Source organism: Pleurodeles waltl, chromosome 2_2, assembly GCF_031143425.1.
Source record: "Pleurodeles waltl isolate 20211129_DDA chromosome 2_2, aPleWal1.hap1.20221129, whole genome shotgun sequence".
In the NCBI taxonomy this organism is placed as follows: Eukaryota; Metazoa; Chordata; class Amphibia; order Caudata; family Salamandridae; genus Pleurodeles; species Pleurodeles waltl.
Window position 1 is genome coordinate 87,366,766 of NC_090439.1, and position 72,089 is coordinate 87,438,854.

A 72,089-nucleotide genomic window follows, 5' to 3' on the forward strand; every position below is an offset into this window, starting at 1 on the left:
ATAGACCCTTCTATGTTGACTTTCTTTACGAAGTTTGGCAAAGATCCACGCAAAGGGGTGGATAGAGCATGGTCTGTGTGCCACGATAAAATGCTGGATGTGGTGGGCCCTTTGGCTCAAATTTTTGATTTAGCTGAAACTGTCAGATTAGACAATCTGCCCATTGATTCGGAAGAATTGCCTTTATTGATCTAAAGAGCTTTCTGCTTGTTGGGTAACGCCAATTCAGCAATGACTCATGAAAGGCGTAAAGGTTTACTCCTCAGACTGGATCCTAAGTTAGCAATCCTAGCATCAATGGACCCTGGCATTAAAGCTGATGGATTGTTATTTAGAGATTCCTTACGACTTTTACATCGTTGGACTAAGCCAGCAATCCTTAAAGAAAGTGTTTGCCAATCGTGTTTTTGCCAGGGCCGGTAGAGGAAGGAGTCGCTTTACTGGCCATTACCCAAGATCTCAGGGTTTCAGAGGCTCCTGCAATTCAACCTCACAGGACTTTTGCCCCCAGTTCTATCCCCAGAGAGCCAGAGGCTTCAGAACACGGAACCAACATTTCCACAGGTACGCACAACCAGCAAGTAAGTCTACCTTTTGGCCACCTTTCTGTGGGGGGTCGTTTAAAGTTTTTCCTCACAAGTGGGAATCAATAAGTTCAGATCCATGGGTTCTAAATACAGTTTAGAGTTATTCTATCCAGTTTTATGACACTCCTTTTCAAGCAAATCTTCCCCTTTCATTAAAATTTTCAGCAGAAATAACTTCTCTGGTATCTCAAGAAGTTCAGTCCCTCTTACAAAAACATGCATTTCAACCAACTTTACTGCACCCTCTCGGTTTTCTAAGCTCCATCTTCTTAGTTCTCAAGAAAAACAAAATGTTGAGACCAGTCATAAATCTCAGAGATTTCAACCATTTTGTGGTATATTGTCATTTCAAAATTGAGATTTGGAGATTCCTCAGAGATACCCTCCAACAAAACGATTGGATGGTTCGTTTGGATATACAGGATGCTTATCTCACTATTCCTATTCATCCAGACCACAGGAAATTTCTTCAATTTCAGTGGCAAGGAATAACATACCAGTTTTCCTCCCTCCATTTCGGTCTCTCTTCAGCTCCTTTAGTCTTTTACCAAATTAATGAAGCCTGTGGTAACCTATCTCAGGACACAGGGTATTCGTCTCATCATCTATTTAGACGATATTCTGATAATGGGTCAAAATCTTTAATCCCTGCTTTTGCAGATGCATCTGACTTGTTCTTTCCTGACGGACTTGGGCTTCCTCATAAACAAAGAGAAATCAGTGCTTGCTCTGGCTCAAAATTGGAGTTTATTGGCTTTCTCATAAATTCAATAGACGCCACTCTTCAACTACCCGAAACAAAAATAAAAGTGATAAAATCAGAGATAACCCACTCTTTACTCCTTCCTTCCGTCTCCCTCAGGTTACTTTCAAGAATTGTAGGTCTACTCTCCTCCTCAATTCAAGCGATCTTTCCCGGTCCTCTCCATTATCGCGCTCCTCAGCGATTAAAGATTCATCATCTTCGCCAGGGTCTTGCTTATTCAGATTCTATCCTTCTAGACCACGAATCCGGTATAGAACTCCAGTGGTGGCTACATCACCTCAACGCTTGGAACAGCAGGACTATCTTTGCATCAGCCCCAGATCTTGTGTTAGAATCAGATACAAGTCTGACCGGCTGGGGCGCAAGGTGTGATCAAATATCGACTGGATGTACATGGTCTCCACAGGAGTCTTCATAGCACATCAACTCTTTAGAGATACTTGCAAGCTCCTTTGCTATCAAAAGCCTCGCAAAAAACAAAGTCTGTTGTTTCATTCTGCTTCGAATGGACAACCTATCGGCTGTCCGATACATGAATCACCTGGAAGGTACAAAGTCCAAACCTTTGGCAGAGCTAGCCAAAAGTTTTAAGGAATTTTGTCTACATCAAAAGTTATCGGTTCGGGCGGAATATTTCCTGGGAGACATCAATTGGGAAGCAGATTGGAATTCCCGATTTCTGACCGATTCCAGTTATTGGAAGCTCCATCCTTCTGTTTTCAAAACTTTACTTCACAAATGGGGACATCTACACATAGATCTATTTGCGTCACGTCTAAATGCTCAACTGCCTCATTTTTTCAGCTGGAGACCAGATCCTCTAGCTCTAGCAACGGATGCCTTTCAACAAGATTGGTATCAGTCAATCAATTATGCTTTTCCACCTTTTATAATGATCACCAGGGTCCTTTCTCAGGTACAACGTCAAAAGGTCTGTATCATCTTGGTGGTTCCCCTCTGGCAATCCCAGGTATGGTATCCTCCTCTTCTGGAGCTAACCATGGATTTTCCGATTATTCTCCCTGTGTTCCCAAATCTCCTACTCAACCCAGAGGGTTATCCTCACATGATGATTCTCAACAATTCTCTTATCCTTTCAGCTTGGAAGATAACAGGTTTTCCCAATCTTATTTAGCAATTTCAAAGGAAGCTTCGGATTATGGCCCATATTTATACTTAAATATGGGCCTATGGTGGTCATTCTGACCCTGGCGGTCTTTGACCGCCAGGGCGGAGGACCGCGGGAGCACCGCCGACAGGCCGGCGGTGCTCCAATGGGGATTCCGACCGCGGCGGTAAAGCCGCGGTCGGACCGGCACCACTGGCGGGGTCCCGCCAGTGTACCGCGGCCCCATTGAATCCTCCGCGGCGGCGCAGCTTGCTGCACCGCCGTGGGGATTCCGACCCCCCCTACCGCCATCCAGATCCCGGCGGTCGGACCTCCGAGATCCGGATGGCGGTAGGGGGGGTCGTGGGGCCCCTGGGGGCCCCTGCAGTGCCCATGCCACTGGCATGGGCATTGCAGGGGCCCCCGTAAGAGGGCCCCTACATGTATTTCACTGTCTGCTGCGCAGACAGTGAAATACGCGACGGGTGCAACTGCACCCGTCGCACAGCTTCCACTCCGCCGGCTCGATTCCGAGCCGGCTTCATCGTGGAAGCCTCTTTCCCGCTGGGCTGGCTGGCGGTCTGAAGGCGACCGCCCGCCAGCCCAGCAGGAAAGTCAGAATTACCGCCGCGGTCTTTCGACCGCGGAACGGTAACCTGACGGCGGGACTTTGGCGGGCGGCCTCCGCCGCCCGCCAAGGTCAGAATGAGGGCCTATATCTCTAAAGTGTGGGCTCCCGGAACCACAAAAGCTTATAAATCAGCCTGGTCTTTATGGCACAGCTGGTGTGTGGGAAAATCTTGTTATCCCTTTTCAGCAGATATATCCCTAATCGCTAATTTTTTAGCAGCCCAAGCAAGCTCAGGTAAGTTTTACAGAACCATCAACCTCTATTGTTCTGTGATATCCCTTAATCATAACCACGTCAATGGAAAACCAGTTGGAGAACACCTCCTCATTTGCTGTCTTTTAAAGGAAGTAAAATTTTCCAATCCTCCTACTCCGAAATATAGTGAGTTATGGGATGTTAATGTGGTTTTACAACTGTTTGTTTCATGGCCGGACAATTCATCTTTATCTCGCAATATGCTTTCTGCTAAACTGACAATGTTGCTATGTTTAGTTTCCATAAAACGTTTATCAGGTTCAAAGCTTTAGACATTTCTGGTAGTCATTTCACTCCCACAGGTATTCATTTTAAAATTTACAGACGAACCAAAACAAATATTTCTTAAGTTTTTTTATCCTTATTTCCCAAATCAACCAAAACTGTGTATAGGAAATTGTTTAAAAGTGTATGAACAAAAGACAGTACATCTTAGAACGTCCTCTGTTTCATAACTTCTCATCTCTTTCAAAAAACCTCACAAGCCGGTTTCATCTCCTACTTTAGCCCATTGGGTAAAGTGAGTCATGTCTCTTGCAGGGATTGATACCTCCAAATTTGGCGCTCACTCTTCAGGAGGGGCTATGGCTTCTAAGGCCTTTTGGGCTGGATCTCAGATAGAGGACATTCTAAGATCGGCAGATTGGTCTATTGATAGTATCTTTCAAACCTTTTATTGCAAACCAATTGATACAGTTTCTTCTATGGTGACTGATATGCTTTGAAGAAGCATAACAAGAGCCTCCAGTTTTGACATAAAATGTAGATTTTCCTAGTAATTTATGAAGGAAAGTCTTAATTTCATTAAAACATGGAGGCGAGTATTATCCCACCACAAGATCATACTAATCATATTTCTTTCCCACCCAACAGTTTCATCTTCCGCCACTCCAGCAAATAATGCATGAAGATCAGGTTCTTCCTGTTGCCTTCTCATGGACTTCCCAAGTTACACGTCGTGCTCTGAAGATCTCCACAACAAACCGGTTCCGGTTCTCCGATGCTGATCTTCACTGGATTCACCTTGCTCAAAACTGTTTTTCTTTGATATTAGCTATTCTGATTATTAGTTCAATTTTTCCAATGTTTTCTGACTATTCGTAGACTTCTTGCTCAAGAAAAGTGGAATGCTCGCGGTTAAGATAGGTATATATTGACTATGTTGTGTACTGATTGGCCCTTTCTGGTCATTCTTTTGTTCCCATTGGCCGAGATCTTCCCTCTGGCCGTTATGGGATTGGTGATTTTCATTCTTGACTGTGCTGCTATTGAAAATAAAAGCAAGAAAATAAGCATAATACTCGCCTTTGTGTCTTTAATAAAATTAAGACTTTCCTTCATAAATTACTAGGAAAATCTACATTGTCACTTCGTCAAGTTCCTGACTTAAACCTAATCCTAACATCAGGATTATTCACAAATGGTAATTTTAAATGCAGAGGTCTTCACACACAGATTTATTCCTATTTCTAGAGCACATCTTCTCATCAATACTATTCCCCGACCAGTTTGGCAATCTCCACTTAGGTTTAATGTCACAAATGTCCACCTGAACAAATGAGGATGTAGGGCCTCCTATGGCCAGATATCTGACCATGGGTAAGCAACAGTCACAAGCCCTGGCAGGGTGATACACACAAGGTCATAAAATGAACATGTGCTTAACCCTCAGTAGCTTGGCACCACAAGCAGTCAGACTTAACATAGAGACAATTTGTAAAGTATTTATGCAGCAAACAAACAGTAATAAACTGAAAACACAACTCAAGAAAAATCCCACAACAATTTTGAAAAATATAGTACATTTTAATAAATTATTTTAGACCAGAACAACAAAAATCCAATTTGCAGAACCAGAGGTATGGGTTTTTAAAGTTCTTAAAGCAACTAAAAGATTAAAGTGCCAACCATTGACATCTATTCGTGAGAGACTGGGTCAAAGGCTAAAAATATGACCAACCCTGATTGAGCACGGTTCGGATACAAGAAGTGGATTGGGCCCGGTCATCACATCCCTTTGGACTTAGAAGAGTTTTTTTTTAAAATGTTCTGAGAAGGAAAAGTTCAGTAGGACAGCAATACAGTTTTGCAGAGTACACAACAGGTCATAGCAGCAGGCAGACTTCTGGGAGTCCTTCCACAGATCCAGATGTGAACTGAAGAGTGGATCTGAGAGTCCTATTTTTATACTTGGTGCCCTTATTCTGAAAGGTGGGGTAAATAAAATCTCTTTGAAAAGCATGGAATTTCCTGACTAACCTAACCTGGCTCCAAACTGGTTGAAGTCACAATGTGGAGGTAATAAGTCCTTGGTGTGAAGGCCAAGCATAGCCTATTCAGCTACAATTGGGACTGAGCTCAGCCCCATCCCCCATCCTGCCAGCAGATGGCCCATTCAGGCACTCCTAAACCCTCTATTGTATATCTATACAGGAAGAATTTACAAAGTCCAGCTGTCAGTTACACCCAGTGATATGACCTGATCCAAGCTACAGGCGCAAGAAGGTTAAGGGTAGGAAAATGCTAACTTTCTAAAAGTGGCATTTTCAATATTATAATTAAAAATCCAAACGTGAACTGGCTACTGGTCCCAATCAAAAGCTAGTACTTACTAAATATAATAAAGCAGAACAAATGTAAGAGTTTTTCACTACTAGGACATGTAAAATGTAAAAGCATATGTCCAACCTTTTAATTACAATGCATCCTTCCCTATGTGCTTCCTAGGGCCTACGCTAGGAGATGACTTAAATGCAATAAAAGGGGGGTTTAAGGCTTGGAAAGAGAGTTATTTTGCCAAATGGAATTAGTGGTTAAAGCTGCATTCAGCTACAAGGGCAGGACTGAGACATGTTTTAAGATGCTACTTAAGTGGGTGGCACAGTTAGTGAGGCACACCCACTAGCAACATTTGATTTTCTGGCCCATGGGATGTGGTATATCGCTCTACAAAGGGGATATAAGTAAATTAAATGTGCAATTGGATGTAAAACCAATTCAACCACGTTTAGGAGAGTTAGCATAAGCACTTTAGCACTGGTTAGCAGTGGCAAAGTGCACAGAACGCAAACAAACTTTTGAATTTCACCAAAAAGTGGAGGGTAAAAGGGAAAACGTTTGGGAGTGACCCTGCAGCAAGACCTAGGTCCAACATTAAGCATAAAAATAAAAATAAATAAACTAACACAGATATGTACCTCTTGTTCCTCTAAGATCACCTTACTACAAGGACACAACACACAAGCCCTAGAATCTAAGCTGCATCTTACCTCACTTAAGAGGAAGAGGGACTTCATTGAGGAGGAGACAGACTTTGTAGTTACCTTTATTCTTTATTAGTGTAGACAACCCTGATCTGCTTCCACACTACCTCAGTAAAGACTATGGGGGTCATTATGACCCCGGCGGTCGGAGCTAATGTGGCGGTAGTACCGCCAGTAGGCTGGCGGTACTTACAGCCACAGTATGGCATTGGCGGGTTGGCTGAAGCCAATCTGCCAATGTACCACTCCGACCGCCATAGCAGTAGCAGCAGCCGGGCTGGAGATAATAATCTCCAGCCCTGCGGCTGTCATGGTGCCGCCGGCTGCATCATGACCCTGCCTACCGCCGTGGTCTTCATGGCATTCATAAAGCCATGAAAACCATGGCTGTAGGCCCTATAAGTGACAGGGAATTAGGAGGCCCCCTCCCCAACGCTCCCCAGACACCTCCCCACCCCCACTACATCCACGCCCCGGCATTCACACATACACACACACAGACACACACTCATCCACATATACATACACACATGCTTTCATTCATTCATGCACAAACATCAAAACATACAAGCAGACACGCATTCACATTTCCATTCATACACGCACTCACACACATTCATACACGCACTCACACACATTCATAAACTCATGCAAACAACACTAAATACACACTTGCATTCACGCGCACTCACACATATATGCACACACACCCCACACATACACAACACCCCCTCTCCCCCCTCCCCTGTTGGAAACCAAACTTACCTGGATCCAGGGGTCTTCCGGCAGGGGACGGGAAGGGGAACTGCTGCTGCCAGCAGCGCCCACCTTCAGAACACCACCAAGCCGTATTATTTGTCATAAATGGCTGGCGGCAGTCTACTGGTGTGGTGCTGGTGGTAGCAGCGCCACCTTACCGCCATCCACCAGTATGGCCACAGCCGGATTTACACCCTTCTTGTGGTGGAAATCCAGCTGCGGTCATAATATTGCAGACAGATGGTAGCCGCTGCGACGGTCTTTTGGCACCCATCGCCGTGGCGGTAGGCGTTTTTTTTACCTCCATTTCATAATGGGGGCCAATATGTTGCAATAAATTTTAGGTGTGAGAAAGGCATGCCTACTTTTTTTCCTACCCCCTTGCAGTATCATGTGGGTTGAATCTATGAGAAGCACAGGTGAGATATCCACACAAAGAAATAAGAGAGGCATTGATCTCTATCAGGAGTATGTATGAAGTAATCCTACTGGTGTACTCAGTACATCTCATAAATGGCTTTTGTGAAGAGCCCTCTATAGTGTCAAAGAATTATTTCATCATAAACCTGAACATTGATACATCTTTCATTATGTGTTTTACTGTTCTCCATACCCCAGAAGTATTTCAGTATGTTGTGCTGTTGGAAGGAGAGAAGGAGATTGCACAACACCAAATGGCAGTACTTGTCTCTTGTAGAAGAGAATGCCCAGGATTCCAAGGACAAGTCAGTTACTTGAACGTGTTGGACTCTCACATTCTAACATCCTATCCCCACCATGTACCATATCTCATTTGTCATTGGATAGTACCTCTAAATGAAAATTAGATCATAGACTACTATACACCAATTAACAATTTCAGATCAGTGGCAGTGCTGAATTTTGTGCAATTGGCTCCTACTGGCATTCATTGGCATGTTGCTTGGAGTTTTTAACATTTTGGTAATCAAGGCCCTTCCTAATTTAGTTGCCCAGCACATCATGTTCTTCACAGACATGCAGATAGTGAACTCCATAAAATCAAAATGTTATGCCACAGCAGGCTTCAAAATGTACAAGGGGCTACTGCTAGATGCCTCTCACTGTCAGTGTGCACATAGTACGTGGGGTAGACTAATGGTTCACACATATTGCTCTGTCACATTTCCACATTTTGCCATAACTCTATTATCCTAAGTATCAGCTTAGGTGAATAAATCGTGAAGACGAGACCCTGACTTAGAGAATACATAGGGCCTATTATGCATTGAAATCAATATACTTTTAAATGAGATACAACGATACAAGTATGCAAAGGCAATCTAAAGAACACAATGTCCACATATTTTTTAGTTTAGATTATTTATTCTGTGCCTCAACAGCTATATCCTACCACCCACACTAATCGCATCCACAATCCCTTAAAACCCAGGGCTAAAAAATTCATCCTCGAGGATGGTGAAGCTCCTACAACTCAAGAGACTTTAGATACATTAGTTAATTGCCTTCTCTGCCTTGATATGCATCCATTGGAGGACTGAGAGAGAGAGGTGGTGGATAAGATATGAATTGAATGGTAGTGTATTCAGAAATTAATTAGGTATTCTGAGTCAGGGTAAAGTCTTGGCACTCACTGTGGTCAGCCAGACTCTCAATGACTGCCTTTCTCTGTCAGAGCACATCTTGGCTGATAGGCAGTGTATGTGCCATCAGTCTGTTGATGTCAGTGCAGATTCCCCAGTCTGCCTATAACTTATTTGACATTAAAAACTATGTACAGAATTAGTGGCCTGTTACCCACCGTCAGGGCACTCTGGCCATTCACTCCAATGATAAAAAAAAAAAACTTGGATAGAGCAATCAGGATTCCTTCCACCATCTCTCACTATTTTGGCAACACACCATCCATTGTTAGCACCTTCCACTAGTTTTTTTAATACCCATTACTATATTATGTGTTTTCACTGTACCTCTTGACCCAAGTATTGTATATTCTACTATCATTGAGAAAGTGGATGTAGAAAAGTGCTCTTTTTGGATGATCACCCAAACACGTTTTGCTCTAGATGCTGTTTGTTATGACTCTGAAAATGCACAGTAGCCTCTAACCAGACCCCAGCGCCCTCTCACTCAATTGGTATATGGGAATTGGTGTACCTAATTTGCAAAGACTTTAACCTAGTGTATGATGAAAGTGGTACCCAGGGCTTGGGTGTTAAAGAGGTAACCAGGGCCTGAAGCACAGTTTGTGCCAACCTGAGTGACTCAAGTAAACCATTGCCATAACCATGGCATTGCAGACCGCAGGAACAGTGTAACCTGCTCAAACTTGACTGTGCCCACACTATATGTAGCACATCCAAAAATATGTCAGCCACCCCTGTGGAAGGCATCCTGAGCCCTGAGTGGATGGTGCATTGTATTAAAGGTTTGGACATGTAATTGCAAGTTTATATGTTCCTATAAGTGAAAGGGGGTCCCTAGAATAACCTAAGCTGGCACCCGGGCAAACCCAAGGTCTTCAGATCCAATATGGTTCTGCAGAAAAAGGTCATGCTTGGAATCAAACAACGTGCCTTCTCACCCATTACATTAATATTGTGTTGAGGGTGATGTAGCTTTCACCCACATGCCGACCTTAAAGGTTGCCCATCCAGTTGACCCAGTTTTCCTGTGCTCTGGATGCCATCTTGCAGCTACTGCTGCCACAACAGGATTCTGACCCCCTTAGCAGAAGTGTGAACACTCCCAGGAGTCAGAACCAAGGTCTGGACTTGAAGGAAGTCACACTGACCTCCCTCCCAGAAAGGCTAGTGAAGTGGTAAATCAAGGTGGTGAACTTCAAAAGACACTCTGCCTCTGATATACAAGTAGGCTGTCCCCTAGTGGAGGGCAAATCCATCCCCCTGCCCCCAGGCAGGAGGATGTAAACCCCCAGAAGACTAGCCACACCTATAGGGTAGGCTACCTGGTCTGTACAGCTGAGGAATCTTTAAAATTAGCAAAATAGAGGGTTGTGGGTGGAAAAGGTGGCACAATCCACAGATGTGGTCACCTCACAAGCGGATTAGCTGCTAGGGCTAGTAGTCCATTAGCTACTTCCACCCCCCAAAACCCCTGGAACCAGAACCTCAGAACTACAACAACTTGAGTTGAAAGGTCAAAAGGAGGCCCGCATAGATGACAAATGAAACTTGGACAAACCAATGGTGTGATACCATGAACCAGTGGCAAACTTTCTGGAACTTCTCAACTGTGACTCATCCTGAAACAAAGTTTGTTTCTCCTAGCAAGAGGGAACACTTTGTGGGCAAAGGCAAGACCAGAATCCCTTGAACTAATGGTACTAATCCCCTGTACACTGCAGGTAAAAACATCTACCAGAACCAAAGAAGTACTGGCTACTGGGCCCTCCAAGGTATCACTCAAATGTAGGTGGTCCTGTGCAGCTCCAAGCATTTAGCACCAAGGAGAACCAAGCACACCTCTGCACCTGAGATGCCCGAGCTAGGTGGAGTTGTTCTGCCTGATGAATCCTAGTTTTGGGGCTCACACAAGCTTAACCCATAGTGGGCTCCCACAAACTCAACCTGTAAGTGACTGAGTGCCCCAAGTACCATTTTACAGCACCTGTGGCTCCAGTGGTTAGCACCAAGGACAGCCAGGATACATCTGCACCTGGGCCCTATGACACAGGTACAATTGGTCTAACTGTCACAACTCAGTCCTGGGACCAGCATCACCTTCACTACAAATAAGTTGAACTCGCCTCACAAGTGAACAAGTAAATGTTGTGCTTTTCCCCATTGACTGCAATGGTAAGCATTTCATAGCTTGAACTGTATTTAATTATTTTCCACTTGAAAATCCATACCTCTGGTTATATGTATCTGATTTACTTTGTTTTGGTTTCTAAATGAATACAAACATTGGTGCTGAATTTCTTTCGAGTCATGTCAATTACTGTACTCTGAAATGCTTAACACATGTTCCTCTAGTAAAACCTGACTGCCATTCGCCACACTACCAGGACTGAGGTAATGATATATTATGGTGAATCCAAGCATTTTTTGGGGTATTGTGAGAGAATTACATAGTAAAGCTTAACCAGCATCACTGCACAATTCTCTACTACAGCTGGTTCCAAGATATTAGTAACTGTGATTGAGCTGCTGTCAGCATAGGGAGTAGCCTCTCTCAGCTGCGGCTGGCACAGACTACAGGCTGGTAGGTAAGGTGGTGGTACATGAAGTCAAATGAGCATCCACATTTTTCAGTATGCCTCAAATCTGTGGAAATCCAAAAGCAGTAGAAGTCAGATTATTATCTGCCATTCCAGTGCTTTGTCCTCTGCTTTGGCTCTGGGGGGATAGGGATTAGGCATGGGTACAATGAGGAAGTGGTTTCTTTCCAAAGTGATATCACTGCAGTAAAAACAACTTTCATTTGTCACTGCTGGCACATATAGGAGTACATACCCAGATTTTGAATCTGACTTTTACTGTAACAGGCTTGGGCCATTTCACAAAGCTCCACTTCATAAAGTTGATAATCGACTTCTGTTGGTTTGCAGCTGCCTTAATAGCTAAGATCTGACTTTTTAGGAGTGCAAACACAGCCTGTAATAATAATCCTAGAAATCTTCTCCAACCCTTTTTGTCCAAGATATTTACTCACAAGCGTTTTTCATGGGGTGCAAAACATGAGTCAGTGAAAATGTACTTTTGCCAGTTATGTTAAGTGTGAATATATTGTACACAAAAGATTATTGCAGCACGCTTTTGTGATGTATTGGATGACCATTAATTAGGAGACCAAGAAATAAAAACAGTGTACCTCAGGGAAGTAGAAACCATGTTGTCATAATTGGATCCTAACTGCTGGACCTCCCGATCCAGGCAAGCCTATTTCATCTATTTCCCGGTCCTAACCCTCTAGATGGCAGTGTTGGGGCTGGCTTTCAGTATCAGAGAACAGAGCTCAGACTCAAGAGGCTGGAGGAGGAGCCTAAGCTCCAAACGGAGTGCAGAAAAGAGAGCGGGACAGTTTACCATGATCGTGACCTGAGATTACAAAAACGGACAGTGAGGCAGAAGGAGGTGGAGCTGCATGGCAGTCCCTATGAGGAGCAGCAATGTAATTTACAGCTTGAGTGCTGGATACCTGGAAGTGTGCTTCTAGGGCATATGGCCAGAGTTGGGACCCACAGGCTAGTGCTGCGGAAGATGCTGGGAGGCATGCTTGCCCTTGAGGGTGCTGACATCCAACGGTGCCCCCTTCTGAGCACCTCCCTTGCAGTCTAGGAGATGCAGGGAGATCGGTAAGGAGGAGGACCTAGATGGCGAGTGAGGCTATCCTCACTGGCCACAGCTGTGCTAAAGGAACATCCTTTTGTAGAGGAGGCTGAACCCAGCTTCATGGTATGGGTCTGAGGACCAGCATGCTGACTAGATGGAAATGATATAGATAGGATGACCCAAACACTGGATCTAATTTGCTATCTTCCAATTGCATGGGAGCCCCAGTGTCTGTTACACAGCTGGCTGAGGTAAGGCATGGTGTGAACTATATGAATGAGTTTCAGGCCATTGGATATGAACTTAAGTTGTCTCTGCTCTTTGGTACCTGGTCCAGCTTGATAATAAAGAACTCTTATATTTGTGACAATGCTGTTGTGAGAGATCTGTGGAGCCCTCCTTATGCCCTTCAGAAAAAAGTCAAGCTGCCTCACCCTCTAGCAGATCTGGACAAATTCCAGTCCAGAATGGTAAACATGAGCAAAGACACAGGTGGTGTGGTACCCCTTTGTGACTGGCCTCCTGTCCATGACATTTGATGATGAACACCCGCAGGTTAATCTTGATTGGGTCCACCAGGTTGGAATAAGGAAATCATATGCCATGCTGAACTGAAGGCTGTCACCCAAAAGCTATGGAAAGACAACGTCAGCTATAGATGGACATTCCTCTTTAGTCTCTCTTTTGAACATGAGGGCAAGAGACGGGTGGTGTTCGATGCCGCAGATGGTTTTCCGATGATTGAGCTTCCTGTTTCAATCCCTGAGCTAGAGATGCATTTATGTGCTGGTGCCAAAATGAACAGAGCCCTTCTGGTGGATTCGAATGGCTTGAATCGTCAGGGGATCCAGGTTCTCAGCCAGTATGGACAAGCAGACTTAGAATGACATCAGGTGGCTGGCCTCCTGGCTTAGGCAGATGCTCTTCAAATCCAAATCCCCCCAAGGAACCCTGCTTTCACACTGTGTGGCTCAGACCAGATCAGACTGCCTTGATAAATTTGTTGACTATGGCTGCACTCATTGAAGGCATTAATCGTCTTTCAAAGACACCCTGGTTCAATTGTTTGCTGGGCTTAGTCTCTGGATTTTGGAAACACTCTCATTCTGGAGATAACAGACTGCTGAAGGCACTTGAATCCCATCTTCCCAGCTCTGTTTATAGAAGGAGACAAATGTTTTCTGCTTTTGGATGGATCGAAGCAGGAGGAAATCCTTGTCACATCTTCAGGCCCTGGATTTGGGTTCAGATTCCATAGCCTTTTACCATGTAGTGAAAGTAGTCACACTAATCTCAGCAGCTTTGGAGACAATTGTTCTTTCCCGACTGCTGTCACCTTGGAAAGATTAACATCCCCTCTTGTCTGTTGAGTGTTTTATCAGACACCATTATGCATTCACTCTTTATGGTTTTGTGAGAACGCTCACCACTTGTCAACACGCACATACTCTTCACCCCCAGTACAAAACCTATATTCTCTTCTGTAATTTCTGAAGGTTAGTTTCATTCCCTAATTTCTGAGGTTTAGTTCCATTAAGTAATGGCTTAAATTCCCCTCATAGTCTTAAAAGTGCATCTCCCGATGTAGTATGTCAGCAGAAAACACACCTATTGAAGAAAGTGCAGGGGAAATTGAAACATCGGAACTATCCAATGATAAACAATTTTTCTCAATCCACCAAACAATGTCAAGTGGCAATACTCATAACGAAAACATTTTCCTTTAGAACTGCGTACATTAGGGTAGACAAAAAGGGTAGATATCTCAACTTAGTAGGAACAATGCCGGATCACACTTTCACTCTAGCTACAGTGTACAATCCCAATAAGCACAAGATGCTGTCCTTATACACTTTTTGGGCATACTGAGAGAGATGGCCCAGATGAGATAATTCTTACTGGGCATTGTATTACGCTGTGGAACACCCTTAAGGACAGAGAGAACTTGTGAGTGTATTTTCCAAACAATTGCAGAGATCTCTGTGCAAGTTGGGCCTACAATTGCATGAAGGGAGCTTTAGCCTATGAATAAGGAATATAAGTTTTACTCCCATGTACATCAACCCACTCTCCATCAACAATGCCCTTGTTAGTAACTGCCTTATGGTGGAAATAAGCCCAGCAGACATTGGTGTTATCTCATTTAGGACCAAATGCCATCTCATTTTCCTTGGTGATGGGGCTCATGGGTCACTCTAAAAGCTGGCGTCTCCATCCAACCCTTCTGAGGGATGCAGTGATGTGTGATTTGCAATCATGTAGATTAATATTTTACTGTTAATGGGGGAAGGTCTCTGTTGCTAGTGTTTGGGATGCTTTCAGGGTTGTGATTAGAGGTAGGGCTACTGCTCCTACACTGCACCTCCTACATAAATCGAAAGCAATTAGAGGTCAGCTCAAACTTCACTAAAAAGCAAGGCTGCATTGGCCCTTCTGCATCTCGAAAAACCTTTCTATGTGGAGGGTGAAAAGGTGGGAACTCAACTTGCTAGGATGCTGGTTGCTTTGAGGTAAGCAAGAGAGTCTTTTCATTTTCAGGAGGTGATCAGATGGTTAGGTAACACTGACAAATCAGTTGAGCTCTGTTGCATCTGCGCTAGCCTCTGTGCTGGGGACGTATGCTGATAGATACGTCAAATGAAATTCCTTGTAAGACCTGCTTTCCTAGACTCAATGCCCTGCAGAAGGGTGTACTGGATTCAACTGGAAAAAATCAAGCAAGCAAGCCATTAAATCTTTGAAACAAAGTAATGCACCGAACCTGGATGGCTATACTGTACAATTTTATCACACTTTTGACACCAAGTTGGTTCCTAATTTCACATCCTTAGTCAAATCATATGCTAGCAGGGGAGTCCCATGACTTAATGAGGTTCTCTCCATCCTGATTCATCCTGATCAAAGTGGTAATATTCAAGGTCAGTAGACACATTATAATATTAGATCTACTCTCCTCTCCACCTGGATGAAAAGTCTACACTTAAGAAGGTCCCTGCGGTATTCGTTTCACTGGAATTGAGAAAGATTTTGACTCACCCCCATAGGATAGTATTGGACCCTCGCTCTTTAGATGTGATCTTCTCTAATTATGCTTTTCTGGCTGCTATGGTAGCTTCAAATGGCATAACCTCACAGGCCTATGAGTAGGGTAGGGACTTTAGGGAAAGGTATCCGTTGTCACCCCTGCCCTTTGCCCTATTTATAGAACTGTTGGCTAGCCAGGAAATCAGAATCAATGAGAGATATCAGGTTTGGGGTAGATGAGTACAAGTTTACTTTATAAGCAGATCAGAATCAGTTATCTGGCTAAAGAATGTACTTTGGTAAATATGGGGACCTGAATGTGATTCCTGGGGAGAGCTAAATAACTTAATTTGAGCATTACCTCCCATTCGATTGGGCCGGTAGGTCCATCAAATATCTTCGTGTAAATATCCCCAAGAACCTGGCAGAACATTTTGATACTAACTAGCACCAGTATGAGACATCTATTAAATGTGATTTGGAGTCATGGAAAAAAGTTTCATTGGAAGGATGAGTAGGATCAATACATTTAAATATCCTCCTACATCTTCTTTATTTACTGGACACCCAGTATTTAAATAAAATTCAGCAATGACTGATACAGTTTGTATACAGGGGAAAAGTCCCAAGGATCTCCTGCACCATAATGATCCAAACTAGAAAGGTAGGAGGAATGGTGGCACCCACCTTTCCCCATTATTATGCTGCTGTACTGATACGAACTGCGATAGAATGGTCCATGGTAGAATCAGAAAAGAAATGGTGGTGAACGGATCATGCCATTGTCCATAGACTGCTATGAGATCTAATTTGGTCGGAGAAAAAACATAGACCCTTTAATGCATATTTGAGTACACCTGTAGGCACAACCTTGAGAGTGTGGTTATCCTTTGGGGGGCTCAAATGGTTATTGATGTATCCTTCACCTCATACACGCATACACAAAAACAAAGCCATCACTCAAGCTAGGGACGGGTCTTCTGTCAGGGCTTGGAGCAAAGGTGGCTGCCAGATGGTGTCAGATATGTTTAGCACCTCCTCTCCTAAATCATTTCTGCAATGCAAGGCAAACTTCCACTTATATGAGAAAGAATATCTTTGTTACACTCAGCTCCGCCATTGGAGGTCCAAGAAGCAGTCATACAAGATATAACCTAGTTTGAAACACGCTTGCCCAAATTCATTTGCACTAGGGTTACTATCTTTAACCTGTACCAGATCCTGCTCTCCCACAAACCCCACAGACCTGGAAATCAACCAGTTATAGGAGAGACTAATGAGAATGCAATTTCCAAAGAAGCAGTGGGAAAGGGTGAGGCGTGACATTTACTTGTCTTCCACATCTATTCAAGGCACAGAAATACAGTACAAGATGTGGTCTGGGTGGCATTACACCCCTTCTCATTTACATCACATATATCCAATTGCTAGTAACTGTTGTAGAGGGTGTGTGGCGATTGGGTATGCATTACAGATTTGGTTGCTCTCTCCCACAGTAAGACCATTCTAGGAAAAGGTCACAGGCACTTTGAGGAAGATTGTGGAGTTCCCGCTGCCCTTTTCAAGAGGGTGTTACTCATACGGGTGAAGCTCCCTTCACTTGATTCAATGTCAAGGAATGAATGACATATGGTGTTACAGCAACTCAGCCCAGCCAAACAGACAATTGCACACAAGTGGAAAAAAGCGGTGACCCATCCATTTACTTAGTGGTTTCAAGCAAAAAGTGAGTCCCACCTAGCAATGGAGCAGCTCTTCAGTAACATGGTTGGAACTTATTTTAGTTTTGAAATGAAGTGGAAACTGGTGTATAGGGTAATGTGTACTGGATTGCCTTACACTCTTTTCCCACCCTGTTGATGGTCCTTAGGCTTGTTTGATTGAAACTATTCTAAACTTTCTATTATAGACTGTAGTCCACCAAAGTGTCTTTGTGGCAGACAACTTTATATCGTAGGCACTTGAACTCAAAGTGCCAATAATGAGGGAGAGGGTGACTTTGTTTGTTCTATTTTTATCTCTCCAGTTGAGGAGAAGGGGACATGAGTTGGGATAGGGTGGCTTTTATCTTTATGCGTCATAGCCTTTTATTCAGTTTGGCATGCCTAGAGTTTTGTTTATTTACAGTTGTATTCTGGAACTGTGTTATATGAAGCTGTACATGGCCCCTGGCTTTGGAAATTTATAAAATGTGGCTGTCATTTTTGTTTGCCTCTGTACTAAAAACTATAATAAACAGAGTTACACAAAAAATAATGTACACCTGGAAAGGAATTAGGATGTAGTAATCAGACATGTCCAAAGATGAATCCAGAGAGAAGTACAGTGATAGAATCGATCTCATTACTGTGATTTGGAGTGGCTGGTGCAAATGACCTGTAAAGTTTGAAAGTGTTGACAAAGTTTTCATCATCTAGTGAGACTGAGGAAGAAGCTTACAAGGAATTGCCTTTAGGAAGCCCTCCATGTCCTTGGCCCACATGTAGATGGATTTCTCATATTCTTTGAGAAGGAATGCACGACCTACCTTATTATCTAGGTAGACTCTAAGGGCCAGATGTATCATTTTTCCAATAGCGGTTACCAAATTGCGATTTTTTAGGAATCACAATTAAGTAATCACTATTGGAATGTATGAAACGCCAGGAGTTTCATATAGCGATTTGCAAGAACTTGCAAATGGACCTACCTCAATAATATTCATGAAGTAGGTCGCAATTTGTGACCCATTGCGGATGACTACAATCACAGTGATGGTGGCCTGCTGGGCTCAGCAGACCACCATGTCTGTGACTGCTTTTAACTAAAGCAATCTTGTTGTTTTAAAATGCAGCCTGATTTCCTTAAAGGATTTTGGATTCTGTTAATTTGGACCAGTGCATCTTATTTCAGTTATAGGTTCACATCTAACTGCCTTATGTTTCACTGTCTGAAAGTAATATAAAAACCCCAGCAGCAGAGCCATTCCCATTCATGTGACTCAGGACACTGGATGAAAGGCACAGGTGGTTGGAACAAGAAAATGCCAACATTCTAAAAGTGGCATTTTCAGCAGTATAACTTAAAACCCGACTTCACCAGTAGTGAGGATTTAAATTACAATTCATTTGCGTGCACACAGTTTCTATCGGCTGCCAATCTAAAGATAACACTTATTAATGGAATAAGGTAACACAGTGTTAGTCTATGGTATCAATGGTAGAGATAGCCCTTACAAAAGTGAAAAATGACATAATGAGTTTTTCACTGTCAGGGCCTGTAAAACTTGAGTACACATGTCCTACTTTTTAAATACAATGCACCATGACCTTTGAGCCTTTAGGGCCTACCTTTGAGGTGACTTATAAGTATTAAAAAAAGGTTAAGGCTAGCAAACAAATAATTTTGCCAGGCCGAAATAGCAGTTTAAAAGTATAGATTGCAGTGACAGGCCTAAGGCATGTTTTTTGAGTGCTACTTCAGTGGAAGACAAAAGGAGAACTATAAACCCACTAGCACCATTTAATTTACAGGGCCTGGGTACTGGTAGTGCAATTTACTAGGGACATACAAATAAATTAAATGTGCCAATTAGGTGTAGTCCAACTTCACCATGCTTGAAGGAGAAAACGCAAGCACTTTTCCACAGGTTGGCAGTGGAAAAATGAACAGAGTCCTAAAGCCAACAAAACCAAATACAGCAAATATGAGGTGTAAGGGCAAAACCAAGGATATCAGGTCTAACAATATATGCGATGGAAAACCAGCGCTACATCCACGTGTTTCTTTTTTTTCTTTATTTTCTCCATAAGAACATTGTTTTACAAAGCTCATTTTCACCACGGAAACATGGGTACTTTGCCATTCTTTAGGAGAAACTTTTTGAGGCTAGAAATGCACATGCTGTTTTTTCTTTTTTGCTACTGACAAATTACATTTTTAGCGGTGTTCCCTGACATTTGCTAGGCACCTCTGGCATTGCTCCTTTTCACTTCCTCATCAGTCTTTGACAGTACAAAAGCCACTCTACAAGCCCCATACTGGCAGATATACCACCAAGACAGATGGACTACACCGTTCTAGAAAGCCACGCTCTTCATTCAATGAACCTTGACAGTAACTCAAATGGCTTTTTAAACACTTATGATGTCCAGAGGGGGACAGACATGTTTGTCTTAGGTATTTTTTGCTGGCATTATAGAGGCAGTGGCCTAGAGGTCTAGTAAAGTAATCAGAGAGGAATTTGTTTTAGCGTGCATCTGCTGCTGGGAAACCAAACACTTTGGCCCATATTTTTGGGCTTTTTGACACAGGGCAGTGCAGCAAATCACTGTGCTCTACTGCCTTGCATCACAGGGAAAGGGCAGGAATGCACATATTTTCAAAGATTACCACACATATCTGTAACTTTCCTCTGTGCTGGCATCCTTTAGGCAGCCTGACGTCAACGTAGATACCATGGCGCAAGGGTGCCTGCATTGCATGCAGGATTGTTTCTGTGCCCTGCACAAAACAATATCCAGAGATGCATTTTTCTATTTCTATGTGTGCTTCAGAATGCAGCACACATAGGAAGAGGAAAAAAAATAGGACAAATAAAACAAATTGCCTCTCCTGGGAAGGTGTATATTTTTGGTGCAATCCCAGGTTTAGAAGTTCTTGTAAATCTGGAAATGCGTCAAACTCTATGGATTTTGTATGGCAACACCCATTCAACACCAATGGAAATGCCTTCCTGGCACAAAGATTCGTGTAACGCAGCGATTTGTGCTGCATTACATTACTCAAGATTTATGAAGCCACGTAGGGACATGCAAGCTGGTTTTGCGTGCCTTCATAAATCTCACTGAAGGTTTGTGTCACTCTTGCACTACATTGCATGGTGAAAGAGCATTGCAAACTGGATCATAAATATGGCCCTTTGTTTATTAATCCTAACAATTTTTATATCAATCAAAAATCCGGGACTAGTTATATTATGCTATAGCATGCAGTTTTGTAGAGTGCACGATCACCTATGAGGGTATCCTGGGAGCAGGTGTGAGTATTGGCATACCTGGGGCCTGGTGGGACTAGTTTAAAATCCAGCTTTTCAGCTTTTCGCTGAAGTCAAGGTGTGAGGAAGATTCTCTTATGTAAAAAGCCAGGTTGTTCCATACTTTAGGAGTGACTAGTCCCAAACAACATATGATTGCAGACAGTGTTTGACTCTGGGCAGAGTTAAATCATAGGTTCTCACTATTTACCAAATGGCCTATCAATATTGGCATTTGCCTTCACTGAGGCACACAGTGCATATATGTAGTTTATGAAAGTTTCTCAATTCATTTTCCTAAATGTGAAGCACCCTCTTATTAGCTTTTTCTTTACAGTGACTGCAGGGTTACTATGGGCCTGATTTAGTATTTTGTGGAGGGGAATACTCCGTCACAAACATGATGGATATCCTGTCTTCCTTATTATAATCCCATGATATCCTATGAAGAGTGTAATAAGTCGGATGGGATATCTGTCACATTTGTGACGTAGTATTCCCTCCTCCAAGATCTAAATCAGGCCCTTAGTCATTAGTAGTAGTAAGGAGAGTAAAGCATAAAAATAACGCTACCATATTGTCACTAGAGTCAATAGACTAATTCCTACATAGGCGGTTTATAGAGCACAGCGTGTTAAGCTCTAATTCTGCCCTTCAGGTTCCCCTGGGAAGACATCATCCCCCATACCTGAGCAAAGGCCTGAAGTCTGCATAAGCAGCTGTAGTGAAGCATTCAGCAATAAGCATACAGTTATGGTTCTCTGGCTGGAATCTCCCTCTAACGTGTAAGGGACTTGGAAGTGTTTTTATAATAACACAGCTGATGTTCTGAGGAAATGTCCCTACGTAAGGATGTGTGTTTTTCTATGAATGTCAGAGAGAAAACTTGTACCACGTTCACCGGCAATCTATCTTACTACAGCCTTGAAAGAAGCACAGAGTGAGCAAGAATGTCTTGTTTGAGAACGTAGTGCTGGCCTAGGCAAAAACAGCTAGGTTGAGAAAAATAAAACAAGACCACAAAGGGAGCTATTGTAAGAATAATAAAATGAAGCTGAATAAAATATATCTAGGTTGAAGTGCACAGCGGCAGGCCTAGTATGCTAAAATAATGTGCATGGACCTATAACTAAAATGGCTACACAACAGGCTTTCATATGAGACAAGAGTTTCATGGCCATGACTTGCCAAAGTGATGTAAACCATTGAACGATCACACCTCAGATGATTTCTTCCAGTAGAATGCATAAGTTGCTTGGCTGCACCTAGCATATGGGCAATTAGGCGCCAATCAGCATGTGTCATTGCTTCTAATGTCAGGGGGCAAATGCCTAGTATCGCTGTGTTATAGGAGTTTGGAAGAGGGAAGCCCACAGCCCCTTGATTGTGATGCAGGACTTCCTTTCAGTATGTAGCTATGATAGAGCAGGACCACCAGATATGGAGAAAGTAACCAGCTGTCAATTTGGAGCACCAGCATATGGGTGAGGTAGAGGGATAAGCGTGTCGAGGTATAATACCACCTTGTCATTAGTTTGTATGCCATCTTGTAGTGAAGTATGCTTCTATACAACTTGGGGATGTCACACCACAACTTTTGCCACTGTTTCTGGGATATTCCCTCAGGAGTGTTATAGTGCCATTGCGAATGGTGTGCATGTGGACAGACGGGTCAAATGCTGGAATACCTGATAGGTGAGCGGGATCAGACCCCTTGCCCCATCAAGTGACCTAACTAGTGTTTCAAAGGAGGTATATTGTTGTCTCATCCCATGAGCATGTGGGGGTGGAGGAGGGAAAGGGAGGTGTGCAGAGTCACAGGTAGTATTGTAATTGGGATGATTCTGGAATTTGAAAATCCAATTTTCATAGGTTAAAAGACTTAATTGTTTCTCCCTCAAATAGATCTCAGAGGGTGCAGCAATCGCCCTCCCTCCAGTCATAAAAGTAATAGACCTGTATACCCAGCATGAAGTCTGGGTTGCGGGCAAATGGAGTGTTCAGGGAAAGGAAGGTGATGAGCCCCTTTTGAGTGCTATCTTGTCCCAAATTTCAAACACTGTTTTGGTGGGAGCAGCTATGTATGCACTCCATAGTCTAGCATATTTAGGGAGCCAGGCCAAATCCCAGAGTGGCCGGCACTCCAACACTTGATCCATTTGAAAGCAGTGATTTTCACTTTCTTGGATGACCCATTCTGAAATGTAGCATAGATGAGCCGCGTAATAACATTCTAGGAGTGTGGGACATTCCAGGCCCCCGATCTCTGGGGAGCATCAGTATTGTATTTGAAAATCTCTGGTGTTTCCCTCCCCAAATGAAGATACGTATGTCCTTTGGAAGTGAAGGATAGCATCTTGGGGCATGGAAGTGGGGAGAGTCTGGAATAAGAAGAGGATTTTCATCAAAATGGACATTTTAACATCGATGAGGCAGCCCAGCCAGGACACCTAAAGTGGCTTCCATCTGCCTAGATTCTCCAGGATCAATCACCAATATTCCGGCCAGTTGGCCTACATCAAGATGCTAAAGTGGAGGTTAAATTTAACCTTAAATAACCTTAACCTTAAAAGATAGGGGGCCCACTGGAAAGGAGTGAGGGACTGCACGGCGGGAATATCCACCTTAGGGGTTGTTAAATTCAGGGCCTGGGATTTAGCCACATTAATTTTGAAGCCAGATACTCTTTCAAGGCTGTTAAAACATTCACAGGGGCCGGGAGGAAAGATGCAGTTTGAGAAAGTGTAAGCAGAAGGTAATCATCAAATAGGTCAATCTTATGGTCGCGTCCACTAAACGGGATGCCCATACACGTCTTTGCTTGTGAATGGTGACTGCTAGTGGTTCTACAGCTAAGACAAAGAGCTAAGGCGGGAGCAGGCAGCCCTAAATGTTGCCCCTCACCAGGCTAGGAGTTTTGACCACCGATAGCTCCTAGAGAGCCCAATGTAGCTCGATCAGGATATAGGGGCCACCAAGTATTCTGAGTATTGGGAGTCAAGGGGTTCCCAAGGGCAGGCCCTAATGGTAGGAGTCTATGTTATCTTGGGAGGTGTTATCCCCTTCATAAAGGGATTGATAGAAGCCTTGAAATGCTTGTTGTTTTGCCCACTCTTTGGTGGCCCAGACTCCTTCCCCAAGTTTGATAAGTGGATACATGTGGTTTTATGATGGAGTTTATATGCGAGTAAAGATCCCACTTTGTCCGCTTCTCCATAATATCTCTGTTTCAGGGTTAGGAGAGACCTTTTAGCCTTGTTTGTTCGTTGTGCCCTCAGTTGGTCCCTTAGTGGAGCCAATTTTCTTTTGTTGCGTTACAGGTATTCCAAGGACTTAATGTCAGCGGTCAGGCCAATCTGAACCAGTCTGGCTTCCCGTTTATGGGTAAGCGCTATAAAAGATATGACCCCCCCCTCTTAGAGACCACAGTTTTTAGTTGCAGAGGTATGCACCCTGGCCAAGAGGAGACCATAATTCTAATCAGGGCAGGTCACAACAGAAACAAAATTATCCTGTGCTCACCCCTTGAGTAGCTTGGCACAGAACAGGGAGGCCTAACTTAGAAGGCAATGTGTAAAGTATTTGTGCAACAACTCATCCACACCAAGTTAGAAAAATAGAGATTATATATCTGAAAAAATCAAGACCAAAAACAGAACAAATCCTATAAGCGTACACTGAGATATTCACTGGCATAAATATTCCTGCAGTGCTTTGGAAATGGAGTGAACTCCTTTTAGAAGTGATACAGTAATTTCAGAATATGAGCCTCAAGACTGTGGACGAGTGCCGGGAAGAGGGTCAGTGACAGTCCTGGGTAGTTCAGCACCTGCGCGTGAAATGCGATCGTACTCGGCACTCAGCTCTGGACACAATGGTGAGCAACCACATTCCTCATTGTCACAGTCCACTAGGCGGGGTCCCAGGTACAGAGTGGTTCAGAGGGTGAGGATGGTACCATGCTTGCAAGATGAGAGTCAGGGTCATTAGGACCAAAGCTGTATAGCAGCACAGGGCTGCAAAGAGGCACAGCACTGGCTAGCGGGAATCAGGAACTGTAGCCACAACTTTTGGGTGAGCGGCTCAGAGGCTGCAGAGAAGCCTGTGCTCACTAATGGTAATCAGGGCAGTAGGCACAACTTCAGAAGAGTGGTGTGGGGGATGCAAAGAAGCACCTCGCTCACTAGTGATAATCCATGACAAAGTTCCAGAGTGGTGCTGGGGCTCCTGAGGCACCCTTCAAGAGGTCATTGATGTGCCTGAGACCTAGGGGAAAAACAGGGGGTGAGCCAGTAAGCCTTTGGAGATCACTCTGGTGAGAATGCTGAGTCCTTCCAGGAAGATCAGAGAGCAGCAGTGAATTGTAAACACACACAAATGTTTAAGTTTAGCTTGTGAATCAGGCCATTGCACTTTTGTAGTAGGTCTAGCACTACACATAGCCAACCACTGGTGCTGCAACACCCTCCCATAGAAAATAGTGGAGGTATGAATTTACTACAAAAGTGGAAGTTACTACTAAAGTGCCATTTGTGAATACTGAAAAGTGGTAAATGTACTCAAAAGTGTAAGTTACTACCAAAGTCAGAATTGCACTTTGTAGTACTTTAACAGCATTAATGGATGAAAAGAGTAACTAGAATCAGCCAGCCCGTGCCAAACAATGTTTGGAGACAATGCTGTCATTGAAAGCACAAAAAGTTCTGTGTACTGTTCAGAATCTCCAATCCCCAGTCGAACGAGCTAAATAGCACATGATATTAAAGGAAAGGGGGACGAATAGTCAGTGGCTTATTTAACTTTTGTCACCAGACCCCTCTAGAGGTCTTGGTAATTTACGCGACTATGGAATTGAGGCTGAAGGTAGCAGGATGCTCTCAAAAGGCTGTCAGTAGGTCATATGGGAGGAGACTACATGCTTATCCAATTGTTGGTCTCTCAGAGAGCGGAAAGTAGTGCCTATATTTGTGTTAGTTGTACGTATAGTTCTATTGATTAGTATGGAAAGGTGGTACATAACTGTGAGCCCCAAAGGAAACACGTGCATGTGGAGCATGGAGGAGCGAGGTGAAGGAATACACGAGGAAATATATGCTGAAGGAGTGCGTGTGGAAAAACGATTAAGAGGAGGGAGCAAAGTGTGTAATATGCAGATGGAGGGACCTCAGAAGAGAGATACTTGGAGCAAAAGTATGTGACTAGGAGAGAGGATGAAACTGCGTAGGAAAATGAAGAGGAGAAGTGGGGTGGCTGAGACACTTAGGACACTCCCCATTTGTTGCGTTTGATACACAATCAGTATTTTCAGGACCTCGCATTTTCAAAATCACAAAAATAACATTTTTGCTCATTCATCTGATATTGAAAAAAATAATTGCTGACAAGCACCGTTATCGGAAATAGGACTGCCTTCTTTTAGATGTATGTGTTTGTTTGTATGTGTTTTGTTTGAATTCATTAAATAAAGCACAAATGGAGGTACCTAAATTCAGGACAGGTGGCATGATGCATCAAGCACAGGATTATAGTTCACATGCTTTAGGTCAAGCTCTTAATTACATAAGACATGTTACGCTTCTTAGCCACAACCCTTTAGAGATCCCCTCAATTTTCTGAACCCTCTTACAGCACCGTGCACTACACATGTTTATTCAAATCACTATAAAAACATTTGTAGACAACATTGATAGGCGAGTGAAGCCCTGAGATTCGTGTGTGGTCGGCAGGTTCCAAGTTCCCTTCTAGGCAATATCAAGTCACGCTTTCATCTTTCCTAGATCCATAAAAGGAGCATGTTTTATTGGGTTCCAGTTTCTTTAGAAACCATTGAATATTATTGTGTTTTTCTAAGGTGCTTCATATACAGCAAAGTATCAGCCCTCACGCTAAACAACAGAGATGTAAAGAAACAATTGCATGCCTTTTAGTTATGAAAGACAGTTTAGTATTTCTTCTCCTATTGTTCAATTTGTTGAACTCCTGGGGAAACTGGGGAACCACTACATGTTTACTTACCCAAGCATACCATCCTCTTCATTCACTCAGAACAGATGGCAAAAAACACCTAGTGGAGAAAGAGAACCACTGTGCTACACAGTAATATAAGAATGATCACTTCAAAGCATTTGAACTAGTTTAAACAAATGCTGTGCTACGTGCAAAGAGCAATAGCACTGCATGTGATGGTGAGGTAAACTGTATTTGGGAAGCAGCACTCACAATACTATTATCGTACAAGTACATCGTCATAAATGGAGAATAAATCATAAAAGGTTCAGGCCCATATTTATACTTTTTTAGCGCCGCATTTGCGTCGTTTTTTACTTCAAATCGGCGCAAACTTACAAAATACAATTGCATTTTGTTTGCACTGTATTTGCGTCAAAAAATGACGCAAACGCGGCACTAAAAAAGTAGGATATGGGCCTCATTGTCTTAAAAAAAAATCACATCAATCCACAATTTTCAAAATACACTCGGGCAGGTTTAAGAGCCCCTTGCTCCTCCTTGTGCCACATTAGAGTCACCTTTTTGTGCTAATGTGGCCCAACGAGGCCAAAATTGCTGAGTCAAATTTACAGTGGACTTTGTTACCCTTTGCACCACATTATGCCTGCCCCAGGCATAATGTATGCAAAGAGGGTGTTCCCTCATTAGGTGGACTTGCCGCAAATAAATCTAAGACATTTCCTTGTGTCATTTGTTTTAGTATTTTTAACACCTGGTCAGAGCAGGTGTTAAAAGGAGGCACACCATTGTTTACAATGGGCCTCAATGGGTTTTACAGGATTAGCATAAACGTTTTGTATGCAAATCTTGCAAAGCTCCGAACTAGCGTAAAAAACACTGATGCTAGTTCCCTAACTACCACCACGGTGTGCCATATAATAAATATGGCGCACACATGGTGGTGTGTGGGGGACGCTAACGGGCGCAAGAAAAGTGGCACTGCACTCAGTGCATCACCACTTTTCATAAATCTGCCCCATTGTCCTTTATTGATATAAGAATGTTCAAACTTGATTCATGTGGCCTTTTCCAAACAAAATTTCTGTAGCCAGTATGTTTCAATCTATGTGAACTTCATCAGGGCTACAATAAAATACTTTATATACAACATTTAAAAAGAAATCTGGCGGTGAGTACATACTGTTCTCCCACCACTTATTTCACGTTCTGGTTACATGTCATTGAGCACAAAAAGCCTGCACCCAAACAACCAATCCAGTCATCTAATATGAGATTTTATCATTAGGAACATCCATATTGGTCCATTCATATTTGTATATTAGTTTAAAATGCCACTCAAACAGGAATAACATATAATCACAGGGTAATCTCATTTACAAGGAAGTGGTGCGGTGCTGTGCCAAAATTTATCGGTGCTGCACTGCATAGCTTCAGAAATGCAGGGATGCACTGTGTTTATGAAAATACAGCACACCCCTGTGTTTCCCTAGTGCTAGTGCTAAAATTAGATGCCTAGCGCTAATGTAGGCACCCTTGCACCTTAGTGAAAAGGTGCCTGCGTTGCAGGGAATGATTGTTCATGTGCAGGAATGAACACCTTCCTGCACATAAACAATCAATAATGGTGATTTGTTACTCCTATGTGTGCTGCATAATGCATCACACATAGAAGTAGCAAATTGTAATTATTTAATTATTGTTTATGTGTAGGAAGGGACACCTTCCTGCATAAAAACAATCAATTGGAGGTGTTTTCCTCCTTCTAAATGTGCTGCTGAATGCATCACACATTGAAAGAGTAAAAAAACCGGGAGAAATAAAGATATTTCTACCCTGCTGTGTCCCTCTTATGCATATGCTTTTGACGCATTCCCAGGTTTACAGAACCTGATAAATCTAGGAATGCGTCAAAATCCATTGATGTTGCATGGGAACCCTCATGCAACCACCATAGAAATTCCTCCCTGACGCAAAGTTAGGCAGCGCAATGACTTGCAGTGAGCTGCTTTACTCCATATCCAAGAGGCCATGAAAAGCCATGCAAAGTGGCTTTCTGTGGCCTTGTAGATATGGGTCAGCAGCCTGTGCCGTTGGTGCTTCACTAAAAGTGAAGCACTGGTGGTGCAGGGTGCTTGTAAATATGTGCCTTTGTCTTTAAATGGTATGCTCACCAGTAAGTTTCTACAAACAGGAAATATATATTTTACACTCCTGGCATTACATGCCAAAGGATTCTTACGTTACTAATTAAGAGGTGGACCATACTTCACACTGAATGTCAGAATATTCTTCCCACTCCATTAGGCTTAGGGCCAACAATCCCAGGGGCCAGTGACATGTATCCCTACAGGACTGTATGGCTTCCCCAAACTGTATTCTGTTTTTATGCAGTATCATAAGTCAACAAAACATTACATACTTGAGCCTTGTTGTAAGGAAATGCCTCCTTGGCATGGTTACCCCCTGATGTTTTGCCTTTGCTGAAGCCAAGTTATGATTTGAAAGTGTGCTGGGACCCTGCCAACCAGGCCCCAGCACCAGTGTTTTTTCCCCTAAAACTGTACCTTTGTCTCCACAATTGGCACAACCCCGGCACCCAGGTAAGTCCCTTGTAACTGGTACCCCTGGTGCCAAGGGCCCTGATGCCAGGGAAGGTCTCTAAGGGCTGCAGCATGTCTTATGCCACCCTAGAGACCCCTCACTCAGCACATACACACTGCTTGCCAGCTTGTGTGTGCTGGTGGGGAAAAAATGACTAAGTCGACATGGCACTCCCCTCAGGGTGCCATGCCAACCTCACACTGCCTGTGGCATAGGTAAGTCACCCCTCTAGCAGGCCTTACAGCCCTAAGGCAGGGTGCACTATACCACAGGTGAGTTCATATGTGCATGAGCACTATGCCCCTACAGTATCTAAGCAAAACCTTAGATATTGTAAGTGCAGGGTAGCAATAAGAGTATATGGTCTGGGAGTCTGTCAAACACGAACTCCACAGCACCATAATGGCTACACTGAAAACTGGGAAGTTTGGTATCAAACTTCTCAGCACAATAAATGCACACTGATGCCAGAGTACACTTTATTGTAAAATACACCCAGAGGGCATCTTAGAGATGCCCCCTGAAAACATACCGGACTTCCAGTGTGGGCTGACTAGTTTTTGCCAGCCTGCCACACACCAGACATGTTGCTGGCCTCATGGGGAGAGTGCCTTTGTCACTCTGTGGCCAGGAACAAAGCCTGTACTGGGTGGAGGTGCTTCTCACCTCCCCCTGCAGGAACTGTAACACCTGGCGGTGAGCCTCAAAGGCTCACCCCCTTTGTTAGAGCACCACAGGGCATCACAGCTAGTGGAGATGCCCGCCCCTCCGGCCACTGCCCCCACGTTTGGCGGCAAGGCTGGAGGAGATAATGAGAAAAACAAGGATGAGTCACTCCTCAGTCAGGGCAGCCCCTAAAGTGTCCTGAGCTGAGGTGACTCTTACTTTTAGAAATCTTCCATCTTGCAGATGGAGGATTCCCCCAATAGGATTAGGGATGTGCCCCCCTCCCCACAGGGAAGAGGCACAAAGAGGGTGTAGCCATTGGCTACTGCCCTCCCAGACCTAAACACACCCATAAATTGAGTATTTAGGGGCTCCCAGAACCGAGGAAGATAGATTCCTGCAACCTAAAAAAGACGAAGGACTGCTGACCTGAAGCCCTGCAGTGAAGACGGAGACGACAACTGATTTGGCCCCAGCCCCACCGGCATGTCTCCCTACTTCGAAGAAAACTGCAACAGCGACGCATCCAACAGGGTCCAGCGCCCTCTGAAACCTCAGAGGACTACCCTGCATCTAAAGGACCAAGAAGCTCCAGAGAACAGAGGCCCTGTTCAAGAAACTGCAACTTTCTGCAACAAAGAAGCAACTTTTAAAGACCACACGTTTCCCGCCGGAAGCGTGAGACTTTCCACTCGGCACCCGACGCCCCCGGCTCGACCTGCGGAAAACTAACATTACAGGAAGGACTCCCCGGTGACTGCGAGCCCAAGAGTAGCCAGAGTTGACCCCCTTGAGCCACCACAGTGACGCCTGCAGAGGAAATCCAGAGGCACCCCCTGACCACGACTGCCTGCTTCAAGAAACCTGACGCCTGGAAAAAGCACTGCACCAGCAGCCCCCAGGACCTGAAGGAACCAAACTCCAGTGCAGGAGAGACCCCCAGGCGACCCTCTGCCTAGCCCAGGTGGTGGCTATCCCAAGGATCCCCCCCGGGCCTGCCTGTATCGTTGAAGAGACCCCCGGTTCTCCCCATTGATTCCTATCTGAAACCTGACGCCTGTTTGTACTCTGCACCCGGCCGCCCCTGTGCCGCTGAGGGTGTACTTTCTGTGTCTGCTTGTGTCCCCCCGGGTGCCCTACAAAACCCCCCTGGTCTTCCCTCCGAGGACGCGGGTACTTACCTGCTGGCAGACTGGAACCGGGGAACCCCTATTTCGATTGAAGCCTATGTGTTTTGGGCACCACTTTGACCTCTGCGCCTGACCGGCCCTGAGCTGCTGGTGTGGTAACTTTGGGGTTGCCTTGAACCCCCTACGGTGGGCTACTTTGGACCCAACTTTGAACCCTGTAAGTGTTTTACTTACCTGTGAACTTAACAATTACTTACCTCCCCAGGAACTGTTGATTTTTGCACTGTCTCCACTTTTAAAATAGCTTATTGCCATTTTTGTCAAAACTGTACATGCTATTGTGATTATTCAAAGTTCCTAGAATACCTGAGTGAAATACCTTTCATTTGAAGTATTACTTGTAAATCTTGAACCTGTGGTTCTTAAAATAGACTAAGAAAATATATTTTTCTATATAAAACCTATTGGCCTGGAATTTGTCTTTGAGTGTGTGTTCCTCATTTATTGCCTGTGTGTGTACAACAAATGCTTAACACTACCCTCTGATAAGCCTACTGCTCGACCACACTACCACAAAATAGAGCATTAGAATGATCTCTTTTTGCCACAATAGTACCTTTAAGAGGAACACTTGGACTCTGTGCACATTATTTCTTACTTTGAAATAGTATATACAGAGCCAACTTCCTACACTTGTCATTATCCTCTTCGCTGCCAGGCCTTTTCCCCCTCCTGTGCCGAGCCTTTTTGTGGCTATTTGGGGCAGTTCACGCTTAGGCCCTCATAACTTTGTGTTCACATAAGCTACCCACGCCAAATTTGCGTCCTTTTTTCCAACATCCTAGGTATTCTAGGGGTACCCAGACTTTGTGGGTTCCCCTGAAGAGACCAAGAAATTAGCCAAAATACAGTGATTTTTTTATTTTTTTTTAAATTGGAAAAAAGGGCTGCAGAAGGCAGCTCGTGTTTTTTTCCCTGAAAATGGCACCAACAAAGGGTTTGCGGTGGCAAGATCACCATCTTCCCAGCTTTCAGGAACAGGCAGAATTGAATTGGAAAACCCAATTTTTCAATACAATTTTGACATTTTACTGGGACATACCCCATTTTTACTATTTTTGGTGCTTTCAGCCTCCTTCCAGTTAGTGACCTAAATGGGTGAGAAACCAATGCTGGATCCCAGAAAGCTAAACACTTCTGAAAAGTAGACAACATTCTGAATTCAGCAAGGGGTCATTTATGTAGATCCTACAAGTGTTTCCTACAGAAAGTAACAGCTGAAATAAAAAAATATTGAAATTGAGGTGAAAAAAACAGCCATTGTTCTCCACGTTTTACTCTGTAACCTTTTCCTGTGATGTCAGATTTTTGAAAGCAATATACCGTTATGTCAGCTGGACACTTATGGTTCCGGGGATATATAGGGTTTGTAGGTTCATCAAGAACTCTAGGTACCCAGAGCCAATAAATGAGCTGCACCTTGCAATGGGTTTTTATTCTATACCGGGTATACAGCAATTCATTTGCTGAAATATAAAAAGTGAAAAATAGGTATCAAGAAAACCTTTGTATTTCCAAAATGGCCACAAGATAAGGTGTTGAAAAGCAGTGGTTATTTGCACATCTCTGAATTCCGGGGTGCCCATACTAGCATGTGAATTACAGGGCATTTCTCAAATAGATGTCTTTTTTACTCTGCCTTACATTTGGAAGTTAAAAATGTAGAGTAAGGCAAGGGGAAATAACACTTGTTTTGCTATTCTGTGTTCCCCCTAGTCTCCCGATACAAATGGTACCTAACTTGTGTGAGTAGGCCTAGCGCCCACGAAAGGAAATGGCCCAAAACACAACGTGGACACATCACATTTTTTCACAGAAAACAGAGGTGTTTTTTACAAAGTGCCTACCTGTGGATTATGGCCTCTAGCTCAGCCGGCACCTGGGGAAACCTAGCAAACCAGCACATTTTTTAAAACTAGACACCTAGGGGAATCCAAGATGGGGTGACTTGTGGGGGTCTGACCAGGTTCTGTTACCCAGAATCCTTTGCAAACCTCAAAATGTGCCCAAAAAAACACTTTTTCCTCTCATTTTGGTGACAGAAAGTTCTGGAATCTGAGAGGAGCCACAAATGTCCTTCCACCCAGCGTTCCCCCAAGTCTCCCGATAAAAATGGTACCTCACTTGTGTGGGTAGGCCTAGTGCCCACGAAAGGAAATGGCCCAAAACACAACGTGGACACATAAACATTTTTCACAGAAAACAGAGGTGTTTTTTACAAAGTGCCTACCTGTGGATTTTTGCCTCTAGCTCAGCCGGCACCTGGGGAAACCTAGAAAACCAGCACATTTTTTAAAACTAGAAACGTAGGGGAATCCAAGATGGGGTGACTTGTGGGGCTCCGGCCAGGTTCTGTTACCCAGAATCCTTTGCAAACCTCAAAATTTGACCAAAAAAACACTTTTCCTCTCATTTTGGTGACAGAAAGTTCTGGAATCTGAGAGGAGCCACAAATGTCCTTCCACCCAGCGTTCCCCCGGGTCCCCGATAAAAATGGTGCCTCACTTGTGTGGGTAGGCCTAGCGCCCACGAAAGGAAATGGCCCAAAACACAATGTCGACATATCAATTTTTTTCACAGAAAACAGAGGTGTTTTTTACAAATTGCCTTCCTGTGGATTTTGGCCTCTAGATCAGCCGGCCCCAGGGGGGCAGAAATGGCCTATAATAAATGTGCCCTCCCCTACCCCCCCAGGGAGCGACCCTTGCCTACAGGGTCGCTCCCCCTGCGTTACATTGGTGCAAAAAAAAAGATCACCGTTGCCTAGTTGTTTCTGCCCCCCTTGGGGGCAGATTGACCTAAAATCGGCCGATTTGCCCCCAAGGGGGACAGAAATGGTCTAAATACAATTTGCCCCCCCCAGGGGAGCAACCCCTGCCTAATCGGTCGCTCCCCATCTCTAAAAAATCAAACAAACCAAAAAAAACCACAAGAAATAATTTGCCCTGGAGCCTAGAGGTTTCTGCCCCCCCTGGGGGCAGATCGGCCTAATAACAATAGGCTGACCTGCCCCCGGGGGGGCAGAAATGGCCTAAAATAAATGTCCACCTCCACCCCCCAACCCCACCCCCGGGGAGCGACCCTTGCCTACGGGGTCGCTCCCATTGCGTGACATTGGCGCAAAACAAAAATCCCCGGTACCTTGTTGTTTCTGCCCCCATGATCTAAAATCGGGCGATATGGCCTAAATACAATTTGCCCCTCCAGGGGAGCGACCATTGCCTAAGGGGTCGCTCCACATCTATAAAACAACAACAACAAAAAAATCCCCGGTGCCTAGTGGTTTCTGCCCCCCTTGGGGGCAGAGCGGCCTAATTAAAATAGGCTGATCTGCCCCCCAGTGGGGCAGAAATGGCCTAAAATATATTTGCCCCCCAGGGGAACAACCCTTGCCTAAGGGGTCGCTCCCCTTGCGTGAAATTCACGGAAATGAAAAACTCCCTGGTGTCTAGTGGTTTCTGTCCCCCTTGGGGGCAGATTGGCCTAATTAAAATAGGCCAATCTGCCCCCAAGGGGGGTAGAAATGGCCTAAATATAATTTTCCCCCTAGCGGAGCGACCCTTGCCTAAGGGGTCGCTCCCCACCTAAAAAATACAAAACATAACAAAAACAAAAAATAATAATAATTATCCCTGGTGCCTAGAGGTTTCTGCCCCCCCCCCCCGGTGGCAGATCGGCCTAATTATAGGCCGATCTGCCGCTGGGGGGGGCAGAAAAGGCCTTTAAAAAAAATGCCCCCCCTGGGAGCGACCCTTGCCCAAGGGGTCGCTCCCCTTGTGTGAAATTTGCGGAAAAAAAAATAAAACTCCCTGGTGTCTAGTGGTTTCTGTCCCCCCTGGGGGCAGATTGGCCTCATAAAAATAGGCCAATCTGCCCCCAAGTGGGGCAGAAATGGCCTAAATATAATTTGCCTCCTATTGGAGCGACCCTTTCTTAAGGGGTCGCTCCCCACCTCAAAAATATAAAACAAAAAAAACAAAAAATACTCCCTGGTGCCTAGAGAATTCTGCCCCCCCCCCCCCCCGGGGGCAGAAAAGGCCTTTAAAAAAAAATGCCCCCCCTGGGAGCGACCCTTGCCCAAGGGGTCCCTCCCTCATGCCATTTTCATTTTTTTTAAAACATCCCTGGTGTCTAGTGGGCGTTTTGCAAGCAATCCAGCTGCCAAAACGCTGAGAGAGACTTCAAAGGGAAGGAAATAACTTTCCTTCCCTTTGAAGTCTCTCGGCCTCCTCCACGTGATCGGAAGAGAAATGCTTTTGCATTTCTCTTCCGATCGCACTGGAAGCTGAGCTTTTCAGCATGATGGGAGGAGGCCTTGTGACAATCAGCGCGCGCTCGCGTGCTGATGTCACGGGGGTGGGGGGGTCGGGGGTGGAAGGGGAAGGGCTTCCCCTTACATCCCTGCCTTGAAGGGGAGCGCTAGCACTCCCTCTGGGCTCTGTGCCCAGGACATAATGGCTACGTCCTGGGCACGCGAGCACTGTGCCTCAGGGCGTAACCATTACGTCCTGGGCACAGAAGGGGTTATAGGTCTTAGTATGAACATCATCATAGTCCACATTTGAAGTGACATGACAACAATTCAATAGCTACTTAGAGATTAATAAGTGAAATAGGATGAAGAGGGTGGAAATGCAATATAGAACCTCAGTATGCATTATAGGCCAGAAAAAAAGAGAGGCAGAAATAATCTTGGGCATTTAGCCATCCAGCCCTTCAGTAGAATTGTCTGCATGTTCCCCACCGAAGGGGGGACCAGGATGGCTGTGTGATGGTGAATTGCTTCAGTCTCGCTCAAATCCTCCATTAGTTGAAAAGGTAGGGGGTAAAAGATAATTGCAAAGTGGTTGCCATATGTCCCTTGGATGGGAGGACGGTGGCTGTAATGCTGCATAAGTAACACTAGTGGTGTGACAATACGACATATCGCGCAGTCATGTGGACGTGGTTGGGATTAAGTTACCGCCCCATGGGAGAGTGATTTGTTGTTTTGTGGAGGAAGGCCAGTGTGACAAAACGCTGAGTCAACTGAGGTAATGGCTTAAGATAGCCTAGTAATGCCAGTAGTGGGTTAGGAGTGAGTAGATGCCCTATCATTTGTGTGAGAATGGTATGCACTGAGTCACAAAATGCACAGAATAGGGGTCAGTTCCAGGTTAACTGAATAAAGTCAATGTTCTTAGTCAAACATTTTGGACAAGTGTGTGGTCGAGATTAGTCTTGTTTGGCATATAAGAGCGGTGGAGCTATTTGTAGTGTAATAGTTTATGCCTCTGGTTCTTTGAGATAAATTTGGTTTGTGCACAGCAATAGTACCATTGTTTATCTGACAGAGAATATCCCAAGTCTCGCTCCCAGGCCAGTCAGATTTCTCTACCCCTTCAGGTCTCAGCTTGATAGAGGTACTGTAAATTTGAGATATCAGGTGTGTGCTGTCCGGGGCTACAATAATTAACAGTAGCAGAGGGAAGTCAATTGGTTTGAGTGGATAAGTAGGCAGTGTTGTGCATAGAGTGTTGTGTAATCAATGTAAGATGAAACTATCTAGTCGAGTTGTATCATCCCTCATTGATACTTGCGACCATTTTCAGTGTAGCCTCCTTAAAAATGTCACCTATCATATGTAAGTGATGGGCAGTCAACACTCTCTGGGTTAGCTGATCCAGTGTGAGCGGTAGCCGTGGATTTGCCAATAGGGGGAGGTGAGTAGAGCATATCATGGCCTAGATATGGGTGTAGCCTGTGCCAGGCCCAACATGTAATGGAAATTGTCTGGATTTCCGCTGGAGTCCTTGGAAGGCCTTCTGGCAAGAGCCCGAGAGAGAAAATGGAAGGGCCTGCGAATGTTCAGGTTTAAGAAATTGCAGCAGGGCATTTGGGTAGTACCAGAAAAAGACAAAGTGCGCCTAGGCCACTAAATAGTAAAGTCGGAAGTTGGTGACCAAGAAACCTCCTTGCTCGTATGGCAGAGTGTCCATCACACCCAGGGGCGCTGGCCAGCCCATATGAGCCGCGTAAGTAGGCTGCAAAAAGTTTCAAAAAAACGAATTGTATAGTGGGATCGGAATGTTGAGAAATAAATATAAAGAACAGGGAAGGACCACCATTTTAATAATAGCTTTCTTACCTGCCATTGAAAGGGGGACTTAATCCAGCGCTCCATCTGGTAACATAAGTTTATCTCTCACTGGGCCGTAATTCAATTGGTTGTCACACCAGCACAGGAGATAATCAAACAAACAGGATGGTGTCACATCAGTTAACAAAAACAATTCCAATTTGCTCCAATTGATGGCCAGACCAGAAAAAGCACCGAATCATATCACCTCCCTAATGAGGGGGGGAGATTGAGTCAGGGATTTTCCTTCAAACAAAAGAATGTCAATGGCATATAGGGAAGCTAAAAGAGGAATTTTGAAATCTTAAGCCTCCATCGAGGTGGCATTCCTCGAAATGGCGCACCAGTGGATCCATAGCAATAGTAATGAGCAATAGAGATAGCGGGCAGTCCTGACGCGTGCCATGTGTAGGGAAAAGGGTTCCGATAGAGTGCCATTTATGTGCAGCTTTGCAGTACGGTCAGAATAAAGCAACCCAATCAAGTCTCTAAAATCCATTCGTATTCCCATTTTTGTTAAGCTATAGTGGAGGAAAGCCCATTCAAGAGAGTTGAATGCTTTTTCAGCATCCAAGAGAACTGCTTCCACCGGCAGGTCCGGAGAGATCTGGTTGATCATTGAATATCTTATTGTCATGGTTCAGCAGTGACAGTGGTCTATAAGAGGCACATAAATAGGATGGCTTGCCAGGTTTCAACAATAATGTGATTGCAGCCTCACGAAGAGTAGGGGAAAGAACTTCCAGCTCCAGAGACTCTGAGTATACTTCTAGTAGATGTGGGGGTCAGGATATCCTTGCATGCTTTATAGAAATCAACCAAAACGCCATCTAGGCCAGAGGCCTTCGACCCGCTTAAGGAATCTATGGCTTGGGAAATCTCATCACAAGTAACAGGGACAGCCAAAAACTGCTGTTGGCCACCATCTAACCACACCATGGCAATGTTCGATAGACAGATCGCCGGATCTGCAACATGTGGGTTAACATGAGAAGTGTATAACTCACGATAGTACGATGTGAATTCAGAGACAAAGGCTGTAATATATGATGCCTGACATGGAGGGCTACAGTAGGTGAGCATGGGTCCACCAAGGCATCTCCCCTTCTCCATATCCGCGAGCTTGTGCATAATTACCGAGATGAGCAGCCTCTTGTGTAGTCAGATCATGAAACTGCTGCATCAATTCCAATCATGTAATCAAGTTGGTAGTTTTGGCTCAGACGTGCATCTGGTCGTCAATGTCTGTGAGCTTCTTTTCCACTTTGCCAAGTTCTGCTCGAAGAGTACGGAGCACACCAGCATGCTTAGCTATACAAATACCTCTCATGTAAGCCTTAAAGGCTTCCCAGAGTATGGAATGGCACTGAATTAGCCAGTATTCAGTGCAAAATATTCAATAATATCCTCCCTAATCTCAGTACGCAACAGTTTTTCATGCAACGCATTAGCCAGGAAGTGCCAGTTCCCAGAGGTTGAAGTGGAGGCAGGTATATTAAGTATGGCCACGATGGGCGAATGGTCTGACCGGGTGCGGGGAGATGGAAAATGTCAGATAATCATAGAAGTACAGAAGGGGGAAGGTACCAGTGGTCTCCAGGCTGGAAGTCCAGGCCCAGCCAGCCGACTCGCCTCTCCCGGACCTGGCTTTCGACCAGGGGAGGCCCCCACCTCACCCTCCATGTCAGCTGTGGAGCTCCAGCAGAGGTTCGTCGAGGTCAGCCCGTACCTCCTCCACAGCCTGTCAAGCTCAGTCTGGCGCTCCCCACCCTCAAGCTCACCAGCACCACCTGTAATTGCAGAGCCTCCAAGGGCCACGGCATGCAGCAGCTCCTCACCCATGCGGTGTGTGCAAGCTGTGGTTGAGGACAACATTCCCCAGGAGCATCACGATAATGCAGCTATTACGGTCAGCGGTCAGGCCATGCCCCCCGGCTTCCCCAAACTTTGTACACTATGGCCCATATTTAAGAAAAAGCAGTGCATTAGCTATGATGTGCCTCTTTTCTTGTGCCCCCCTACCGGTACATAATGACAACTTGATTGCGCTGTATTTATAATACGATGCATCATGGTGTAGTTATCACAATAGTATCAAAATTTTGAACGCTATTCTGGTGCTTTGCTGCACTAGCCTAAAAATTGTTGACGTTAGTGCAGCAAATTGCAGGGAGGCCCATAGGTTCCTATGGGACCATCATTTTAAACGCCTCCTCTGAGCAGGCATTAAAAATGATGCCCCAATTGGGCAGTGAAATCTTTTAAATTTCACTGCGCCATTTTTGCTGGCCTCCTGGCACAGGCATAATGTGGCACAAGGGAGTACAAATTGGCGCAATGCATTAATTGAGCCACTTTGTAAATATGTTGTTGCAGAAAAAATACCTTTGCGGCACCTTAACTTTAAAAAAATGATGCTATGGTGGCACTAAGGTGGCACTATAGGCTCTCAAATATACCCCTATGTATTCTCAAAATTCCTTCTATGTTATTTATACTGCATAACAAACATTTTTGCAACACATTTTTGCCCATATTTCACATTTTAATCTCATTAAATTTTAAAATGTACCCACATCAGAGTTTCCCAAATAAATGTGTCATATCATACCCAATATTTCCAAAGGATTTGACAAGTGTGCACAACAACTATTATCTCATTATACTTGTATCCATATTGTAATCTCCAAACTCATTTAAGGTGCCCACATTGTGGCTCCACAAATATAAGCTTACACAGGGACTAAATAAACTCACAAATTAGGTCCTTCATGACCATTCCTTAAGGTCACCTAAGCAATGTCACTATACTATATTTTCCCGATTATAGTTTCCCAACATTGTGCCACAACACAGCAGACAAATCTCACCCAGCCTGGTGGTTTATTAAGAACACAAAAAGGCATTGCGTGCTGTCCTCTTTCAAAGTTTGTAACATCTTTGTTAAGCCTTTTATATTCACAGTTCCAAAGGATTTGACAAGTGTGTACAACAACTATTATCTCATTATATTTGTATCCATATTGTAATATCCAAACTCATTTAAGGTGCCCACATTGTGGCTCCACAAATATAAGCTTACACAGGAACTAAATAAACTCACAAATCAGGTCCTTTATGACCATTCCTTAAGTTCACCGAAGCAATGTCAATATACTACATTTTCCCGATTATAGTTTCCCAACATTGTGCCACAACACAGCAGACAAATCTCACCCAGCCTGGTGGTTTCTTAAGAACACAAAAAGGCATTGCGTGCTGTCCTCTTTCAAAGTTTGCAACATCTTTATTACGCCTTTTATATTCCCAGTACCAAAATACTTGCTATGAAAAAAGGGCTTACTTCTTAGTAATAAAACACTAACTCATCCTATGTAGGTTTTCATGTGTGCCATGGTATTGTGGATAATATATTATGTCACAAAGCCTATCTAGAATACAATCAGTCAATTATTTTAAAAAATGGATAATTATAAAGAAAGAAATGATTCCCAACACTAATATTATTACAACATCATAAGGGACTGATCTAATCTACCCATAAAGTGATTTGGTTCAATCTGCCAAGTAAGACGCATGTCCCCCCAAAAATGCACAAGAGCATAAAAAAGGAGAGTAAAATAGAAAATGTCCTAAAACATTTTTTTCAAATAATTTTCACAGCTCCCTTACATAGGGGTTAATCGGATTTACCCATTAATGGATTTCTAATTTTGAAAACATAAACCTCCATACAAATTGGGGTAAAATTAATGATCATTCATTTTCAGGTCAATAACACACCATAACAATGCCACAAGAAGCATATTCCCCCATGCACCAGTTATAAATGGAAGAGTTTTCTTACAGAAACATACTTATCTATTCAATAACAACAATTCATAAGAAATAATGCATCTTCTTATTCATGTTATGACCATATTCCACACTCCTAGATCATGTTATCAGTTCAGTTTAGCTTGTCTCAGCAACAGTACCCCCTTCACCACCTCTCTAATGAATCTTAATGTGTTCTAATGCATGAAACCCGATCCTAGTCTCATCAGTGTATTTATCCTTATACTGTAATGTTGTAGGATAAGCCATATTTTTATTCTTGATGGACCCAATGTGTACCTGGATGTGCAATTTGAGAGGGCGTATTGTACTAACCACATATATCCGGTCCAAAATAAAGTTAAAGAGTTTTATTACAAGCTCAAACTCAAAGTCATGTAGACAATTCTCAAGACACAGTTATAAAGATACAGAATCACCAAGGAATGACCTAGGTGACGGAAAAGATTTAAACAAACTAACATTAAACATCCAACAAAAACAATACAGAACATCAGAAGAATCACCTGATATACAGAAAACAAGCGGTGTTCAGTTCTGACAAGTATCAAAACAAACGTAAAGTCATCTAAATTAATTTAAGCTAATTGTGGCAAGGCAAACCCTACATATTAGCCAATCAGGGATTAACATGTGCTGGACTGAACACCTTGTGGGCAAAAAGACAAAAAGCACAAAAATGACAAAAAGGTTTAATCAATCCCGTTGTCACCAACTTAGGTTAAAACATTTGTATTGCCATCCATTTCACGTTCCTGGATGTACTGCTCTCAAGATTGACTTAAAGGTCTTTCTATATGTAAGATATTACAATATGTATTTTCAAGTTAGCTTTCTCATGAGAATTTGTCCTGAACAAAATGTCACATCATCACAAAATGACTAAACAATGTTTGTATAGTCATGCAGGCCTCACTTAGGCTAATGCAATGAATTAAAACATCACATTCACTTATGCAGTTAATACATATTTAACATCCTAAACCCATAATCAATGTTAATAAGCTACCAGGCTTGTTCATGTTATAATACATTGAAGCCAAAACGTTCTGTTAATCATTTCATGCAGCTACATTACTATAACTTCTACATTTACACATAAATATGCTATTGTTTTAGTGTACATTATTAGTTTACATCATTAATTCATAGATAATGATGAATTGATTCTTTAAATATGGATTTAAAATGTTATATCGCATACATTTTATTATTGCCCTGAGTAAATGTACATCAATATAGCTTTCAAGTGCACCACTTTACAACTAAGCAATTAGTACTTTGATTAACATAAGACATAAACTGTAACATATAGATGATCACTGTGACATGGGGGACAGTACTAAGATTTCTGCTACACCAGTCCTCCCCTGATGGTAAAAGAATCCATCACAGAAACTCCAATCTCTCATTTTAATGAGGCAGGTCGAAATTTCAGAGCTCATTCGAGGCAAAATCTTATTGACTTCTCTCACTGTTTAATGTCCCTGTGATATAGGCATCGCCTATTCTCCATCCCAATCCCCTCTCCCCTATCTCCGCAACTGGTTATCATGTTTTTCAGCTTCTTGATCATCTTGTAAAGACCAACTGCAACTAGGGCACCCAAGGTTATTATCAATGTAGGTCTCAGGATGGTTCCCACAATACCTTTCCCTAAACTTCTAAACCATTTTCTGATGGCTGAAAATGCATTACATATTGCATCCCAGCCACCTGTCGCTTCTAACATGTTCAGGTCCTGTTTCAGATCTGTCATGTTTGAAATATATTTCCTTAGCTCCTTACTATTATCAGGGATGTAAGTGCAGTGATGTTTAACTTGTAACATTTTTCAAATTCCTCCCTTCTTTGCGCGAAGAATATCTAATGCAAGATGGTTTTGTAAAGTCATTGATTTTATGGCAACCATTTCTGTGTCTACTAACAAAAAGGCACCTGTAGTGTCTGCAGAAATCATATCCTCTGTTGTCTTACTGCTTTATCTTATGATCATTCAGGATAACTCCCACTGAAGGAATTATGGCACAAGAAATATCACTTACTATTCCTGAAGCACTGGAACCTTTCTTGACTCTGGCATGTGATTTCTCATTCCAAACTCGATCATTAAAATCCTTCACATGATAAATCTTTGGAAAGACTACTCCTAGATAATGTACCGTACTATCCTCTTGCAGCTTGTATTAGGTGTTTTTCCCAGGTATTTTTGGTGGGGTCTTGTCCAGCTAACATAAAAGTCCATAAACTTTTAAACAAAAACATATGTCTATGTTCACTAGTCCGTACGAAAATGGTGCCAATCTTTGATTTGGGTCTATATGCACATAATTTCACTATATGTCACCAACCAATATCAAAAACTCATTGATTTCCAGCTACTAAATGAGCTCCTTCTCTTTCCCAATTTGTAATACTATTCCCTTTTCTACTTTAGCTTTCAATGCTTTTCTCCTGTCATCAACTTATCCAATGAATTCCTTTACTGGGGTCAATATACAAGTCAGGTTGTTGCTGTGGGCAAATACTGGTCCAAATGTTAAAGCAGGTTCAAAGAAACCTCCATAAGTATCAGTGTTTTTCTCTTCAGCAATGGTGCTCAAATGTTTCATGATTGGGACAACTGAAAAACAAGGTCATAATTGTAATGATATCGATAATATTCTTGCTGATACCACTTTGTTAATAACAGACTACAGGAAACACCATAGGCTAAGGGGATACTGTGATAAGTAATTCCTTCACTAGCTGATAATGGCAACTGCATTTACACATAACAGTCTCTAACCTCTATCGTATTTACATACTCAGCAATCTGTAATAGACATTTGCAGACAAATCATCTCTGCATCCAGCTGCATGAAATTCGTTCTCATTAAACAATGATTTCTGATTCATTTCTGAGCTTGCAAAACTCGGGGCACTTGCAGATTCAACCTTTTCTGAATCACAAGAGGTGGGGAAACTCAATCCAACTAACAGTAATATAATCATCATGACTATCAAAACTAATAATCGTACAAATATGTACCTAAGCTTACTCCTCCTGTCTTTGGTAGACTCAGTAAGTTGTCTAATTTCAGATCAAAAATCCAATTCCAAAAATCAAAAATACAAAAATCAAAAATGCACTGCTGTTTAAATATTCAAAATGGCTTCTACTAAAAGTTCAAATGTCTCTAATAAAAGCATAGCTTGTAATCACTAATAATCAATTACAAAACGTAATTTCTTTGTTCAGTGCCATTGCAATTACAAACTCAAGAATATTGAAGTGGATTTGAATTATAAAGGCAAAAGGTTGCAAAATCTTCTCCTGGTCAATAGTAGCAAAATATGTCAATTTAAGTAGACAGTAATTTCGACTGAGAACTATTTTTATTTTTGACCTCCGAGTTACTTGACCCTCAGAATCACTGTCACATTGGCTTGTGTACTCAGCCTTTTCAGCAATCATTTGAGGCACTTGTATAGCTGGCACAGTTTGCTCACTTGGCCAATTGCCTCCTGGTAAAGCTCCTTTTCCTACAGCAGTTGGTCCTTCAACAGCATCTGAGCTTGCATGAATCACCTGATTCTGTCTCAACCCTCCTGTACCAACTACTGCTGTCGACTCACTCAGACCCCCCCCCTAGACTGTAATTGTGCTATGGCAGTGTAGGAAAGTACCATCTTGCCTGGCATGTTACCCCCATATTTCACTGTATATATGTTGTTTTAGTCTATGTGTCACTGGGACCCTGCCAGGCAGGGCCCCAGTGCTCATAAGTGTGCCCTGTATGTTTTCCTGTGTGATGACTAACTGTCTCACTGAGGCTCTGCTAACCAGAACCTCAGTGGTTATGCTCTCTCTGCTTTCTAAATTGTCACTAACAGGCTAGTGACCAATTTCACCAATTCACATTGGCATACTGGAACACCCTTATAATTCCGTAGTATATGGTACTGAGGTACCCAGGGTATTGGGGTTCCAGGAGATCCCTATGGGCTGCAGCATTTCTTTTGCCACCCAGAGGGAGATCTGACAATTCTTACACAGGCCTGCCAGTGCAGCCTGAGTGAAATAACGTCCACGTTATTTCACAGCCATTTACCACTGCACATAAGTAACTTATAAGTCACCTATATGTCTAACCTTCACCTGGTGAAGGTTGGGTGCAAAGTTACTTAGTGTGTAGGCACCCTGGCACTAGCCAAGGTGCCTCCACATTGTTCAGGGCAAATTCCCCGGAGTTTGTGAGTGCGGGGACACCATTACATGCGTGCACTGTAGATAGGTCACTACCTATGTACAGCGTCACAATGGTAACTCCGAACATGGCCATGTAATGTGTCTAGGATCATGGAACTGTCCCCCCTACAATGCCATTCTGGCATTGGGGGGACAATTCCATGATCCCCCTGGTCTCTAGCACAGAACCCGGGTACTGCCAAACTGCCTTTCTGGGGTTTTCACTGTAGCTGCTGCTGCTGCCACCCCCTCAGACAGGTTTCTGCCGTCCTGGGGTCCAGCCAGGCCTGGCCCAGGAAGGCAGAACAAAGGACTTCCTCAGAGAGAGGGTGTTACACCCTCTCCCTTTGGAAATAGGTGTCAGGGCTGGGGAGGAGTAGCCTCCCCAACCTCTGGAAATGCTTTGATGGGCACAGATGGTGCCCATCTCTGCATAAGCCAATCTACACCGGTTCAGGGATCCCCCAGCCCTGCTCTGGCACGAAACTGGACAAAGGAAAGGGGAGTGACCACACCCGTGACCTGCACCTCCCAGGGGAGGTGCCCAGAGCTCCTACAGCATGCCCCAGACCTCTGCCATCTTGGATTCAGAGGTGTGCTGGCACACTGGACTGCTCTGAGTGGCCAGGGCCAGCAGGTGACAGGAGAGATTCCTTCTGATAGGCTCTTACCTTTCTTACTAGCCTATCCTCCTTCCTAGGTAGCCAAACCTCCTTTTCTGGCTATTTAGGGTCTCTGCTTTGGGGAATTCTTCAGATACCGAATGCAAGAGCTCACCAGAGTTCCTCTGCAGCTCCCTCTTCACCTTCTGCCAAAGGATCGACCGGTGACTGCTCAGGACGCCTGCAAAACCGCAACAAAGTAGCAAAGACGACTACTGCAACCTTGTATCGCTTCATCCTGCCGGCTTTCTCGCCTGTTTCCTGGTGGTGCATGCTCTGGGGGTAGCCTGCCTCCTTCTTGCACCAGGATTTCTGAAGAAATCTCCCGTGGGTCGACGGAATCTTCCCCCTGCAACCGCAGGCAACAAAAGACTGCATCACCGGTCCTCTGGGTCCCCTCTCGGCACAACGAGCGTGGTCCCTGGAACTCAGCAACTCTGTCAAAGTGACTCCCGCAGTCCAGTGACTCTTCAGTTCAAGTTTGGTGGAGGTAAGTTCTTGCCTCCCCACGCTAGACTGCATTGCTGGGTACTGCATGATTTGCAGCTGCTACGGCTCCTGTGCACTCTTCCAGGATTTCCTTCATGCACAGCCAAGCCTGGGTCCCCGACACTCTAACCTGCAGTGCATAACCTTCTGAGTTGTCCTCCGGCGTCGTGGGACTCCCTTTTCTGAATTTGGATGGACTCCAGTTCACTCCTCTTCTAAGTGCCTGATCCGGTACTTCTGCGGGTGCTACCTGCTTCTGTGAGGGCTCCCTGACTTGCGGGGCGCCCCTCTGTCTCCTCATCCAAGTGGTAACATCCTGGTGCCTCCTGGGCCACAGCAGCATCCAAAAACCCTAACCACAACCCTTGCAGCTAGCAAGGCTTGTTTGCAATCTTTCTGCGTGGGACCACATCTGCAAGCTTCTTCACGATGTGGGACATCCATCCTCCGAAGGGGAAGTTCCTAGTCCTCTTTGTTCTTGCAGAACACAGAGCTTCTTCCATTTGGTGGCAGCTTCCTTGCACCCTCAGCTGGCATTTCCTGGGCTCCTGCCCACTCTCAACACTGTCGCGACTCTTGGACTTGGTCCCCTTGTCTTACAGGTGCTCAGGTCTGGTAATCCACTGTTGTTGCTTTGCTGGTGTTGGTTTTCCTTGCAGAATCCCCCTATCACGACTTCTGTGCTCTCTGGGGATTGTAGGTGCACTTTACACCTACCTTACAGGGTGTTGGGGTGGGCTATTTTTTTAACCCTCACGGATTTCTTACAGTCCCAGCAACCCTCTACAAGCTCACATAGGTTTGGGGTCCATTCGTGGTTCGCATTCAACTTTTGGAGTATATGGTTTGTGTTGCCCCTATACCTATGTGCTCCTATTGCAATCTATTGTAACTTTACACTGCTTGCATTACTCCCTTTTGCTATTACTGCATATTTTTGGTATTGTGTACATATATCTTGTGTATATTTGGCATCCTCATACTGAGGGTACTCACTGAGATACTTTTGGCATATTGTCATAAAAATAAAGTACCTTTATTTTTAGTATATCTGTGTATTGTGTTTTCTTATGATATTGTGCATATGACACCAGTGGTATAGTAGGAGCTTTGCATGTCTCCTAGTTCAGCCTAAGCTGCTCTGCTATAGCTACCTTCTATCAGCCTAAGCTGCTAGAAACACCTCTTTTAAACTAATAAGGGATAACTGGACCTGGCACAAGGTGTAAGTACCTCTGGTACCCACTACAAGCCAGGCCAGCCTCCTATAGGCAGCCACTTGTCAAGCCCCAACAGCTTGACTAACCTGATCCCTCTCGCTCACTGTAACTGATCATCTAAGGGACCTGGAACTTTGCAAGTGTAGCTTGCATGCACCCAGTAAAGGAGACCAGCACACTTCACAGCTGTTGTACAAACCAACACTACATGATGCAGATCTTTCCGATATGGTCCGAAGCAGAATTTCCTCACATGCTATTTTTACCATGACCCAGTCACCTGGACATAGGTCATGGCAAAGCTCCTGGTGTGGCTCTTCTGTAGTTTCTCCAACCTGATGAGACACAGATGAACCATGTGAGCTAGGCCTTTGCAATATTCCAGTACCACGTCATCTGTAATGTTTACAAGTGCATTCCCAGGCACTGCTGCCAATCTCATGGCTCTGGCCATGATTATCTCATGAGGTGACAGTTTCTCTGTCAGGCGTACTTAGCATACTAATAAAGATAATAAGAAATGCGTCTGGCCATTTCAAAGTCCTGGATGCACATATTGTTGCAAGTCTGGACTTCAGTTTACCATTGATTTGTCCCACCAGTCCAGAAGCCTCAGGTCTGAAACTGCATTGTAGTCTTTGCTCAATTTGTAAAGCAGCACATAACTATTTTAGGATGACCCTATTGAAGTGTGTCTCTCGGTTTGACTCTAGTGAAGTTGGCAAACCAAACTTCAGAATCAATTCTCTAAGCAACAGCTTTGCTACTGTGAGACTATCATTCCTCCAGGGCAGGTAAGCTTCAACCAAAGAAGAGAAAATGCACAGAATGACCAAGATGCATCTCAGTCCCTTTAATAGAGGCAGCTCTATAAAATCCAACTGCACCCTGTTTAAAGGTCCTCCTGATCTGCCTATGTGACTCAGTGTAACTGCTGTACGTTTCCCTACATTCAGATCCTCACATGTGACATTTTGGACACTGCAATGACACAGCTTCTGATATTAATCTGAATCTGAGGTTAAATCATGTCTGTTGAAAGGTTCTGACCATCGGGTCTCTTCCTACGTGTGCCGGTCCATGATAGTGTCGAGCCATGGGTGGTAACAGGCTGTTTGGTAACACTGCTCTTCCATCACTCGAAACCCAAATATCATAAATATCATCCTCATTTCGCTTGACACATCCTGCTCTGACCCAACTCTGTTTTTCCTTTTCTGTCACTTACTCTTGCAATCTTTTAACTTCTTTCTAGATATCAACAACAGGAAATAGGCGCATTTTGACGTGTTTCATCATTTGATTCATCATTCCATTACCCATTAAAGGAAATATAGCTCAGTTCTCAATATCTCACCACTTCAACTGCGTATGTATTTCCCAAAGCTGCATAAAGAGTAGATTTTCGGTGTGGGATGTTCGACATAATTTCATGATAGCAATTTTTGCAACTGTAATGCTTTCAATAAACCAAAAACTTTGTCTCCATTCCTTGTTGGTGATCCAGAAGAGACCATAAAACCTGTCTGGGACCACAACTGACGGATGTGATGAACAATGCCAAAGCCATACTGACTAACAGTGAAAGTGGTCACTTTCAGCTGTTCACAAACACAGCATGCTCTAGTAAGAGCAGCAAATTTGGCTTCTTGGTCAGAAAATACTCAGTGAAGCCAGGAAGCTTCTATCACACCTAAGACTCTGCAAACTGCATATCCAGCTTTCAGGGCACCATCTTTGTCTCTTAAAATTAAAACATGACATTGTCAAGTCAAGTCAACTTTCTTTATTCGATCAGAATGACCATAAAAGCACAGAATGAAATACCTTTCATATGACCCTGGAAAACAGAATAAAACATAAGTTTACATTTGGGGGGGGGGGTCATACAGACCTGGTCATACAGAAACTCATATTCAACTCTGAATGTGAAATAAGGCTAGATATAGTTTTGGAGGTGCCTTGAAGCCTACATGGGAATTTGTTTTCCACTACTTGTAGTTTTCCTGGGGCATTAAGTCCCCAAACTCCTGCTCCATTTACACCACCCGAGGGGACTTACTTTATAAAGCGGTATCAACTTCTTAATTGGCCTATCCCCTAAGTTTTGCGAACCTAAAAATCATTTCACATGACACTCCTATCTATTGTGCTATCTGAGAGATTTGCCCATCCCATGTCCCAATGGCATCATACAAAATACCCAAGTCATTAAAGAAAGGTATTTTTCCGAAGGGGTCTCTTCAATAAGAAAACATTTAGATGCAGGGTTAATAGGACCACATGTCATAATAAAAGACTTTGTATGATTGACCTTAAGGTTTAGGCTTTTCCTAAACTCATTAAAAACATTTATTAGGCTCTGCAGGCCATTTGCTGTTAATGCTATGAGCACCATGTCGTTCGTACATAACAGTACCAGGACTCCATGATTACCAATTCTAGGAACATCTTTACTACAGAAAGTTAATAAAGACTCTAAAGAATGAATATAAAAAGAAATAAAAAGGGGGCTAGTATACACCCCTGCCTAACATCTCTTGTCATCTTGATTGGAAGTGCGTGATCCCTGTGCTGCGTATAGTGCACTTTTGTAATGGTGCCCCAATATAGCCATCTAACAATATCTAGCATTGGAGGTGTAGGAAAGTATGATCTTTCTTGGCATGTACCCCCATTTTTACCTGTATGTCAGTATGTTTTTGCCTGTCTCACTGGGATCCTGCTGGTCAGGACTCCAGTGCTCATAGTTTATGGCCTAATGTGTGTGAGTATAGCGCTTAACTGTGTCACTGAAGCTATGCTAACCAGAAGTTCAGTGAGTATGCTCTCTCTGCTTTTAAATTTGTCACTATATGCCAGTGACTTCATTTACCAATTTCAATTGGCACACTGGACCCCCCCTTATAAGTCCCTAGCATATGGCACCTTGGTACCCAGGGCATTGGGGTTCCAGGAGACCCTTATGGGCTGCAGCATTTCTTTTGCCACCCATACGGAGCTCAGACAAACACTTTCACAGGACTGCCAGTGCCGCCTGCGTGAAACAGTGCACACATTTTTTCACAGCCATTTTCACTGTACTTAAGTAACTTATAAGTAACCTATATGTCTAACCTTCTTTTATTGAGGGCTAGGTGCAAAGTTACTGAGTGTGAAGGCACCCTTGCACTAGCAAAGGTGTCTCCACATAGTTCAGGGCCAATTCCCGGGACTTTGTAAGTGTGGGGATGCCATTACACGCGTGCACTACATATAGGTCAATACCTACCTATATGTAGCTTCACAATGGTAACTCCGAATATGGCCAAGTAATGTGTCTAAGATCATGGACTTGTCACCCCATTCCAAATCTGGTATTGGGGAGCCAATTCCATGTGTCCTAGGGGCTCCACAATGGACCCCATGTACTGCCAAACCAGCTCTCTGAGGCTTGCACTGCAGCTACAGCTGCTGCCACGTCACAGACAGGGTTCTGCCCACCTGGGGTCTGAGCAACTCAGTCCCAGGATGGCAGAACAAAGCATTTCCTTTGGGAGCAGGGTGTTACACCATCTCCCTTTGGGAGTAGGTGTTACAGGCTGGGGAGGGGAGGCCTCCCCCAGCCTCTGGAAATGCTTTGAAGGGCACAGATAATGCCCTCTTTGCATAAGCCAGTCTACACCGGTTGAGGGACCCCCAGTGCCTGCTCTGGTGCGAAACTGCACAAAGTAAAGGGGAGTGACCACTCCTCTATCCGTCACCACACCAGGGGTGGTGCCCAGAGCTCCTCCATTGTGTCCCAAACTTAAGCCATCTTGTTTTCCAATGTGTGGGGACACTCTGGAGGCCTCTGAGTGGCCAGTGCCAGCAGGTGATGTCAGAGACCCCTCCTGATAGGTCCATACCTGATAAGGAAGCCAATCCTCCTTCCAGGGCTATTTAGGGTCTCTCCTGTGGGTTCTCTTCAGATTCCACTTGCAAGTTTCCAGCAGGAATCCTCAGCATCTACTACTTCATCCTCTGACCTAAGATCAACCGGAGCCTGCTCCAGGAACCGCTGTAACAGCAACAAATTATCCAGAAGGGCTACTTTTCCTCTGCAACTTCAGCTCCATCCAGTAACTGCAACAGTTTCCACGGTGTGTATGCTCTGAGGACTCCCTGTCCTCACCCTGCAGAAGAAGGACTGAAGAAATCTACTGTGGAGTGACTGAGTCACTCCCCTGCTCAAGCAGGCCCCTTCTAAGTCGTCGTCCAGTTCTCTTGGACTCCTCTCCTGGTGACGAGCGTGCTCCTTGGAACACAGAGGGTGGACCAATTGACACAGACTGTCCTGAGGTCCTGCTCTCCCAATTTGGAGGAGGTAAGACCTTGCCTTCCCCAAAAACGACAGTATCCCTGTGCACAACGTCTTCTTCACCTCGTGAATTAGCAAAATTGCTTCATGCACAGCCTGGCCCAGGTCCCTAGCACTCTATCCTGCGCCACTCAACTCGCTGAGTTGACCTCCTTTGTAGTGCTGCTCCAACTGCATTTTGCACCTCCTTTGTCCCCGTGTCCTAGGACTCCCATGGGTGCTGTCTGGTGTCCTGAGGGCTCTCTTCCTCCTCACATAGAGTTGAGGCCCCCAGGTCCCTCCTGGGTCCAGCCAGCACCATTTTGATGCAAAACACAACTTTGTCATAACCAAGGCTTGTTGGAGACTTTCAACACAAAATCACATCTGCATCCATCTTCATGTCGTGGGACATCCATCACATAATGCAGGAACCTGCAGGCATCTTCTTAGGGTGCATTTCTGCAGTCTTCGTCCAACCGGGGACTCTTCTTTTGCACCCTTTTCTGGGTTGGCATGGGCTCCTGTCCTTCCTGGAACTTCCTTTGACTTCTGGACTTGGTCCCCTTCATTTGCATGTCCCCAGGTCCAGGAATCCACCATTTGTTGGTTTCAGTCTTGCTTGGTTCTTGCAATAACTCTAATCACGACTTGTAGTGTTTCCTAAGGAAATTTGCAGTACTTTACTCCTACTTTCCTGGGCTCTGGGTTGGGGTATTTTACTTACCTTTGCTGTATTGTTACTCTCCGAGCACCTCTCTACACACTACACTTGTTTGGGGGGGGAATTTGTGATTCGCATTCCACTTTCTTAGTATATGGATTGGGTTGCCCCAAGACCTATTTTCTCCCATTGCATTCTATAGCATTTCCAATTGTTTGCACTATCCGATGGCTTATTACTTACCTTATTTTGGTGTCTAGTGTGTATATTGTGTATAATACTTACTTCCCGAAGGAGTATTGCCTCTAAGATATTTTTGGCCTTATGCCACTCAAATAAACTACCTTTATTTTTGGTAATGTCTTTACTCGTGTGTAAGTACTATGTAAATATAAGTTGTACTGCAGGAGCTATGCATGTCTCCTAGTTCGGCCTAAGTTTCTCTGTTATAACTACCTCTATCAGCCTAAGCTGCTAGAACACTACATTTCACTAATAAGGGATAAGTGGACCTGGTATAAGGTGCAAGTACCCAAGGTACCCACTACAAACCAGGCCAGCCTCCTACAGGAGGGTCAACCTCTGCTCGCTTCATATGTGCCCAGTGCACAGGAGAGGTACAAAAAGGCCATTTGTAATGTGCCTCTCCTGGCTTTAACATGCTTTCCCCACATGAGGGACAAATGCAGTGCTTGCTTCAGGGTCCCTAAGCTGGGCAGAAAGGCAGATTGTACTGTCAACAAGAATGAGTTGGCCTCTGCTCACTCCTGCAGCTGACCCAAGATGACCCGCCCTACGATGTTTGCCGTCGAGTCTATTAGAGATGTTGGCCAATAGAATGAGGGGGATTTTCTTGTCACTGTTTTTATAAATCGGCACAATATGAGATTTTCTCCAGGAATCAATTAAATTACCCTCGGCCGCCACTCTTAAAACATTCAAAGTTCCCAAAAAATCTACATCATGTTTAAACTAATCTACTGGGACCTCATCGGGCATGGAGACTTCCCACTTGCTGCAGTCTGAATAGGTTTGGTGATAGATGTTAAATCGATCAAGTATGATTGCCATAGTTGGCTATAAAGAATAGCGTCTGCCCTAACATCCACATTCTACACTTCCCCTTTGTAGGAAAGTCCTCCTTTTTTGCCTGATCACCCCCACACTTTTTGGATAGGTACTGGTGGTTACTGACTCTTGGCTGTCCCCTGGGTACTGCTTACCAGTCCCAGGGCCAGTGCTCTGTGTAAAATGGATATGCAAATTAGGCTTATTATAATTGGCTAAGTTAACCTACCTATAAGTCCCTAGTATATGGTAGGGCATTTAGGTTAAGGGACCACAGCATAGGTGGTGCCCACCTAGGTGCACTGCTGAAGTGCCCAGTGTCATTTTAAAAGCAAGCCTGCCTTGCTGGCTGCTTTTAAATTAAAGTTATATGCAAATTCGACTTTGGAATTAAAAGTACTTCCAAAGTCTTAAACTACCTTATTTTTACATATAAGTCACCCCTAAGGTGTGCCCTATGTGCCCCTTGGGCTGGGTGCCATGTAACTATAAGCAGGGACTTTATAAAAATAGATTTATAAGCCCTGGTGAGGTAAAAACAGCCAAATTCGTTTTTCCCTCATTGAAGTAAATGGCCTTCATAGGCTAGAATGGGGAGACTTTATTTTAAATTTTAAAGTCTCCTTAAATGTTGCATACCAAGAATTTGGTATCAAATTAATTGTTGTAATAAACCCCACAACTTCCAGTTGTTGGATTTAATATAACTTGTTCAGGTAAAAAGTTTAGACTTTACCTAAAAAGTTGCCAATTTCAGCTCTGCATTGTTTTTGCTGCTGTGCTCTGATTGGCCAGCCTGCAGCAGCTTTTGCCAAGCTGCCTTGATGATGTGTGAAGTGGCCTGGCTTCACACAAAGGAATGTGCTTGGGGGAGAGAATCTCCCCTCAGCAGATGGTGAGGCAGGAAGGGGGAGGGCTGCCAAACTGGTCTTCAAAGGCAGAGAAGGACATCTGGAGCACCCAGCAACACCCCCACATCCTGCAACCCCAGACAACTAGGTGCCCCCTTGATTAGATTAGTAGAGGGCAGGAGAGGGGTGTGTTTATGATTTTTAGCCACACCAGTGGGTGGGCTCAGCCAGATGTAACCTCCAAAAATCAGATTCAGCCATGTTGGATTTTTAGAGACTGTTGCCTTTTGGGATGGATTTTTGCCACACTTCCCAGGAAGTGGTCATCACAGGGGGACGACCCTGTACCTGATTGGAGGACCAGGACCCCCCTGCTTTTCACCCAGGAGCAAGGATAAAACTGGCAGACCTGCCCCCACACCTCAGATCCCCGCCAGATTTCAAGAAGAAAAGAACTAAAGGAGAAGAAGGACTGCCCTGCTGGACTCCTGGCCTGCACCTGGAACCTGCACCCAGAAGGACTGCACCAGCTGCACACTTGGGCTTCACCACGAGAAGGACTTTGCCTGGCTTCAACTGGTTCAAGGAGGGACTCCCTGTTTGCTACAGGTGAAAAATTGCTATCCAGAGTCCCCCTACACCAACTCCTGAAAAGTGACCAGCTGACCACTGTCCAGTGGCCAAAAAGGAGTTTGCGCCAGGTGCATTCTGGGAGTTGAAGTCCGCACCCCCCAAGGACCATCACAGAACTTCTGGACCCTTGGGGTGAGCTGTGGACCCCAAAAGAACCTTAAAAGAACATCTGGGTGAAGCCCCAGAAGTTTGGAAAAGATTTGAAAAATTTTGTAAAAAAGCTCCAGAGAGGGACCGACCCGCCGCGGAAATTCTAGCCGGCTTGCCTCAACCGCGACCCGGCCTGACTTGGTGGTTCATCCCGGTAAAGAAAAACCTCCGAAAAAGAGACTAAGGGGGTTATTCTAACTTTGGAGTAGTGTTAATCCGTCCCAAAAGTGACGGTAAAGTGACGGATATACCCCCAGCCGTATTACGAGTTCCATAGGATATAATGGACTCGTAATACGGCTGGTGGTAAATCCGTCACTTTTCCGTCACTTTTGGGACGGATTAACACCTCCTCCAAAGTTAGAATAACCCCCTAAGTCCGAAGGTAAAAAGTTGACCGGGACCTCCCAGCCATCGTATCCGAGAAGGGCTCCACGGACGTCGGATCAAGATCCAGGTTTACCCCGGTCGAAGGATTTTCATCTCGAAAAAACGACTAAGTCCGAAGGTAAAAATCTCCACCGAGGAAACCCACATCGCGTATCCGGACAAGGGCTCCAGGAGGTCGGATTCAACTGGCAGGTTCGTCCCGGTGAAGAAAAACTTCAAAATAAAGACTAAGTCAGAAGGTAACTTTTTAACCGAGGCCTCCCGCGACTTGTAGCCGAGCAGGGCTCCATCGCGGTCGGCCTGAAACTTTGACTTTGCCCAGGTCGAGCTGCAACCAGATGACCCGATTGGCGCTTTTTGTTTCTAAGCGCTAGAAAAATAATAATTCTTTAAAAATTCATATCTCCGGTTCCCTTTATCCGATTTTATTCGTTTTTGTGTCATTTTAAAGATAAAAATATAAACTATTTTTATAAATTGGTTTTGGATTTTTAAACTGTTTCCTGTGTTTTATTTAATTACTGTTTTGTGATATTTGAATGCTTTACACACTGTCTCCTAAGTTAAGCCTTGACGCTCGTTGCCAAGCTACCAAGGGTTGAGCTGGGATTAATTTACTGAGACCTAACTGTACCTAGGTGGAGGTTAGTGGCTTGTTGCTAGGTGTAGGTACCTACCTGCCCTTACCAATAACCCATTTTCCAACATTTTTGGTGGCAGCGGTGGGATCCTGTACTTGTGTTCAGTATCACGTTACAGTTTTGAGTAAAACAAATTAAAAATCCTTTAAATTGTCTTAGTGCAAAAAAATTTTTTTTTTAATTTTAAAATTTTAATTTTTTTTATTAATTTGGATTAATTTCAATTATTGAATTTTTGTAATTTTTCTAAATTCTTGTTTCCAATTTTTGCAAAAAGTTTTTGTTGACACAAAACTAGGGAACCATGGAGCTTGATCTGGCTAGCCTACCCACACTGACAGTAGTGCAGCTTAGGGGGTTGTGTATTGAAAGAGGGTTGCCTGCAACCACTGATCTCAGGAAGCAAATCCTGATTAAATCGCTGATAGCATGGGCTGAGGCCCAAGAGCTAGGCACAGAGGAAGCTCCAGAGGAGGAAGAAAAAGGGGAGGATGCTAACTCTAACCTCTTAGGGGAGGGAAGGCATCTGAGCCCAAGTGAGGATGAGGAAGAACGGTCCTCAGTAGATACAGTCACTAGGGGCAGACCCAAAGCTAGTGGTAGGAAGGGGGTCCTTTCAGGAGGAGAGAACCCATCCATCAGAGAAAGAGAGCTGGAGGCCCAGCTAGCATACATAGCTTTGGAAGCAGATCAGCTGGCCCTAGAAAAGAAAAAGTGGGCAAACAAAGAAAAAAGAGATGGTGGCAGCGATAAAGAAGCTGAGGTGTCCCTGGGTGGGGTTTTTTCCCCCAGATTACCCAAAGGGGTGGTTCCTGCCTATGTAGAGGGGGATGACATAGATAAGTGGCTGGGGGCCTTTGAGAGGGCCATCCAGATGAGGAGAGTCAAGCCTCAGTACTGGGGTTCACTTCTTTGGGAGTTAGTTCCCAACTCTGGGAGGGATAGGCTCCTAACCATGAGTGGGGAAGATGCAGACTCATACCCCAGTATGAAGAGTTGCTTGACTAAAAAGTTTGGTCTGACCCCAGAGCAGTATAGGCTCAAGTTTAGGGACACCCAAAAGACAAGCACCCAGTCCTGGGTGGACTTTGTGGACATTTCAGTAAAGGCACTGGAGGGCTGGATACAGGGCAACAGGGTAAGTACCTTTGAGGGGCTGTACAATTTGATTATGAGGGAGCACCTTCTAACTAATTGTGTCCAAGAGAAGCTCCGCCAGTATCTAGTTGACTCTAGGTTGACCAACCCCATAGAGCTGGGGGAGGCAGCAGATGACTGGTTAAGAACTAGGGTTAACCAGAAACCCCCAGGGGGTGATCAGAAAAAGGGAGGACATGGTTCTTCTCAGGGGAAGAACCAAGGGAAAGATGATAAAAAGCCCAAAGAGTCCTCACAAGAGTCCCCAAAAACTTCTCAGGGAGGGGGAGCCCCGAGCCAATTCACTTTTAAAGGGAAAGGGTATCAGGGAAAGAATTATGATCCTGCTAAAGCAGGAAGGTTTCAGGAACTTGCTAAGGGCGGCAAGTGTTTTGATTGTCATCAACCTGGACATAAAAGAGGAGATGCTATCTGCTCCAAGAAGCCCCCCACTGGTGGGCAATCCCAGGGGATTGCTAGTGTAGGGTTGGGGGTGGAAGTTGGCCCAGGGGTGGAATCAGGGTACACAGAGGTCACCTTAGTATCCGTGGGTGGGGTGGACATTGCAACTATGGCCACCTTACCTCCCACCATGGAGAGGTATAGGCAGAGGCCTAAAGTCAATGAGACTGAAGTGGAAGCTCTGAGAGATACAGGAGCCAGTGTGACAATGGTCACAGAAAAGCTGGTTTCTCCAGAGCAGGTCTTACCTGGTGTCTTCCACCAGGTGACTTATGCAGATAGCAGAACCAAACTCCATCCCATGGCTATGGTGAGTCTGGAATGGGGAGGTGTGACTGGCCCTAAAAAGGTAGCTGTAGCTCCTGCCCTCCCAGTAGAGTGTCTGCTGGGAAATGATCTTGAAGCATCTGAATGGTCAGAAGTGGAGAGAAGGGTCCATGCACAGATGCTGGACCTCCCTGAATGGGTGTGTGCTGTGACCAGGTCACAGGCAGCACAACAGGGAAATGCTGGACACTTGGACCCTGGAACAATGGGCCAAGCCTCCAAGAAAAAGAGAAAGGGCACTGGGTCTGGATTGCCAGCCCCAACAAGTACAGAGGGTCAGGAAGAATCCAACCCTGAGGGGGAGGATCTGAACTCTGAGGGAGGGACACTTTCCCTGCAAACTATGCCTGATTTGGCAGAACTGCAAGGGGCAGGTGGGCCCACCAGAGAAGATTTGTGCCAGGGACAAAGAGAGTGTCCCACTCTTGAGGGCCTGAGGCAGACTGCTACCAGGCAAGAACAAGGGGATACCAGTGGGACCCACAAGGTTTACTGGGAGGATGGAGTTCTCTACACTGAGGCAAGGGCCCTCAAACCAGGGGCTACTAGGAGAGTAGTGGTCCCCCAGAAGTATAGAGAATTCCTCCTTACCTTAAGCCATGATATCCCCTTAGCTGGACATTTGGGACAGACCAAGACCTGGAACAGGCTGGTCAACCATTTTTATTGGCCCCAAATGTCAGAAAAAGTCAGGGAGTTTTGCAGCTCCTGTGTCACCTGTCAAGCCAGTGGCAAAACAGGAGGCAAACCAAAGGCCCCCCTGATACCACTGCCAGTGGTTGTGACTCCCTTTGAGCGGGTGGGGATTGACATTGTTGGTCCCCTAGACCCACCAACTGCTTCAGGTAGCAGGTACATTGTGGTGGTAGTGGACCATGCCACCAGGTACCCTGAGGCAATACCCCTCCGGACAGTCACTGCTCCCACAGTGGCTAGGGCCCTACTTGGTGTGTTCACCAGAGTGGGATTCCCAAAGGAGGTGGTCTCAGATAGGGGCACAAACTTTATGTCAGCCTATCTGAAAGCCATGTGGGATGAGTGTGGTGTTACTTATAAGTTCACCACCCCCTACCACCCACAGACCAATGGTCTGGTGGAAAGATTTAATAAGACCCTGAAGGGCATGATCATGGGTTTGTCTGACAAACTCAGGAGGAGATGGGATGTCCTCCTCCCTTGCCTGCTGTTTGCCTACAGAGAGGTGCCACAGAAGGGGGTTGGATTCAGCCCCTTTGAGTTACTGTTTGGGCACCCTGTAAGAGGCCCATTGTGCTTGGTGAGAGAGTCTTGGGAAAAGCCTCTCAAAGAATCCAAGGAGAATGTGCTAGATTATGTGCTAGGCCTGCGGTCACGCATGGCTGAGTATATGAAGAAGGCAAGCAGAAACCTGGAAGCCAGCCAGGAGCTCATGAAGCTCTGGCATGATCAAAAGGCTACCATGCCTGAGTATCACCCAGGACAGCTGGTGTGGGTTTTGGAGCCCATGGCACCTAGGGCACTTCAGGCCAAATAGGCTGGGCCCTATCCAATTCTAGAGAAAAAAGGTGAGGTCACCTACTTGGTGGACCTTGGCACCCCCAGGAAACCTCACAGGATCCTGCATGTAAACAGGAAGAAACCCCACCAGGACAGGGCAGACATGACCATGCTAATGGTCACTGATGAAGGGAAGGAGGAGGAGGGTGAACCTCTGCCAGACCTCCTGTCCTCAAAGGCAAAAGATGGGTCAGTGGAGGGAGTGGTACTCTCTCCCAAATTGACAGATCAGCAACAAAAAGACTGTAAGCAAGTTTTGGGACAGTTTGCTAGTCTGTTCTCCCTGACCCCAGGACTCACCAATTGGTGTGTCCATGATGTTGACACTGGTGACAGCTTGCCTGTCAAGAACAAGCTGTACAGGCTGTCTGACCAGGTCAAGGCCAACATCAAAGCTGAAGTGGCTAAGATGTTGGACCTCAAGGTAATTGAGCCCTCTGATAGTCCTTGGTCCAGTCCAGTGGTACTGGTGCCCAAACCTAATCCCCAAGGTGGGAAGAAAGAATTGAGATTCTGTGTGGACTACAGAGGTCTAAACGCAGTCACTAGGACTGATGCTCACCCCATACCTAGAGCTAATGAGCTCATTGACAGGTTGGGGGCTGCCAAATTCCTGAGCACATTTGATCTGACCTCAGGATATTGGCAGATTGCCTTAAGTCCAAGAGCTAAGGAGAGGTCAGCATTTTCCACACCAGAGGGCCACTTTCAGTTCAAGGTGATGCCCTTTGGCATGAAAAATGCTCCTGCCACCTTCCAACGGTTGGTGAACAGAGTCCTATCTGGGTTGGAATCTTTCAGTGCAGCTTATCTGGATGATATAGCTGTATTTAGTTCCACCTGGAGGGACCACCTGGTCCACCTGAAGGAAGTGCTTCAGGCCCTGCTTCAAGCAGGCCTGACTATCAAGGCAAGCAAGTGCCAAATAGGACAAAGCTCTGTTGTGTACCTGGGCCACCTTGTTGGTGGAGGCCATGTACAACCTCTCCAGCCCAAGATCCAGACTATTCTGGATTGGGAGGCTCCAAAAACCCAGACTCAGGTCAGGGCCTTTCTTGGCCTGACCGGGTACTACAGGAGGTTTGTTCAGAATTTTGGGACCATAGTGGCCCCTCTGACTGAGCTTACCTCCAAGAAACAGCCCAAGAAGGTCATTTGGACCCCAGAGTGTCAGAAAGCTTTTGACACCCTAAAACAGGCTATGTGTTCAGCACCAGTGTTACTGGCCCCTGACTATAGCAAGGAGTTTGTAGAGCAAACAGATGCTTCAGAGGAAGGGATTGGGGCAGTGTTAGCACAAGTTAATGAAGAGGGCCATGATCACCCAGTTGCCTTCATCAGCAGGCGCCTACTCCCCAGAGAGAAAAAATGGAGTGCCATTGAGAGGGAGGCCTTTGCTGTGGTCTGGTCCCTGAAGAAGTTGAGGCCTTACTTGTTTGGCACTCACTTCCGTGTACAAACTGACCACAGACCTCTCAGGTGGTTGATGCAGATGAGGGGGGAGAACCCAAAACTGTTAAGGTGGTCCATTTCCCTACAGGGGATGGACTTCACAGTGGAGCACAGACCTGGGACTGCTCATGCCAATGCAGATGGCCTTTCCAGGTTTTTCCACTTAGCTGATGAGGACTACCAGGGTGTAGGTTAGTACCCATCACCTTTCATCTGGGAGGGGGCAGTGTAGGAAAGTCCTCCTTTTTTGCCTAATCACCCCCACACTTTTTGGATAGGTACTGGTGGTTACTGACTCTTGGCTGTGCCCTGGGTACTGCTTACCAGTCCCAGGGCCAGTGCTCTGTGTAAAATGGATATGCAAATTAGGCTAATTATAATTGGCTAAGTTAACCTACCTATAAGTCCCTAGTATATGGTAGGGCATGTAGGTTAAGGGACCACAGCATAGGTGGTGCACACCTAGGTGCACTGCTGAAGTGCCCAGTGTCATTTTAAAAGCAAGCCTGCCTTGCTGGCTGCTTTTAAATTAAAGTTATATGCAAATTCGACTTTGGAATTAAAAGTACTTCCAAAGTCTTAAACTACCTTATTTTTACATATAAGTCACCCCTAAGGTGTGCCCTATGTGCCCCTTGGGCTGGGTGCCATGTAACTATAAGCAGGGACTTTATAAAAATAGATTTATAAGCCCTGGTGAGGTAAAAACAGCCAAATTCGTTTTTCCCTCATTGAAGTAAATGGCCTTCATAGGCTAGAATGGGGAGACTTTATTTTAAATTTTAAAGTCTCCTTAAATGTTGCATACCAAGAATTTGGTATCAAATTAATTGTTGTAATAAACCCCACAACTTCCAGTTGTTGGATTTAATATAACTTGTTCAGGTAAAAAGTTTAGACTTTACCTAAAAAGTTGCCAATTTCAGCTCTGCATTGTTTTTGCTGCTGTGCTCTGATTGGCCAGCCTGCAGCAGCTTTTGCCAAGCTGCCTTGATGAGGTGTGAAGTGGCCTGGCTTCACACAAAGGAATGTGCTTGGGGGAGAGAATCTCCCCTCAGCAGATGGTGAGGCAGGAAGGGGGAGGGCTGCCAAACTGGTCTTCAAAGGCAGAGAAGGACATCTGGAGCACCCAGCAACACCCCCACATCCTGCAACCCCAGACAACTAGGTGCCCCCTTGATTAGATTAGGAGAGGGCAGGAGAGGGGTGTGTTTATGATTTTTAGCCACACCAGTGGGTGGGCTCAGCCAGATGTAACCTCCAAAAATCTGATTCAGCCATGTTGGATTTTTAGAGACTGTTGCCTTTTGGGATGGATTTTTGCCACACTTCCCAGGAAGTGGTCATCACAGGGGGACGACCCTGTACCTGATTGGAGGACCAGGACCCCCCTGCTTTTCACCCAGGAGCAAGGATAAAACTGGCAGACCTGCCCCCACACCTCAGATCCCCGCCAGATTTCAAGAAGAAAAGAACTAAAGGAGAAGAAGGACTGCCCTGCTGGACCCCTGGCCTGCACCTGGAACCTGCACCCAGAAGGACTGCACCAGCTGCACACTTGGGCTTCACCACAAGAAGGACTTTGCCTGGCTTCAACTGGTTCAAGGAGGGACTCCCTGTTTGCTACAGGTGAAAAATTGCTATCCAGAGTCCCCCTACACCAACTCCTGAAAAGTGACCAGCTGACCACTGTCCAGTGGCCAAAAAGGAGTTTGCGCCAGGTGCATTCTGGGAGTTGAAGTCCGCACCCCCCAAGGACCATCACAGAACTTCTGGACCCTTGGGGTGAGCTGTGGACCCCAAAAGAACCTGAAAAGAACATCTGGGTGAAGCCCCAGAAGTTTGGAAAAGATTTGAAAATTTTTGTAAAAAAGCTCCAGAGAGGGACCGACCCGCCGCGGAAATTCTAGCCGGCTTGCCTCAACCGCGACCCGGCCTGACTTGGTGGTTCGTCCCGGTAAAGAAAAACCTCTGAAAAAGAGACTAAGTCCGAAGGTAAAAAGTTGACCGGGACCTCCCAGCCATCGTATCCGAGAAGGGCTCCACGGACGTCGGATCAAGATCCAGGTTTACCCCGGTCGAAGGATTTTCATCTCGAAAAAACGACTAAGTCCGAAGGTAAAAATCTCCACCGAGGAAACCCACATCGCGTATCCGGACAAGGGCTCCAGGAGGTCGGATTCAACTGGCAGGTTCGTCCCGGTGAAGAAAAACTTCAAAATAAAGACTAAGGGGGTGATTCTGATTCTGGCGGGCGGCCTCCGTTATACCGCTCCGCGGTCAGAAGACCGCGGAGGGTATTATGAGTTTTTCCCTGGGCTGGCAGGCGGTCTCCAAAAGACCGCCCGCCAGCCCAGGGAAAAACTCCCTTCCCACGAGGATGCCGGCTCGTAATCGAGCCGGCGGAGTGGGAAGGTGCGACGGGTGCAGTGACACCCGTCGCGTATTTCAGTGTCTGCAAGGCAAAATACTTTGCGGGGCCCTCTTATGGGGGCCCCTGCCGTGCCCATGCCATTGGCATGGGCACGGCAGGGGCCCCCAGGGGCCCCGCGACCCCCCCTACCGCCATCCTGTTCATGGCGGCTTTCCCGCCATGAACAGGATGGCGGTAGGGGGGGTCAGAATTCCCTCGGCGGCGCAGCGAGCTGCGCCGCCTTGGAGGATTCTTAGGGGCAGCGGAAAACCGGCGGGAGACCGCCGGTTTTCCTGCACTGACCGCGGCCAAAGCGCCGCGGTCAGAATGCCCTGCGGGGCACCGCCGGCCTGTCGGCGGTGCTCCCGCCGACCCTGGCCCCGGCGGTCTAAGACCGCCGGGGTCAGAATCACCCCCTAAGTCAGAAGGTAACTTTTTAACCGAGGCCTCCCGCGACTTGTAGCCGAGCAGGGCTCCATCGCGGTCGGCCTGAAACTTTGACTTTGCCCCGGTCGAGGTGCAACCAGATGACCCGATTGGCGCTTTTTGTTTCTAAGCACTAGAAAAATAATAATTCTTTAAAAATTCATATCTCCAGTTCCCTTTATCCGATTTTATTCATTTTTGTGTCATTTTAAAGATAAAAATATAAACTATTTTTATAAATTGGTTTTGGATTTTTAAACTGTTTCCTGTGTTTTATTTAATTACTGTTTTGTGATATTTGAATGCTTTACACACTGTCTCCTAAGTTAAGCCTTGACGCTCGTTGCCAAGCTACCAAGGGTTGAGCTGGGATTAATTTACTGAGACCTAACTGTACCTAGGTGGAGGTTAGTGGCTTGTTGCTAGGTGTAGGTACCTACCTGCGCTTACCAATAACCCATTTTCCAACACCCTTGATTGCTCAGGTTAAAAATAGAGGAGAAGTGGTAAATCTAGTCCTGTTCGGGAACATGACAGTCAATATCAGAGACTGGGTATTGGTAAAAAAAATTGCAATTTACTACCTCCCAGAAAAGTCTGTTGTCTTTTAATAATGCTGCTTTTGACAAATCACCCCACGCCATAGTTCTAATTTCTCGCTTTCTAAGCACTAAGGCTCATTTATAATTATTCCTAACTTCCCTAATGACAGCATTGTTATGCTAAGTCAATTTAATAGCTTTTTCAAGAGCTTTGAGAGCTAAAGTGCATTCAGTACTAAACCAAGAATGAGATGAGCACACGTTGGGAGTATTCGATTTATGCAGCATACTTGCGGTAGTTGCACACATATCAATAAAACTTTCTCAGATTTTGCTTGGGTCAGCCTCCAATGATAGACAGAAAAAATATTGTTAAAAGCCTCAAAAATCAAATCCTTATAAAATATATCTGGGTCAACACCAGACCATTTCATACAGACCCTTTTGTTTGAGCAATAGTAAATAGGCTGCTTAACTGTACCTAATGTACCAGAGAGATAGAAAATGTAAAAACATAAAATTGTAGGATTATGGTTACTTTGAGGGAGTGGACATACCTTATACTGGACTAGTTTCTGAGTCAAATCAGATGACAAGAGCACAAAAACTATGCTTCTACCTTTGCCTCTGCCCTCAAAGCTGGGGCAATTTACATCATCATGTGCAGTAACATCTGAAGAAAAGACTAAATTGTGGGAAATAACTATCTGATTTAGAGCATTGCCATAGGGCCATGAATAAAATCATTATAATCAGCCCTTTCAACATCAGAAAAAACACAAAAGTGATTCCCACCAAAATGCTGTTAGAAATTAAGGTAGTCATTATGAACGTGGCAGGAAACACTGATGACCGCTGTGGCGACAGTAAACAGAAGACCGCTAGTGGCGGTGAACAGCACACCGCCGCATAATGATGCCAAAAACAGAAACCTCCAAAAATTATGCAGCCCTAAGCGGTTGATGGTGGAAAGACTGTACACCCCATCCCGCCACCGCCAAGTAGACAAATCCTCTGGCCACCAAATAATGATGCACAAATCACTGTGGCGGATAGTGGATGTTGAACGACTATTGGTGGTACGGACCGCTACGGCCTGCAATGGGACCCAATAGCAAGAAATGCACACTTTGGCAAGTTTGAAACCCACACATCTAACACACATCCACAATACTATAAAACATTCACATACACACCCACACCCCAACAATCCTTAGCAACGCCAATTTCATGACAGAAATCGAGAACACTACACGCATACATTGTACACAACATAACAAAAGGCACACACATATATACACAAAAGCACCCTCACCAATACACCCAGAACACCACACCCATAACACACACCATGGCACCCCCTAAGTACCCACGCTCCACAGTTAGGGAGCTAAGGACCATGGTGGACAAAATACTGAAAGTCAAGCCACAAATCTTTGGGGGACAGGGCACACACCTATCGCCAGGAAGATGGAGTTATGGCAGACGATTGTAAACAAGGTCTACGCAGTGGGAAACCATCCATGCACAAGGAACAACATCCGCAAGAGATGGAACGACTTGCATAGGAAGGTGAAGTCTATGGCATCCAGGCGCAACATTGCGGTACAGGAGACTGGGGGAGGACCCTCACCTACACCCCCCAGAATACACTGACTGGGAGGAGAAGGTACTGGCTATCCTGCACCCAGAGGGCCTCACTGGACTCACTGGAGGACCGAACTCCGGTAAGTCAACTGCAATTACTTCATATCCACCATACCTGTAAAACATGCACCACCCCACCCCTCCGACTACCACCAGGACCACTACCCCACCCGGGCCACAATAACTACATCCAGTCACCCTGCATGCCCAAAAACCCACTAACAGGCCACATTCCTCCCCCTCTGCACAGTCACCTACCCCAGCAAGGAATTACAATGGCACTACTGCACCCACACTGCACCTCCACATCCTATGTAAAATGAAAGAATAATCCCACAAAAGTTCCCTGCATGGGCCAACAGGAAAATAAACAGCAGAAAATAGTGCAGGGCTGTGCATCCTTATCTGTTTCTGTACATGTAACATACATGTCCACTTACCCCCACAGACACCACCACCCATGCCACCCGGACAGAAAGGCTAAGGAGTGCCTGCACCCCACACAAAGACAGAGGCCCCACTCAGGAGACTGGAGAGGGATGTATGGACAGTGAGGATTACCCTGGCCCATCACACAGTCCTGGACTGTTACCCTCTGGCAGCCACACCCAGGATACCACTGACACACCTACCACCCAGCCACCACCATCACCTCTGGCCAAATGACCCCCACCAGTGTCTTCAGGCCACCGACTGGTGGACCACATGTGCAGAGGCCAGAGTCTCCACCATCTAACAGGCAGGATGATGATGGCCCCAGTGCAAGCGGGACTGCCAGACCTGTGCAGAGTACACAGGCACAGGGGGCTAGGCCCAGTGGGAGGGCATCAGTGACCCGGCGGGAGGCCAAAGGATGGATGCTGCAGCCCAGGAGGTGATCTCAGAGGTCCTGGGAGCATACCACCATACCCAAGACAGGATGGGCCAGATCCTGGCCACCCTGGAGCAGAATCAAAGGCTGCAGGTAGCCCAACACCAAGAGGCCATGGAGCAGTGGAAACAACTCAATGCCACCATGGCCACCATTTCAGGGGTGCTGCAGCAGCACCACCCAAGCCAGCCTGAGACCTCCACAAACCTGGAAGCCCCTACCACTGCCCAGGACACAGACCTGCCCTCTACATCTGCAGCAGCAACTGGACTGGTGGCACTGGTAGAGGACACACAGGAGACCAGTACCCCTACCCCTGAAGCCTAGCACCAGTCATTCAAACGTGCCCTCAGACCCAGATATAGCTCTGGAACACCTGCCAAGACCAAGGCCTCCACTAGGAAGTGACTTTGAGCTGAACTGTCTCTCAAATGTGCTACTGTGCTACCATCTTGACCTGCCAATAGCAAAATACCAACTTGCAAGGGACATATGAACCAATACCCACTGCCACCAATCGCTGAGCCCATGTACCTGGTATGGAAATGCACCAGGAACTCACTCGCTATCACTGTACAGCTCATTGTGACATGTAATAAAACACAATTACACCAATTTGTATGTCCCCTGGCATTATGATTATTCAATTGTAAGTGTGAATGCTTTAGCCAGTCAATTCCATATTCATATCTTTACTGTAGGAATGGTACCCCACGCACAACAGTGTCTGGAGAAACTCAAAAAGTACACCATGGTTGTCTCCATGGCACATGCCACCTCATTCTTCAGGTAACAGTGCCAATGACTACAGACACCCCATTCCCAAACAAATGAGTCATAAGAACATTATGTAGTGCAGACAGCAGCATCAGTGAACAGTACTGCATAGTCACTGGAAGGATAGGTGGATCAGCTTGTTCCTCGGGTGGACATCTTCCCCCCTTCATCCTCACCATCACTCTCATCCACTCTCAGAGGGAGCAGGTCTGGATGTACAGCACCCTCCTCCTCCAGTAGGCGGATAGCTCTCCTCACAGCCAAGTTGTGCAGCATGCATCAGGCCACCACTATTCTACACACTTTTTCAGGGCCATAGCACCGGGATCCCCCAGAGAGATGGAGGCAACGAAATCTAGCCATCAGGGGACCTATAGTGCGCTCAATCACCCTCCTAGTACGTCCATGGGCTTCATTATAATTCCTCTCTGCATCTGTCCTGGGATTACTCACAGGTGTCAGGAGCTATTGCAATTTGGGATAGCCAGAATCACCGCAAAAGTGGGCGAAAGAGCACTTTAACAAACTCCCATTACTTCCATACAGCCTGGCTGTCAGCTATGTACTGATTCAGTGTCATACACACTCACCTATGAGCCAACCTCTGTCCCCTTGTAGTTGTTCCATCATGTGTGGCATACTGCTGTTCCTCAGGACAAAGGAATCATGAACTGATCTGGAAACATGGCATTTAACATGTGATATGCACAGGTCAGCAATACACACCAATTGTATATTCATTGAAAGGAAGTTCTTTCTGTTCCTATACACCTGTTCATTCACTCTTGGGAGGATGAGAGCTATGTGGGTTCCATCAATGGCACCTATCGCATGGGGAATGTTAGCAAAGGCAGAAAATCCAGACTTGATGGCAGGCCTTTGGGGAAACTGGACATATGTCTGCATGTAATGTACAAATGCATCCAGGACTTTGGACAGGATGAGGCTAAACATTGGCTGTGAGAACCCTGCACCCATGCCCACTGTCACCTGAAATTAGCCCGTAGCCAAACAATGGAGTACAGAGAGCACTTGCACTTCAGTAGGGATGGCATTGTGATTCTGATTAGCCGGTCTCAGTACAGGATCACGTAAAGCACATGGACTGTTCAACGATTGAGTCTGTAGGGGACAATTGTGTTACATACCACCATGGTATCCAAATCACTAAGAAGTCTGTACACAGATGGGGCCTTCTCTCGTCACATGGGTCTGTACCTATGGGAAGGAAAGAAAACATATAAGGGACACACATAGACATGCAAAACAGGTTGTGAATGAATAACTGGTGGTGCAATACGCAGGTTACACACACAAGTGATGTATGATGTACAAATTTAGGGACATGTATGCAGTGATACCTCTGGTCTGATGTGAGGAACAGACACTCATGTGGGCAGGTGACTAAAGGCTGGGATTTGAAGGTCCTGAATGGGGCCCCTGACTAGGAAATATGTACGTGGTGCTATGAAAATAGCAGCCTCCTGCCACCCAGATATGAAGGAGTGGAAGTGACATCATTCCGCTGGCGGTAGTTGTCATGGCGGAAGGCGGTGTTCACCGCCATTCACCCATTCATTGGTTTACATGGTTGTCAATGGGAAAACTGGGCCTATCATGAGTGCCATGATGGTGCACACCTCGCAGAGCGCACGCCATGTTGTCGCCCCAATCTCATTTGACTCCCGAATCCTGTGCATGCAAGTACTCCACTATATGTGCTGCTGTATCCTGACTCTGGGGACTCCAATGGCACGAGTCACAGGGGAAAGGGCCCTGGCCTTCACCACTGAGGAGCTGGAGAAGCTGGTGAACGGGGTCCTGCCCCTGTATGCTAAGTTATATGGGCGACCAGAGGAACAGGTCTTGCATGGATATGTGTGATGGTGGCAGATGCCTGTATGCATGTGTGCTCAATTTGTAACTGCACAGGCAGAGATTGTGTGGCATGTACTGTTAGTGACTTGGTAAAATGATAGTGTGACGTTTCCATCCCATAGGGAACAACATGTCAGCTAAATCAGATGGACATATCCTGACGTGTATTTTTCTTCTTTGTCTGTCCCATACAGGTCAGCACCCATCAGAAGAGGGTACTCTGGCAAGCCATCGCCAAGGAGGTGCGGACCCTGGAGGCCCAGCTGGGGAAGGCCTCCCAACGAGGAAGGGGTGCCCTGTCGGACCCTGACCCCCCACTAATGTCCCGCATTCTAACGGTGGCATATCCAGATTTGGATGGGCGCTTGAAGGCAGCACAGCAGCCACAAGGGGGTGAGTACCAACATTGTTTAATACCACCTAGATGGATGTGTTTGGGTGCTGTGATATGTATTCTGTCTAGTGCCAGGCACTCTGACAGGTGTGTTCCAGCATTCCTGCTCCTCATGGGCACGGAAATGGTGTGGGGAGGGTGTCAATGGTCACAATAGGCCCTTGAGGGTTGATCTACCTGTACTGTAGCATTCTTTGTGGGCACATGGACTAGTGGGTCCATTGGCTGGTCATGGTCCCCCATGTGTGCAGTGCACACAGTTCATCGTGTCCGTGTTTCATGTGGAAAATGAGTTATATTCTGGGGTAGTGACCACTATTCAGGGGTATAGTCATGACTATTATTGTAGGTGCTGCGTGTAGGCTTGTAGGCTGGATGGGAGTGTGTGTGTGTGCACCAAGTATGTATATTCATTCAGGTATTTACAGATTTCCCTCATGTTTCGTCTCCCCACCCCTGTGCTCTTGTGTTCTTTGTGTACATCAGCATCATCTGGCATGGGAGCAGTGGCACCGGCGAGTGGGGATACAGCGGCCCACGGTTCCAAGAAGGGAGAGTTGGCGGAGCCCAATGGGACCAGTGGGTTGAAGGCGAGGGGAGAAGCATGGGGAAGGCAACTACCACTGGCGGTAGTGACTCTGATACCTCCTCCAATGGCAGCTCCCTGGTGGTGGCGGACCTTAGTGGTCCCATCCATTCTTTGTCATCTTCTGCCACACCCATGCCATCTCTGCCCTCCTAGTTGCTCCCCTCCCAGTTGCCCGTGCCTGCTCATCCAGAAGGGTGGGTGTCTCCTTCACCCCAAGCCTCTCATCCCCTGCCCCAGTCTGCCCTGCTGCCCTCACGGTGGAGGCTATTGACCTCCAAAGAACAATCTCTGTAGGGCAGACAACCATCATGAATCCCATCCAGAGGATAGCATCCCAGATGCAGCAGTGCAATGCATACCTAGAAGGTATTCACAGTGCCATGTCTGGCCTACAGAGATCTTTTCAGGCTCTGGCCTCCTCTTTGACCAGAGTCAGTGTCCCTGGTCTTTCCATCCCACCACCAACCTCCTCTACCCCTTTCACCACCCCAGTCCCTTCACCCATCCCAAGCACACGCTCAGACAGCCATGCACACACCTCAATACACAAGAAGCACACAGAGAAACACAAGCACCACACTTCCCACCACAGGCATACACACACCCAACATACAAAGGCACACACAACAACATCCACTTACCCCAGTGTGTCCACCTCTCCAGCCTCCCTGTCTGTTACTTAAACATGCACACCCACAAGCACTACATCCCCATCACTGCTGCTGGCCCTATTCTTGCAGTCACCACAACACCTGAGATCCAGTCATCCACCCCAGACACCACACCTGCACTCACCAAAACTACATTGACTGTCACATGCAGCACACTCTCCAGACCTGCAGACACCCAGACAACATCCATTTACACTGGCAGCCTGTCTTGTCCCACTCTATCCACCCCCTTCCTCCAAAGACACTCAAACGTTCACAATACTGTAAAGGTACCTGCATCCACGTACAGCATACCTGCAACTGGTACGACCACTCCCTCTACCTCCACACCCACACCTTACTCCATATCCACCCCAACTGCCCCTAAGAAACATTTCCTCTCCTTTGTTGGCCTGTTTTAACCCACTTGCCCACCCCATCTCGTGCCTAAATGTGCCCATCTCCTTGCCCTGTCCACTCCTTCCTCGTCCAAGTCTGCACCAATACACCCTTCCCATTCCTGTGCCTCTTCCACTGAGAGGAAGAAGACCCATGCTGCCCCAGGTCCCTCTGCCACCCCCGGTCCAAGCCCACTCCCCTACCTTC